The 72,089-nt window shown below is 36.6% G+C and overlaps 3 protein-coding genes and 1 pseudogene across 3 annotated transcripts; all 4 read left to right on the top strand.

The window, feature by feature from the left end:
- Window positions 1-6,338: 6,338 nt before the first annotated feature.
- LOC146906375 (protein LATERAL BRANCHING OXIDOREDUCTASE 1-like) lies at window positions 6,339-15,454 on the top strand. The gene is made up of 4 exons (XM_085725485.1): window positions 6,339-6,617; window positions 12,618-12,865; window positions 14,305-14,629; window positions 15,198-15,454. The coding sequence occupies exons 1-4, from the start codon at window positions 6,348-6,350 to the stop codon at window positions 15,423-15,425; spliced, it is 1,071 nt and encodes a 356-aa protein (XP_085581611.1). The 5' UTR covers window positions 6,339-6,347; the 3' UTR covers window positions 15,426-15,454.
- On the top strand, window positions 6,698-8,609 carry LOC146906376 (uncharacterized). Its single transcript, XM_085725484.1, has 2 exons — window positions 6,698-8,269; window positions 8,524-8,609. Exons 1-2 carry the CDS (start codon window positions 7,090-7,092, stop codon window positions 8,547-8,549), a joined length of 1,206 nt encoding a protein of 401 aa, XP_085581610.1. The 5' UTR covers window positions 6,698-7,089; the 3' UTR covers window positions 8,550-8,609.
- Window positions 15,455-22,293: 6,839 nt separating the features above from the next.
- Window positions 22,294-47,658, top strand: LOC146906377 (uncharacterized; annotated as a pseudogene).
- Window positions 47,659-51,077: 3,419 nt separating this feature from the next.
- On the top strand, window positions 51,078-51,425 carry LOC146906378 (uncharacterized). Its single transcript, XM_085728804.1, has one exon. The coding sequence runs from the start codon at window positions 51,078-51,080 to the stop codon at window positions 51,423-51,425; it is 348 nt and encodes a 115-aa protein (XP_085584930.1).
- Window positions 51,426-72,089: the final 20,664 nt, after the last annotated feature.

The following is a 72,089-nucleotide window of genomic DNA, read 5'->3' on the forward strand; positions in this document are numbered from 1 at the left end:
TGGAAGTTATTTTTAGTGCTTAGTGAGAGTTATTATTTTACCAAGTTACTAAAGGGTGTAGTAATTATTTTATTTACAGTTAAGTAACCGTTAGTGTTATATTTTACCGTTAAGTGAGTAGTAACATTTTGAGGTTGAAACAGAAATGGGTTAGGCCCATTAAGGTTTGTAAGATAAGCCCAATTAAGTGAGCCTATATATAAACTAATGTTAGTAGAGGAATAGGGTTCTTTCACAAACATTTTTATTTGAAGCTTGAGTTAGAGATTCTTGGTGCTAGAGGTAAGAGGGTTAGGTTTCAACCATAATTCCTAACTTTTTATTTTTACCCATTTTGTGAAATTGATGAATTGAACCTAATTAGTTGTAAATTCGTGTTCATGTTTTGATGCAATGTTTGGGTATGTAAATTGAATGTTAATTGAGTTGTTGATGATGAAATTACATGCTTAAATTGTGGTTATATGTATGCTTTGCATTTTTGTCCAAAAATGATGATATGAGATGTTGTTGTGATGAATTAATGATGAATTCATGATGGTTAGTTGCTGTTGTTGTTGAGAGATGTTGTTGTTGATGATTAACACCTTGGGTAATCATAATTGTGGAGTTTGCTATGAATTTGTGTTGTTTTTGAAGTTTTGATGAAAAATGGGTCAAATGATGATTTTTATTAAGAGAACGTTTTAGGGTAAATTTTATATGGATTTGTGTGTCTTTTCATGTCTAGAAATGTTTGGATAGACCTTGGGATCAAATTTGGGCAATGGGGAGTCAAAATTGGGGTTTTGGGGTGAAAATGGCTCTTTTTCCCGAAACTACTGTCATAACTCGCAACCGTGTTCGCTGTGGCGAGTTGGATGTGAGTAACAGGGGCTCCCTGGAGCCAACTCGCAATGGCGAGTGAATTTACTCGCAGTTGCGAGTTGCACAGGGCAGAACCCCCTGTTTCGCATTCTTGCACCTTTTTCCCTCGTTTCTGTCGTGAACTGGTTTTTGGTACAAACATGAAAATTGTAGATAATATTTTTAGCTTTCTAAAGGCGTTGGCTTGACTTGGATATGATTTTTAGTTTTCAAGTTATGGAGAAAATACTCTTGAAAAGTTTTGTCGAAAAATCCCGCATAACTAGTCCTAAGTCGACCCAATCCTTGTGGAATGTTTTTAATCTTTGAAACTTGATTTTTATGAGTTCAACTAAGGTAGTTAAACTGTGATGTAATGAACCTACTTGTCTTTCTTTGAAAATGGGAATTTTGTGAAAAGTGATCAAGTGAGACGAACTTCGGAATTCTTGGTAATTCTCCATATGTGGCCGATGAAATGTTTATGTAACCTCTACTGCACGTATAAGTGACTTGTGAGGGTACATGGTATAGGCAATTGAGCTTGTAGAATTGGTTTTGGTTCATAACCTCTAATTATTTTATGTTGTGACTTTGAGAGACGAACTTGTTGAATATGACTTTGAGAGCTAATTGCATTGTGAATCCTTTATGGATAGTTGTTATATCTTATGTGAAGATGATTGTTGATGTATATATGTGACAACTATATGTTGCTTGAATTACGGATGTTGTTGGTGATTGTATATATGTTAAGTGGTGGTGAATTGTTGTTGTTTGCATATATACAAGTATTGGTGGTGTTGAGGTGATTTGTTTGTGTGAACATATGCATTGTAGTCGAGTCATATGTTCATGCATTCATGACTGATGGTGGTGGATTTTATATCCAATTGAGGTGATTACGATATTTTTGTTGCATCGGAGGTGACGACCTTGAGGTGATTTGGTACCACATGCATCTAGATGAGTCTAGAGCCATTGCATACTTTGTTGGTGAATTGAAATGCATTTGAGTTGTGAATGATAATTGAATTTGTTATTTGTTGATTAACATGGTTAAATATGTGATGTGTGTATGATACACTTGTGGATATGAACTTGAGATGATGATATTCAATGATGTGAATGTTAAGAATACTTGTGAGTATGTGTATAGTTGTTATTCATCGTTCTTAAATGTATCTTTCATTCTCAAAGTTTCTTGTTAATTTTAATTGGACTATGATGATGTAATGCTAACCCTCAGTGGTTTACCACCTACCTTTCCATATGGACGGGTAGATGGAGTGCAGGATGCTTAGACTTGTGTTGATGTTGCCGAGGAGCGGAGTTCCTCTTTTTATGTGCAGTGTCTAGATTAGGGCTCTGATCTAGGATAGTCTTGCACGTTGGATTACTATTTGATTATGTAGTTTGGTGTTGAGACATTATTATGTGGAGATTTGAGATATTATTGTATCTGAGATTGGAGGATGTTATCTTTATATCTTTATTCTGAGATTTGTTGTTGTTATGGATTATATATGTGTTCCGCTGCTATGTGCTGTAACATGATCTTTATGCATGTATGTTTTAATTTGGAAGACGTAGCATCTATTTCTAGAATATATTTGTATATTTGCGCGTTTTACCGCTTAATAGAAGTAGGGTGTTACATATCTTGATGCTTATGACATGGTTATTGGAGATGTATGTTATTTATCCGCTGCGATGTTTATGTGAATTTTAGTATGCATGTTTGAGAACTATTGAAGACGTGACGTCTATTTCTTGAATATTTGTATTATTCGCGTGTTTTACCACTTTAATAGAAGTAGGGCATTACACTTCACGTCTATCACTAGGACGTGACTTTAGACGTTTCTTAAGGCTTTGGTTTCCCAAAGGTTATGAGCATGTTTAATGCTCCCTAAGGCTTTATCGTGGAACCGTTGAATCCAGGGAGCTCACCCATGTGGTGAGGCCATAAATCTCTTTCAAGGAGCCCATGGCTTTAGTTTACATTCACAAGAGGCTCCCTGGTCTATCAAGATTCTTTGCACATCATTGTTCTCTATGGCGACACGGATTACCAAAGGTAGATGGTAGTTAGTCATTCTATTGGATGGATACAATGTTTATCATCTTTTTGGTTGGAAGATGGTTTTTTCTAGGGTTTTTTTTCCCAGTGATGTCTCCATTGATCCAGTTGGACTTGAGAAGATGGTTTGTTGGATGTAAATCAGTTGTGCAAAGGGTTTGAGCTTGTGCGTCCACGGGTGGGCTGCCTTGAGTCTTTCTTTATTGGAAGGGATGGTTTACCTGCATGTGCTCTGACGCTCAAGCCAGTAAGAGGTTTAAGAGATAGAGTACGAATTAAAATAGGGTAATAAAAGGTGATACCTGACCCAATGCTAATCATGGGTATATATTGTGGATAAGTAGGGTTTTGGCTGTCAAGCCTCAATTGAACAGTTGTCACTGAGGGTGTGTCACCATTTGGATGTTCCTCTAACATTGGATCCGGATTGAACAATTAGAATCTGATGGTCCAGACCATTGTCTAGTGGAAATTAGGACGTATCAATCGTATGATGTCGCCTGCTCTTGTGTCCTGGATCGGCTGGATCGGACCCGAGTCCAAACGGAGTTGGGCTTGGCTCAGTCCAGAACAATATGTAAGATAAAATATCTCATGCAACAAAATGAAAATCCTAATTGAACATTATCTCCGGTTTATAAGATGCAATACTTTTGGTTTGAGTTGTGGTATCTTTCTTTTAGATTGGGTTATTCCAGAAGCTCAATTGATGCAGCAAGGCTTCAATTTTATCGTTAAAGACCAACTCTTAATCAGATTAAACTGGAATAAACTTCAGAAAATAAATTGTAAGGTACATAATCGATTATGAAATTTCCGATAGCCAAATATGACCCATTACATACTATAGAAGTCCGTTCCCAGTGTTTTATTATGCCATACACACTCTTATAAAAAGGGAAAACACAGTGTCAGAGGAGAGCTATTTATTAAGAGACAGTTCATTGAGATAATCATTTTATTTGTGAAAATTTTCAAATTATATACTATATAATTAAAATGCTTCAATTTTTCGTTTTAAAAATAGTTGCAACGTTGGAATATTTAAATACATATAACAAATTAAATGTGTAACAAGATTTGAGATTTCAAAAAAAGATTCTTCAAGAGATGATGACCTTTGTCCCTTCAAGAGATGAAAAGGTATAAACGCCTACCACCAAACTAATGTAATGGTTGTGGGGAATTTCGAATATTAACTATGTATTCTTTCGTTTTTAATTGGGAACACTTATATTTGACCATTCTGAATGGTCATTGGTGAAACATTTTGAAGAGTTCTTTCCCTTCACTTCTGAAATGGCAATATATATTTTCTTTCCATACAAATTTACTATTTTAAACTTTTTAACATGTGTAAATATATACAATATAAAAAATTTCATACTAAAACAGGTTGCAATCAAACTATTTTCCTTTCCCGAGCATACTTGTAAGACTTTAGTATGGAAGAAAGGACTACGCTATGTGTCGGGCTTGTGGTCTGACCGTTCTAAAATGCGGTCCGATCTAACTCATTTAATAAAAAAGTTAAACTAAGAATTTTTAAAAATCAATTAATATAAATAGGTCAAACTAAGACTTATAAAAAAAACATACTACGCCTACGATGTCAGTCCATATTTGTATAAGAGGTGTGTTATTTGAACAACCATTTGTGTGACAACCATCAATTTATAAAGAAGAGTAGATATTGACACAAAAACCAAATCAATAGAGAGCCATTAATTTATAAAGAGTATATATTGACACAGAAACCAAATCAATAGAGAGAGAAAATAAAAAACATAATGTGAGTATGAGCGAGAAAGTTGTCGCAAAAGTTGTCATAAACTGGTTGTACAAATATAATTTCTCTTTGTATAATTACTTCATTATATTAATACATTTTTTGTTCTTTCAAATTTCCAATACCACAGTTATTTTTTTTTTAATTTTGCAATTTTTATTGGCATTTGTGATTTCCAATGAGTTACAAAACTCTTGATATTACTCTTTTATTTCAATTCCAACGACACATACTTTTTGGCATTATCCTCTTAATCTTTTACAATTGTCATTCTCATGTCATTTCAAATTACAAAGAAATGAACCCTAATAGCAACAAAAGAAAAAAAAAGGCAATAGATAAAAATTATTTGGTGTCTTTTAGCAAATGCCAATAAGATAACTTGCTAAAAGACACCTTCATAAAAAGTGTCTTCTAGCAATATATATATATATATATATATATATATATATATATATATATATATATATATATATATATATATATATATATATATATATATATATATATATATATATATATATATATATATATATATATATATATATATGCTTATTAACCTTAATGGATGTACATGCTCTACAAAATTTTATTGGTCTATTAACTTTTTAAGAAATATATGCTTATTAATCTATTTATAAATAGATCGAATGTCCTGTTTAAGATTATTAGCACGAACTACACTCTTAGACAAGCTAATAGATTAGGTCAAACTTTTAGAATGTCAGACTTGAAATAAAACCTTTGACAGTATGATTAATCAGACATAGGCTAGTTTTTTAAACTGTGTCTAGCTTATAGAAGCAAAGTTCGGCTCGGTCCGACCTATTTCCACCCTTAATATTCGGATACTCCTTCCGTCCATCAATTTTTATAGGACTATCTAGCAAAAAACATAGGTATTAAGAAATGTTGTTATAGTAATAAAATTATCTTGAATCTATGTAATTATTACTAAATTATTCTTTGTATGTTAATTTTTTAAATTTCAAGATAAATTGCCTCGAGGGCACCGGTTAAGGATATCAAAAAAGGAATATATAAATTGAAAATGACATTTTTTTGATTTTTTATGAATTGGTTTTACAATTTTCAATGCAATAACTATTATATAATTTTATTTTTTAGTATCCTCAACCGGTACCTCGGAGATACCGGTTAGTATTTTTTCCCAGTATTTAAAATAGAAGTAATAAATGTATCGAAAAATTTATAGGGATATCCAAATTTTTGTAAATGGTATTATAATTAAGGATAGAGTGATTATGACGTAAGTCTCGATATTTACATATGCAGATAGCTAAGTAGCATGGCAGATTCAGAAAGAACTGACTTGTATTAACATATTTCAATAAAGAAATCAAAATAACTAATTTTGAAATTAAAGGACCAAAATAGACCTTAAGAATACGTAAGTGACAAAATATTGAAGACTATTATTTTATTTATACCAAAGTAGAAAGGACATTATCTTGCTCGTTGCAAAACACGACAAAAGTACCATTACCATAGCACGTTAAATGACAATAATAAGACTATAAAATATGTTTGCAGTATTTTGCTTTCTTTACATGTGCTGACTTTGTTCAAAAGCATCTGAAGTTTATTTTCTGTAGATCAAAATCAAAAATGAGTGTCAACATAGATAATATTGAGATGGAGGAAGCACCCCATTTTTCTCCATCTTTACTAGTACCAAATGTTCAAGAAATGGTGAAGATGAATCCTTTGCAAGTTCCTACAAAATACGTGAGGAAACAAGAAGAAATGGAGAAAGTAAATGAAATGCCTCATCTTTCTTCTGAGATCCCTGTCATTGATTTTACACTGCTTTCAGATGGGAGCATGGAGGAGTTGTTGAAACTTGAGATTGCATGCAAGGAGTGGGGTTTCTTTCAGGTAATTCCTCAACTACAGAATTGTGAGTTGTACAAACAAAAACATGTAATGTTACTAAAATATTTGTGTGCATATCTAATTGATAGAATATGACTTTATGTAATTATGTTAGTAATTATTGCTTGACTTTATGTAATTATGTTAGTCATTATGTTAGTTATTATTAGGTAATTACTCTCCATTATTTTGTAATTACTTTCCTAGGTTTGACTCTACCTATTGTAACTATATGTACTCTTGATCATTATCAATGAAAGGCACGGAATTGATTTCCTTCATGGTATCACGAGTCTAATTTCCAGTAACCTATCTCTTTCTTCCTTACAGCCGCCGCCACTTTCTTCAACCAAGGCCGCCGCTTCCTACTCCCTTGAGCCGCCCACTGCCGCTCAAGCGTCTTCCTTAGCCAAACCAACTAGCAGCTTTCTCTTGTGTCGCGCCTCTCTCTTGCGCAACCCATTGCTGCCACACCATGTCTTCCTCTCCTGCCATGTTGTCGTCCGCCGCCGTGCCCTCCACCACTGCCGCGACCTCCAATTCGGCAAAACCTGATTTTCATCCGGCCCTTGCCGTGACCAATATAAAAAATAGCATTCCCTTTGTGCTAGAAATGGAGAAGGATCACTACGCCATGTGGGCTGAATTGTTTGAGATTCATGCTCGTGCCCACAAGGTTGTCGATCACATTATTCCTCAACCTGGAAAAGAGAAGCCTGCTTCCACTGATGCTAGTTTTGAAATGTGGACAATTCTCGATTCAACGGTTCTTCAATGGATTTATTCCACCATCTCTTTTGATCTCCTTACCACCATTATGGAAAAAGGATCCACTGCCATGGCTGCCTGGAAACGTTTGGCTGACATCTTTGAGGATAATCAAAACTCACGTGCAGTTGCTCTTGAGCAAGATTTCTCATCCACTCGCATGGAGGATTTTCCAAATGTTTCTGCCTATTGTCAACGTCTCAAGCAACTTTCTGATCAGTTGAAAAACGTTGGAGCACCTGTCAGCAGTCACCGTCTGGTCCTTCAGCTGGTGTCTGGTCTTTCTGAGCCGTACCGCGGGGTTGCCACCTTAATCCGCCAAAGTAATCCATTGCCATCATTCTTTCAGGCGCGATCCATGCTTACCTTGGAGGAATCCGGCTTGGCAAAAATGCACAACACTAGTTCTCATACTGCCTTGCACACTGCAGCTCCAAAGGACTCTGATGACTCCTCTCAGCAGCACTCAAATCGTCGTCAGAACAACCGCTCTAGATCTGGACACAACCGCAACAATCAGAATCGCCCAAGAGGGCGTGGACAGCGTGGTGGTTCACGCTCCGATGGCCCCTTTGGACCTGCGGCAGCAGCTTCTTCTTGGCCTTCTCAGCCCTGGCAGCAGCAGTATCCACCCTGGTCTCCTTGGGGTTGGACCCCACCTCCTTGGGGTGTGCCTCCTTGCCCTTATCCTACATCTCAGTGGACTCGTCCCACCGGTCCTTCAAGTCAGCCGGGCATTCTAGGTCAGCGCCCTCAGGCTCACACTGCTACGGTTTCACCAGCACCCACTGACATTGCAGCTGCTATGCATACCATGTCTCTCACTCCTCCGGATAGCACATGGTACATGGACACTGGAGCTTCGTCCCATACAGCCGCATCGCAAGGTAATCTCTCGTCTTATTCTAATTTGAGTCATTTAAATCAGAAACTGATTGTTGGTAGTGGACAAGGTATCCCAATTCAAGGGTCTGGTCACACAACTTTACCTACATCTCACAAACAGAAACCCTTAAACCTTAACAATGTTTTACACACACCACAAATTATTAAAAATTTGATTTCTGTGCGACAACTCACAACTGACAATAATGTTTCTGTGTCATTTGACCCATTTGGTTTCTCGATATTTGACTTTCAGACGGGGATTTCTCTCATGAGATGTAATAGCCTCGGAGATCTCTATCCAGTCACCTCTCCCTCTCACTTTGCTGGTCTTGCTTCCAGTATGTGGCACAGACGCCTTGGTCATCCTAGTTCTTCTATTTTGCAGTCTCTTCATAAAAATAAGTTCATTAGTAGTGAACAATTGAGTACTAAGACTATTTGTAATTCTTGTGTGTTTGGCAAACATGTTAAGTTGCCTTTTAATTCATCCAAAAATGTTACTTTAATTCCATTTGATATTTTACACAGTGATTTATGGACATCACCAATTTTAAGTTCCTCTGGTCATCGGTATTATGTTTTATTCTTGGATGATTATTCTGATTTTTTGTGGACATTTCCTATAAGCAACAAGTCTCAAGTTTTTGAAATGTTCATTTCACTTTCCAATCAAATTCGCACACAATTTTCTCAAACTGTCAAATGTTTTCAATGTGATAATGGGCGTGAATATAATAATTCACTATTTCATAAATATTGTGTTGATAATGGTCTTATTTTTCGTTTCTCTTGCCCTCACACATCATCTCAAAATGGCAAGGCGGAACGTAAGATACGCACTATTAACAACATGATTCGCACTCTTCTCGCTCATTCGTCTGTTCCTCCCTCATTTTGGCATCATGCACTTCAAATGGCCACATATCTTCTTAATATCCTTCCTCAAAAGAATCTAGCCAATTACTCTCCAACCCAACTCTTGTATCACCGTGACCCCTCCTACACACATCTTCGTGTCTTTGGTTGTCTTTGTTATCCTTTGTTTCCATCAACTACCATTAACAAACTACAACCACGCTCGACCCCGTGTGTCTTCTTAGGGTATCCCATTAACCACAGAGGTTATAAATGTTTTGATTTGTCGCACAGAAAGATCATTATTTCCCGCCATGTAATTTATGATGAGACCCAATTCCCCTTTTCCCAACTATCTTCACCACCTCTCCCTAACTATAAATGTTTTACTGATGACTTACACCCACATATTGTCCACCAGTGGAATAATCCTACCTTACAACCTCTTCCTGCTAACCCTCCTAGTCCGCCACCTGACCATCTGTCTCCCTCTATGGCCGGAACCCCTAATACTTCTCCTACCATGACATCTTCTTCCACCTCTATAGATTCACCTAATACCTCTCCATCACCTACACCACCGGCCCCGCCCGCACCTCCTACTAGGACCATGGCCACCCGTAGCATGCGAGGTATCCACAAACCCAGAAAACTCTTTAACCTTTCTGTCACCATTGATGATCCGACCATCTCACCACTTCCCAAAAACCCTAAACTAGCCTTATCTGACCCTAATTGGAAATCCGCAATGCAGTCTGAATTTAATGCTCTTATTAGAAATAATACGTGGGATTTGGTTCCACGACCTTGTGATGTTAATATTATTCGTTGTATGTGGATTTTTCGTCATAAAAAGAAATCTAATGGTGTTTTTGAGCGTTACAAGGCTCGTCTTGTAGGTGATGGCAGGTCACAGATTGCAGGTGTAGATTGTGATGAGACATTCAGTCCTGTAGTAAAACCGGCGACGATTCGCACCGTTCTCACCATTGCACTGTCCAAATCCTGGCCTATTCATCAGCTAGATGTTCAAAATGCATTTCTACATGGTGACCTTCATGAAACAGTATACATGCATCAGCCACTAGGTTTTCGTGATCCTCATCGCCCAGATTATGTGTGTCGATTGCGAAAATCACTTTATGGTCTTAAGCAAGCGCCTCGTGCCTGGTACCAGCGCTTTGCTGACTTTGTCTCCACCATTGGATTTCAGCATAGCACTTCAGATCACTCACTCTTCATCTACCGACGTGGCTCTGATATGGCTTACATCTTGCTTTATGTTGATGACATCATCCTCATCACCTCCTCCCATGATCTTCGAAAATCTATCATGGCACTCCTTGCATCTGAGTTTGCCATGAAGGATTTGGGTCCACTGAGTTACTTCTTGGGCATTTCCGTGACTAGACATGATGGTGGACTCTTCCTCAGCCAGAGTACTTATGCTAGTGATATTATTGCTCGAGCAGGCATGGCCTCGTGCAAACCTTCTGCTACTCCAGTTGACACCAAACAGAAGCTCAGTACCACCGCCGGCACTTCATATGACGATCCTACTCTATATCGAAGTCTTGCAGGAGCCTTGCAGTATCTTACTTTCACCCGACCTGACATCTCTTATGCTGTCCAACAGGTGTGTCTTCACATGCATGCCCCTTGCACCGACCACATGCTTGCCCTCAAACGCATCTTGCGTTATGTTCAGGGCACCCTACACTATGGTTTGCATCTTTATTCATCCCCTATTGAGAAACTTATCTCCTACACTGATGCTGATTGGGGTGGATGTCCTGACACCCGTCGTTCGACCTCTGGCTATTGTGTGTTTCTTGGTGAAAACCTCATTTCCTGGTCTTCCAAACGACAACCCACACTTTCTCGCTCCAGTGCAGAAGCTGAGTACAGGGGTGTTGCTAATGTGGTTTCTGAATCGTGTTGGCTTCGCAATCTTCTCTTAGAGCTTCACTACCCACTTTCCCAAGCTACTTTGGTGTACTGTGATAATGTTAGTGCCATATACCTTTCTGGTAATCCAGTGCAGCATCAACGTACTAAACATATTGAGATGGACATTCACTTTGTTCGGGAAAAGGTCGCGCGTGGCCAGGCACGCGTCCTTCATGTTCCTTCTCGTCATCAGATTGCTGACATTTTCACCAAAGGCCTACCTCGAGTTCTTTTTGATGATTTTCGGACCAGTCTAAGCGTCCGTGAACCTCCCGCTTAGACTGCGGGGGTGTGATAGAATATGACTTTATGTAATTATGTTAGTAATTATTGCTTGACTTTATGTAATTATGTTAGTCATTATGTTAGTTATTATTAGGTAATTACTCTCCATTATTTTGTAATTACTTTCCTAGGTTTGACTCTACCTATTGTAACTATATGTACTCTTGATCATTATCAATGAAAGGCACGGAATTGATTTCCTTCACTAATTTTCACCTTTCAAAAAAAAATTAGTAGTAATTTGTTCAACAAAATAAAATAAAATAAAGTAGTATTACTATTAAATTTAGTCCTTACTAATTTTAACTGAGTTTTTAGTCCCTACAAAAAATAACTACATGTCATTTTAGCCCCTGCTAAAACAAAGTTTGTTTAATTTAAAATCTTAAATTTTTGAATGATTTCTTTGACAAAAGTTTAGAACATTACGAAATGTTCATTTACTAAAAATATTTTTTTTTAACATGAAATGAATTTTGAATATGAATATTCTAAGCAACAAATGTTCAAGATAAAAGTAACAAAAATTTGGATATAGAAATCAAAATTTGAGATAATTTTTTGCGGAGGAACTTTTACTATTGTTTTTAACACGTATGCAAAAAATTGTTCGAAAAATTAAGAGTTTAAGCACAATTGAACAAATTTTGATTTAGTACGGTCTAAAACTAAGCACAATTTTTTTAAAGGACTAAAAAAAACTATTAAAAATAAGCAAGGATTAAACTTAAAAGGTCCCAATTTTTATAAGGAGTAAAAACATATTTTACCCTTTTTTTTTCTTTTTAAAAGATGCTTATAATTAGGGACATAGAGAAACAATGTATTCTACACAAAATTTATAATATTAAAAAAAAAATTGCACTTGCACCCATAGTTCAATTGATAAAACTCAGATATTGTTAGGCAATTAAAAATTTGATGCTGCGTTCGCAAGGGCTAGTTCAAGGGATAGTTAGATTAGACTAGACACCTTCACTCAAAGTCAAACTCGGAATCTTGCAATTATGTGTTTGAGTTTCAAGTGGTATTTGCAAATTTGTCTACATTGCAAAAAAATAAATACCAAATTTGTCTACATTGCAAAAAAATTAAACCTTGATGTTGCATTATAAATTGCGGTTCTTTAATTTTTTTTTTTTAAAAAAAAAACTCTTGCAACAACATCAATGCGTTGACATTTTTTAACAGTAAATTAGATTTTTGCTTGGTTTTCATCAAGTGCTACCTAAGATTGCAAATATATACCTTCTGCAGATAGTGAATCATGGTGTGCAAAGAGAACTTTTACAAACAATGAGGGATATAGCAGATGAGTTTTTCAAACTTCCAATTGAAGAGAAGGAAAAGTACGCAATGCTCTCAAACGACATACAAGGCTATGGGCATACTATTGTATTTTCTGAGGAGCTGACACTTGATTGGTCTGACTCACTAATTTTAGTGATTTATCCCACCGAGTACAGAAAGCTTCAATTTTGGCCAAAAACCCCACATGGATTCAAGTATGCATTTTTTTACAATTGAAAACTAAACTTAATAGTGATTTTGATTCTTTAAAATATATGTAAATCTTGCTATAAAACATTGACACAAACACATACACCATACCCAATATTGACATGTCAATGTCGGTAATAATTTATCTAAATAAATTAATTAAATGTAATCACATGTGTTAGTGTTGGATACTGAAAATGATGAGTGTTACGGACACTCTCTTTCTGACGCTCTCTAACACCCACTCTCTTATCGGGTCATGTGGGTACCACACATAGTTTTGAAAACCGAACCGGACCGGCCGGTTGAACCGGCCAACCGTAAACCGGAGGGGTGACCGGTTCGGTTCACATATTGGATCGGACATGCTATCAAACCGGTGCAAACCGGAATAACTCGCTTGAAACCGGCGAACCGGCGGTTTACTGAGCTGACTGGGTTAAAGGAATGAATAACAATTTATATATTAAAAAAAATGCAAACTGTGCCTGGCATGGATCAAACAACACTCTGGAGCGAATATATGCTAGGCACTAACACCACTGTAATATTTTGGTTGTTATTGATTATATATATTTAGGGAAATGCTATCAAGTGCCCTAATGACACTTGATAAGAAACTTAAAGTAGTAACTTTACTTTGGAAGTTGTGCATTCGACTTATTGAAATAGTAAAAAGCAACTTTTTCTATATGAAATTTCATAATTATTTCCTTTTTTGATTCCTTAACCATTGCCTTAGGGGCATTGGTTAGCAAAACCCATATATTTATTAATACCAAATTGCTACGGCTATAACACTTTACAATAAAATAAAAACTTGTATTCTCTCTCTCTTTTTAATTTTACTTTATAATATATTATAAAATGATATATTGTAAAAGTAAGTGTTTCTAATTTATTATACTTAAAATTAAGTGTTTCTAATTTATTATACTCATAGTATGTGTTTGATCAGATAATATTGTCTTAGTAGATGAACTTGAATTTGAAGAACAAATTTGTGAAATCATCTTAATTTATCTAATGATGTTTTTTATCATTTACTAGTGTTATATTTATTTTGTATGGCCCGAGTCATCTTATTTAAATATAAAGATAAAAACTTTATAGAGACCGAGTTTTATGACCGATTCAATCCGATTCTTTCAAGCGATTCGACCAGTGACTCAGTGGTTCGACCAATGACCAAGTGACCCACTACCCTTACCGGTTCGATGACCGGTCCGGTTTTTAAAGATATGGTACCACATATTGGAAGTGGATCCCACATAAAGTGGTGATATTCACGTGAGTTTCACCCAATATAGTAGAGTGGGTATTAGAGAGAGTGCTAGAAAATGAATGTTTGTATAGCATTTCTCTACCAAACATACCTTTAATCAAAAGTGTCGATGCTAAAGAGTAATGTTGTGATTTAAATGGAATTCATATTGTAATGCAGGGAAATAATAGAGGCATATTCAAGTGAAGTGAAACGAGTTGGTTACGAACTTCTAAGTTCTTTGTCTGTAATTATGGGTTTGGAGAAGCATGCTCTTGTTGGACTACATAAAGAAGTACTTCAAGGTTTACGTGTTAACTATTACCCTCCTTGCAACATGCCTGAGAAAGTATTGGGTTTGAGACCACATTGTGACTCAACCACCATTACCTTACTTTTGCAAGATGACAATGTTCCTGGGTTAGAAATTCGACACAAAGGAAATTGGGTACCGGTAACTCCCATATCAGATGCTTTGGTTGTCAATGTTGGAGATGCAATAGAGGTAATTGAATAATATCTTCTTCTTTTTATCAAAACTTTAATATCTTTCTTTATAAAACAAATGTTTAATTAAGAAAGACGCATCAACCACAATCATAAAGAACTACAGAACTATAAATTTCATTAAGAGTTTTCAATGAAAGATCCAACTTTATGTGTCAACTTATGTAGCATAGGCATTTCAGATTGAAGGCGTGTTAGGTGTCTAACACATGTCTGTGTCCGACACCAGTTCAATCATCTTTCATGTTTTTCAATCATTACTAGTGTCTAAGTGTAAGTATTGTGTCGTGTCTCATGTCAGTTTTTTGATCAGTACTTCATAGGTGTCTACTCCATAATTGAATTGTTTATGCTGTGACCCTAAAAAAACATGTTGGGTATGGCTCGTAGTTACTAATAAGTCGGTCGCTTGGGGGTGATTGCCTTTTGGGATTGGCCCAAACGTTTGTTGGGTGGAGGCTGGGGGGGGGGGGGGGGACAAGCTTATAAAAAGAAAGAAATATCAACATATAAATTCAGATAATTATATATCTACATTTTTTTCACTTTATTCCTTATGTGATCAGATATGGAGTAATGGAAAATACAAGAGTGTAGAACACAGAGCTGTCACAAATAAGAACAAGAAAAGGATGTCTTATGCAACATTTGTGTTCCCTCGAGAAGATGTTGAAGTTGAGCCCTTTGAGCATATGATAAATGCTGAAAACCCAAAAATGTACCAGAAAGTCAGGTATGGAGATTATTTGAGGAAATCCTTTGAAAAGAAAATAGGAGGGACAAACAAACACTGATATGGCAAGAAGAATACGAGGAAAGAAAATAAGTGTTACCTTTTCATGTTTACAATTGTGTGTGTATGGATAAAAATTACTTAGTTATTTGTTATGAAGTGCCACGTGTGCACCCATGAAAGTCGACACACGCATTTGTGTTTCGCGTAACATTGTGATAATTTTATGTTTAAATACAATTACATTGGCATTATTGTGACACTCCAACATTGAGATAATACCATAAAATGCTACAACTTAATTGCTATTAAATCAAGGAAATTGTTACTAATTAAATTTAGCAACATTTGAATAATTGTTAGGTAAAGCTCATGTTACTTAATAGCTTCCGTAACATTTTATAGTAGCAGAGTAAATGAACTTGAGGATGGACCTTCTCTTGTAAAAATAGTCTATCATTAAGAATCAAAATTAGCAAAATTATATATTGATGTATGAATCATTACAAGCCATTTTGTTGACATACTTATAAACCACACCATCTATGTTGCTGATAAGAATACCTGATTAACTAATCATTAGAATCTCTGATATTGTAAAATTTTACCAAGTTTTGATAATACATTAACTATGTTGATAATATTCATAAAGAGTAAATAAGATTACAACTCATGCCTACCAAGTAAAAGTAGCAAACTCATTAAAGTACTCATGAGTGGATCATAGGATCCAAAATCCAAAACAAAATCAAGTTAAGAAAAGTAGAAAATAACATGTACCTCTCATCTTTCTTTCCTCTTCTTCCTTACTGTTACTTGTACACTCCAAAGAACAAAAGTTTCACCATTGAAAGAATCATTAGTTTCTCTACGTGAGTGAGGTTCCTAACAACTATCAAAAGCCACAAATTATAACAGACTCAAAGTTAATGAAAGTGCTTATGATGTCAAAATTGTCCATAGCATCAACAAATCAAATGAAAATCATACATGATTGAGATTTGAAAAATAAATAACTAACCTTACAAGGGCGAGGAGAATACCCAGCTGGCGTTGAAAAAGAGCCACTACCTAAAAGTTCATCATGATCAGGAAGGACCTTACAACATAAAACATCAGTGCCGATACTATTCATATATAATATTTTGAATCCAAACAAGCAAACTTGAAAGTGTCACTACCTTAGATCAGGGCCGTTCCTACGAATCTGGAGGCTCGGCTCTATAAATGAAAAGAGGCCCGTAATAAAATAAAAACGTATTTTTTTTAAAAGAACAATGTTCTATTTAAATTTTTTAAAAGATAAATATAAAGTGTCGTATATATGCGATACACCCAAAGGTGAAAATCGCTACCGTATACATGAGGAACCTCAAACCACCCTCCCAAAAAAAAAAAAAAACCCACCTAACACAAAAATCAAGAGGACCCAATTCTAATAGGCCTAAAACAAGACAATATGAGAGGAAAAGGAAATCAAATCGGGGAAGAAGAAAAGGAAAGTCCGATAGTGATGGTAATTGAACGCGTGGTATCAGAGAGAAAGAGAATAAGGAAAAAAAAAATTTAGTGGGGTAGTACTTAGTAGTACTATTGGGCTATAATTTTCTTTAGGCCCATAATTTAGGGAGGTCCAGTTCCATTGAGCTCTTTGCATACTCCAAGGTCCGGCCGTGGCTTTGATCATAATTGATAACGCAATTTGGAAGGTGATTCATATAACTAATCAACATCAAGACTTAATGTAACTCAGCTAGAAAAACTAGAGTCAATATAACAATTCCTCAATTGCAGCTAGATATCAACACAAATAATATCTATATACTATTTATTAAAATTAATGCCATGTGAAATTCCAATTTTGCCCCTATGAGGGGCAATTCGGTAATTATATAATTCCATACCCTTGGAGAGTGCCACTTCATTATAAATATTATATTTTATATAATTTTATTTTTTATTTTATATTTATTTTATAAGAATCTATATACTATTTATTAAAATTAATGCCATGTGAAATTCCAATTTTGCCCCTATGAGGGGCAATTCGGTAATTATATAATTCCATACCCTTGGAGAGTGCCACTTCATTATAAATATTATATTTTATATAATTTTATTTTTTATTTTATATTTATTTTATAAGAATAAAAATAATCCTAAATTCAGTTGCTTCTACATTGCCGTCGTTGTGGGAGATTAAGGTGTCGTTTGACCCGGCTTTTTTTCAACTTCTCTACATTTTTAAGGAGAAGTTAGGTTAAACACAATATCAATTAAGTACTTACTAAAAAAAATACTTTTTTTGAATGCATAAAATTGAATGGAATGAGCTTTGGCTAAAAGTTGTTGAATGTTATTTTATAAAACTACTTCTCGACAATTTATTTCACAAGCATCTCTTTTCAACTCACGCTAGGAACCTTTTCTTTTATTTTATATAATTTTATTTTTTATTTAATATTTATTTTATAAGAATAAAAATAATCCTAAATTCAGTTGCTTCTACATTGCCGTCGTTGTGGGAGATTAAGGTGTCGTTTGACCCGGCTTTTTTTCAACTTCTCTACATTTTTAAGGAGAAGTTAGGTCAAACACAATATCAATTAAGTACTTACTAAATAAAATACTTTTTTTGAATGCATAAAATTGAATGGAATGAGCTTTGGCCAAAAGTTGTTGAATGTTATTTTATAAAACTACTTCTCGACAATTTATTTCACAAGCATCTCTTTTCAACTCACGCTAACTCTTTCCCTTCTTCTCATTCATCGCCTTGTAATGATTCACCTTGACCTTCCCAGCTTCATCAAACATACGACACTTATGCACCAAAGTATCAAAATCACGGATCTCCTGAATACACATATACTGGTAGATGTCGGGCCTCAAACCGCTTTCAAACTTAACACACTTGGAAACCATAGCATCCTCAGCATTGATGTACAGACAAAACCTCGAAAGCTCCTCAAACTTTGCCGCATACTCAGCCACTGAACGGTTCTCTTGCTTCAAGTTCAAGAACTCCACTTCCTTCTTAGTCCTCAAATCCTCAGGAAAGTACTTCCTCAAAAACTCAGTCTTAAACCTAGCCCAAGTCACAGTTCCACTAGCCTCAAGCCTCCCCTTAGCATTGATCCACCAATACTCAGCCTCCTCAGCAAGCATATGAGTAGCCAACCTGACCTTCTGGTCCTCACTCGTCACCATAGCACGAAAGATCCTCTCCATAGCCTGCACCCAACTCTGAGCTCCGTCCGGATCATACCTACCCTTGAACGTCGGCAGACTGTTTCGCAAGAAACGATCCAACCTCCGCTCCTCAGCCTCACCAGGATCACGATGACCAACTGCCGCCTGCTCATTTGCCTGAGCCAACACCTGAGCCATCGAAGCTAAAGCCTGAGCAATCGCCGCATCATCTCTACCACCAGCCATCTCACTTCTACATAAAACCAACCAATAGATAAGAACAACAGCGCAACAAAACAAGCACCGAAGGTAACTCATTACCATTCGCGTACAAACAGGAAAATTGAACGGATACTAGTCCGGACAAGGACTGACCACGGCTCTGATACCAACTTGTAACACCCTATTTCTAATAAGCGGTAAAACGCGCGAATATACAAACATATTCTAGAAATAGATGCTACGTCTTCGAATCAAACCACAAAATACATGCATAAAGATCATGTTACATAACATAGCAGCGGAACATACATATAATTCATAAAACATCTCCAGATCTCAACAAAATACAATTGTATTCTCCAATTCTCAAATAACAAATAACATCTCAACTCCAAAATACATAGTCCAAAAATAAAAACCAACATGCAAGAACTACTCTAGATCAGAGCCCTAATCTTGACACTTGCATAAAAAGAGGAACTCCAATCCTCGACATCATCAAGCAAACAAACTAAGCATCCTGCACTCTATCTACCCGTCCATACAGAAAGGTAGGTGGTAAACCACTGAGGGTTAGCATTACATCATCATAATCCATATAAGATTTAAATAAGAACATTGGAGATGAAAGAATATATTCAAGAATAACAATTCAAACATGTTTTCACAAGCATTCACAACCTTCATATAATTAACAAGTTCAACTCAACAAGTGTATCATACACATATCACAACCTCACCTTGTCAATCAACAATTAACAATTCAATCCGCAATTACAATTAGCAAAAATCAACCATCAAACACATCTTAATGCAATTCAATCGACCAACAGTTTATGCAATGGCTCTAGACTCATCTAGATGCATGTGGTACCAAAACACCTCAAGGTCGTCACCTTCGATGCAACAAAAACATCGTAATCACCTCAATTGGATATAAAATCCACCACCATCAGTCATGTATGCATGAACATATGACTCAACTACAATGCATATGTTCACACAAACAATTCACCTCAACATCACCAATATTTGTATATATGCAAACAACAACAAAAATTCACCACCTCTTAACATATATACAATCACCAACAACATTCATAATTCAAGCAACATATAGTTGTCACATTTATACATACATCACCAATCATCTTCGCATAAGATATACACCAACAATAAGGATTCACAAGACAATTAGCTCATAAGGTCATATTCAACAAAGTTCGTCTCTCAAAGTCACAACATAAGATAATTAGAGGTTATGAACCAAAACCAATTCTACAAGCTCAATTGCCTATGCCATGTACCCTCACAAGTTACTTATACATGCAATAGCGTTACATAACATTTCATCGACCGCATATGGAGAATTACCAAAAATTCCTAAGTTCGTCTCACTTGACCATTTTTCACAAAAATTCCCATTTTCAAAGAAAAACAAGTAGGTTCACTACATCACAGTTTAACCGCCTTAGTTGAACTCATAAAAATCAAGTTTCAAAGATTAAAAACATTCCACAAGGATTGGGTCGACTTAGAACTAGTTATGAGGGATTTTTCAACAAAACTTTTCAAGAGTATTTTCCCCATAACTTGAAAACTAAATATCATATTCAAGTCAAACCAACACCTTTAGAAAGCTAAAAATATTATCTACAACTTTCATGTTTGTACCAAAATCTAGTTCACGACTGAAACGAGGGAAAAAATGCGAGAATGCAAAACAGGGATTCTGTTCTGTACAACTCGCCACTGCGAGTAGGTCTACTCGCCATTGCGAGTTACCAGTTACTCGCCGTTGCGAGTAAGCTTGCTCGCAGCTGCGAGTTATGACAGTCCAGTCTCGGGAAAAAGAGCCATTTTCACCCCAAAACCCCAATTTTGACTCCCCAATGCCCAAATTTGATTCCAAGGTTTATCCAAACATTTCTAAACATGAAAAGACACACAAATCCATATCAAATTTGTCCCAAAACATTCTCTTAACAAAAATCATCATTTGACCCATTTTTCATCAAAACTTCAAAAACAACACAAGTTCATAGCAAACTCCACAATTATGATTACCCAAGGTTTTAATCATCAACAACAACATCTTTCAACAACAACAACAATTAACCATCATGAATTCATCAACAATTCATCACAACAACATCTCATATCATCATTTTTGGACAAAAATGCAAAGTATACATATAACCACAATTTAAGCATGTAATTTCCTCACCAACAACTCAATTAACATTCAAATTACATACTCAAACATTACATCAAAACATGAACACGAATTTGCAATCAATTAAGTTCAATTCATCAATTTTATAAAATGGGTAAAAAGAAAAAGTTAGGAATTATGGTTGAAACCTAACCCTCTTACCTCTAGCACCAAGATTCTCTAACCCAAGCTTCAATTTAGCTCCTAGATGATGAATCCCTCTTGCCTGTAACCCTTGTTCTTGTTCTTCCCTCTAGCCTCTATCTCTTCTCTTCTCAAATGAAAAATGAAATGAAAATGTTTGTAACTCTATCTCTTCACTAACATTAGTTTATATAGACTCACTTGATTGGGCTTATCTCACAAACCTTAATGGGCCTAACCCATTTCTATTTCAACCTCAAAAACGTTACTACTCATTTACCGGTACAATATAACACTAACGGTCACTTAACGGTAAATAAAATAATTACTACACCCTCTAGTAACTTGGTAAAATAATAACTCTCACTAAACACTAAAAATAACTTTCTGCAAAATTACAAAATTACCCCTACTCTCAAAATGACCAAAATGCCCCTAAGTCCAAAATGACTAAAATACCCTTCTAACACCGAATTCTACGATTCCCAATCAAAAATACACACAGAGGCAATAATCACATAAGAGCACATATAGCACACATAAATAATAAATAAAATAAATCTAGCGAAAAATCGGGTTGTTACATATCCTTCTCAAAGAAGCATTTCAACCTAAACGGACATTCACATTTCCTTGAGCCCGTGCCTTCAAGGTTTGGTTTCTTCCTCGTCTTAGGTGGCTCGTATTCACCACTCCTTTCACATTGAATCATCAAGTATGACCTTTTTAAACTAGATTTATCTGATCAAACTATAAACCTCCTTAATATCTTTCAATGTCTAAACTCTTTTTTTGCCGTAACTCAGTAATCCACCATGTGCAACTTTTGAGATTAATCTCTTGAGCCTTCTGGAACCCAAATGTGTGGTCAATTTTCTCTCAAGAGTTTTAATGTTGTTGTATGCTTAAAGCTGGATTCGATTCCAAGATCTTGGTTAAACTAGAAGAGACTCACGCCATCTCATCTAAGGGTACTTGAGTTTAAATGTCTCAACTATTACATCTTGGGGACACCACTTTATTATGTTACTTCTTAAATATATGAAACACCCTTGTTTTATAACTTCTCCCTATAAATACATGAAACACTACATGAAACAAACAACATTAAAAACATAAGTGTTTTGCAGTATTCACCCTATAAACATATCCCACCATGTTATTCCTATTTTCAAACCTTCAGTTCATGAAGTTGTTACCCTTTTCGCTTTTTCTTTTGACTTATTTTTGTGCATCCACAACAACTACTTCAACTACTTCATCAAGAACTATACAAAGTAGTGAAGCAAGTGCTTTGTTGATGTGGTAAGCAAGCCTTGATAATCAAAGCCAAGCTTTGTTATCATCATGGAGTGGCAATAATTCATGCAACTGGCTTGGAATTTCTTGTAATGAAGATTCCTTATCTGTCTCTAAGATAAACCTCACAAATATGGGATTGAAAGGTACGCTTGAAAATCTTAACTTCACATCACTTCCAAATATCTAAACGCTAAACATAAGCAACAATTTCTTAGATGGAAGTATTCCTCACCACATTGGAATGTTGTCCAAACTTACTCATCTTGATCTTAGTGACAATCTTCTCTCAGGAACAATTCCATATGAAATAACACAGTTGATTAGTCTTCAAACTTTATATTTGGATACTAATGTTTTCAATGGTTCCATTCCTAAAGAAATAGGTGCATTGAGGAATCTGAGAGAACTTAGTATTTTTCATGCAAATCTCACAGGGACAATTCCAACCTCTATTAGAAATCTGACCTTCTTGTCATATTTGCAAGTAGGAGGCAACAACCTCTAAGGAAACATTCCAAAAGAACTTTGGAATTTGAACAACTTAAACTATTTAGCACTTACAGTATATAAATTTAATGGTTTTGTATTTGTTCAAGAAATTTTGAACTTGCATAAGCTCGAGACTCTCGATCTTGGTGATAGTGGTCTTTCGATTAATGGTCCCGTCCTCCAAGAAAATTGGAAGTTGTGGAATTTGACATATCTTTCTCTTTCTCAATGCAATGTCACAGGGTCAAATCCATTTTAATTTCTATAGGAAAGTTAACCAACTTGTCATATTTAAATTTAGTAAAAAACCAAATTTCTGGTCACATCCCTATAGGTATTGGGAAGTTAAGGAAGCTAGAGTATCTATATCTTTTTGACAATCACTTATCTGGTAATATTCCTGTGGAAATTGGGGGATTGGTGAACATGAAAGTGTTGATGTTTAATAACAATAATCTTTCTGGTTCGATTCCCCGTGAAATTGGAATGATGAGAGATGTTGTTCAAATTGATTTGAACAATAAATCTCTCTCAGGTGAAATCCCATCGACAATTGGAAACTTGAGTGAGATACAGTCTCTTACGCTTGCTCAAAACTATCTCAATGGGAAATTACCAATGGGAATGAATATGCTTGGCAGTTTGGAACTTGCAATGGGAAGATGCAATTGTATGATAATGACTTCTTTGGTCAGCTACCTCACAACATTTGCATTGGTGGGAATTTGTAATTTTTGGCAGTTATAAATAACTATTCGCAGGCCCATTTCCAAAGAGTTTGGAGAATTGCTCTAGCATTGTAAGACTTCGACTTGAACAAAACCAACTTACTGGAAATATAACAGAGATTATAGATTTTGGAGTATATCCAAATTTGGTTTACATGCAATTAAGTCAAAACAATTTTTATGGACACCTTTCATCCAATTGGGGGAAGTTCCATAACCTGACAACCTTCAATATTTCTAAAAATAATATATCAGGCCATATACCACCAGAAATAGGAAAGGCACCCATCTTGGGTTCACTTGACTTATCCTCAAACCATTTCACGAGGAAAATTCCAAAGGAGTTAAGCAACTTGTCTTTATTCAATCTTTTGATAAGCAACAACAATCTCTCTGGAAACATTCCTGTAGAAATATCATCCTTAGATGAACTTGAGATCTTACACCTTGCAGAAAATAATCTAAGTGGCTTCATCACAAAACAACTTGCAAATTTGCCTAAGATATGGAACTTAAATTTGAGCCATATATAACAAATTCACAGGAAATATTCCTCTTAAATTTGGTCTTCAAAGCCTTGATCTCGGTGGAATTTTTTTGGATGGAACAATTTGAAGGTGAGAAAAACACAAGAAGGGGGGTTGAATTGTGTTTTGAAAAATTCTTTGTTTCTCCTAAACTAAACACACTGGTCAGAAGCTAAGTGAGACAGCTTCTGAAGTAATAATCAGAATCTGAACGCAAAAGATAAAAACAGAGAGAGAGAGAGAGAGAGAGAGAGAGAGAGAAGAAAGACACAAAACAATTATACAGGTTCCTTCCACAAACCAGAAGTAGTCCTGTCTCCCTTGCACTTCCAAGGAGAGTTCACTAAAAAGTAATATCTGATTACAATTGCTTAAGCACACAGCAAGAGACTTCCTTTGCTCAAGCACACTTTGCAAGAGTCTTCCTATGCTCAAGAACACAATCAAGAGACTTCTATGCTCAAGCACAACTGCAAGAGACTTCTAAACAAACAAGATTACAAAGAAAAATGTTTGAGGTTGAACACTTGATATACAATCAGAGGTGCTCACAATACAAATCAGATAAGACTCTAAGACTTAAGAATTTCTAAGATATGACTTTGAGAAACAGAAATTCTAAGTGAATGCAGAACAATTTCAGTAGAGGTTTGACACTTGTAAAAATATTGAGAGTCTTTCTTTCAGCATTACAAAATCTCTAAGACTTCACTCCTTTATATAGAGGTGTGAAAGAGACGTTGTGAAATTGCCAGCACATCAAAAGAGTCATTGTTGAAGCTTGATCTTTCACCGATGATCTTTTGCCTGATTTGGTTGTTGTCCTATGAAGAACAAATTTCAAATCCATTCCAGTTGAGAGGGAACAATTCTGCAGGCTTGTTTGTACATTCAGAGCTGTTATTTTGTCTTGTAGCAGAGACACAAAACAGAGTAGTGGGAAATGTGGTTGTACAGTTCGTACAAAGTACAATGTCAACGCTTTTGTTCCTTTTGCAAGCAAATGCCTTCAAACACTTTTGAAATGACCGTTGCAAAGTTCCACTAGTCTTCTGCTATCTTTAGATGAATTTCGATCCATGAAACAACTCTTGAATCCTTGAATTTTGCAAATTCAGTTGATCTTCAGCTTCTGGTGAAAACAGCTTCTGATGAGGCGGCTTCTGACGAGGCAGCTTCTGATGACATTGCACTTCAGGACCTCTAGTCTTCAGAAGCACTAGTCTTCAGGAGCTTCAAGTCCTCAGGAGCTCTCTAGTCTTCAGGAGCGCTTTGCCTTCAGGAGCTTCTAAGCTTCAATTCCGTTGATTCCTTTGCTCTTTATTTGCTTAATCAGAACCTTTGTATGATATAAATTTTTGACTATGGTCCTGTACACTTGAACAAATATTAGCAATTCCAATTGTCAATTTTTAATACCTTGTTATCATGAAAACTCTAAAGGTTCATTGTTAAACACATTTTGTTCCAACAATCTCCCCCTTTTTGATGATGGCAAACAATAGTATTTAAAACTTGATCAATTGTTGTTAATCTAATTAACAAGTTGACTTTTGGGTTCTGAGGTTTGTAAGCTCAGAGTCTGAGGTTTGTAAGCTCTAACTCCCCCTGAGTCTGATAGTGTTTAAGGTGAGGTTTGTAAGCTCCCCCTAAGTTCTATCCTGGTTAATTAAATTCATTGAGCGCGCAATAATATCAGAGCTTTAAAATCAAATAATTGAGAAGTAGATTATAGATAAGAAGAATGGTTCAATTAATTTTATTTGAAATTTGATACTCCTTCTTTTGTTCAAAGCTTATACCTTTGAGGTAAAAAATGATAGAAGTTTTTCAAAATAATTTTACAAATATCATTAATGGGGCTCAAAGCCTTTAAATACTATCACATATACTCCCCCTTTTGTCATTAACAAAAAGAAAAAACAAAAAAAAGAGATGAGAAAAACATAGAATAAAAGGTTCAGAGCAATATATAAGCACATAATTAAAGCATATAAACCATCTTCTCAAAGTAAAATAAACTAAATAGAGCATATCAATCAAAATGATTATCAAAGCAACAATAGATAAGAAAAATAAACAGTTCAGGAGCAAATGATAATCAGAACCAAAAAACTATTCCAGAAACAAGTGATAGAACAAGACATATCAGAAGCATAAAGAAAAATAGACAAGCTAAAGGTGTGCAACTAAGGGTTTGGCTTGCTTTGTTTTTCTAAAAATTTCTTCAGAAGCTCATTTGTCTCTGCAAGTCTCTTGTCCATCTCTGCCCTGAGTTGTTCTTCTCTGAGTTTAGCTTCTTCCAGCTTAGCGTCTGTTTCAGCTTTGTACTCTAACTGCAGTACCTTATGTTCAGACAGCTCTCTTTCCAGCTCATTATTCCTTTCTTCTAACACCTTATTCTTCTGAACTAGAGCCAGATCAGGTGCAGCTTTACTCAAGTTGACCTTAGAAAGAATTGACAAATCCAGATCCTTGGGGTGAATAAATTGAAGGTGAGAAAAACACAAGAAGGGGGGTTGAATTGTGTTTTTGAAAAATTCTTCGTTTCTCCTAAAAACTGAACACACTGATCAGAAGCTAAGTGAGACAGCTTCTGAAGTGATAATCAGAATCTAAATGCAGCGGAATAAAACAGAGAGAGAGAGAAGAAGAACGACACAAAGCAATTATACTGGTTCCTTCCACAATCCAGAAGTAGTCCAGTCCCCCTTGCACTTCCAAGGAGATTTCACTATGAGTAATATCTGATTACAAATGCTCAAGCACACAAGCAAGAGACTTCCAATGCTCAAGCACACAAGCAAGAGACTTCCTTTGCTCAAGAACACAATCAAGAGACTTCCTGCTCAAGCACAACTGCAAGAGACTTCCTAACTAAACAAAATTACACAGAAAATTGTTTAAGGTTGAACACTTGATATACAATCAGAGGTGCTCACAATACAAATCAGATACAGACTCAATGGACTTAAGAATTTCTAAGATATGACTTTGAGACACAGAAATTCTAAGTGAATGCAGAACAATTTCAGCAGAGGTTTGGTACTTGCGAAAATCTTGTGAGTCTTTCGTTCAGCGTTCTTGCATTACCAATTCTCTAGGTCTTCACTCCTTTATATAGAGGTGTGAGAGAGACGTTGTGAAATTGCCAGCACACCAAAGAGTCGTTGTTGAAGCTTGATCTTTCACCAATAATCTTTTGCCTGATTTGGCTGTTGTCCTATGAAGAACAAATTTGAAATCCATTCCTTATCCAAAGGAACATCTATGCAGGCGAAGCTGTATTCTGGAGCTGTTTTCTTGTCCTGTAGTGCGGACACAAAACAGAGTAGTGGAGAACGTGGTTGTACAATTCGTACAAAGTACAATGTCAACGCTTTCGTCCAAATTGCAAACACACGCCTTCAAACACCTTTGAAATGACCGTTGCAAACTCCACTAATCCTTTGTTTGTGTTTTCGAATCCAATAGACAGCTTTTGCATTGATGATTCTTCAATTCTTGATTCTTTGCAAATCCAGTTGATATTCAGCTTCTGGTGAAATGGCTTCTGATGAGGCAGCTTCTGATGATGTGGCTTCTGGACCTCTTGTCTTCAGAAGCACTATTCTTCAGGAGCAGCTTACTTCAGGAGCGCTATTTCTTCAGGAGCGCTTTTTCTCTTCAGTAGCAAGATGCCTTCAGGAGCGTCCAAGCTTCAAATTTTTGTTGTTTCCATAGCTCTTTATTTGCTCATTCAGAACCAATGATGATGTAACTTTATAATTATGGTCCTGTACACTTGAACAAATATTAGCTAGTCCAATTTACAATTTTTAATACCTTGTTATCATCAAAACCCTTTAAGGTTCATTGTTAAACACATTTTGTTCCAACAATCTCCCCCTTTTTGATGATGACAAACAAAAGTATTTAAAATTGATCAATTGTTGTTAATCTAATTAACAAGTTGACTTTGGGGTTCTGAGGTTTGTAAGCTCAGAATCTGAGGTTTGTAAGCTCAAACTCCCCCTGAGTCTGATAGTCTTTAAGGTGAGGTTTGTAAGCTCCCCCTAAGTTCTATCCAGGTTAATTAAATTCATTTTTCGCACAATAATATTATCAGAGCTTAAAAACAAAATTGAATCATTGAAAGAATTAATTTATAGATAAGAAGAATGGTTCAATTAATTTTACTTGAATTTTGATACTCCTTCGTTCGTTCATAGCTTATACCAATAAGGTAAAAAAATGATAGAAGGTTTTCAAAAATTTCAAATGCCATTAATGGGGCTCAGAGCCTTTAAATACTTGTCACATATACTCCCCCTTTTGTCATTATCAAAAAAAAATTAAAATAAATTTAAGCATAAAAGACAAAAAGATATGAGAAAAAAAAAAAAACTCAAACAAAAGAGAGTATACAAGAAATTAATCAGATCAAAAATAAATGAACATGAATATCTAAAATATCAGAAGCAGCTAAACAGTCAGAATCAGTAAGCATTCAGAAGCATAGAGAAATAAAACACGATGGTTTCAGAAGCAAGGACTAGGAATTTAAAACAAACAACAAACAAAAAGAAAAACACAAGGGTGTGCAACTAAGGGTTGGTTTGTTGTTGTTTCTTCATCTCCTCCATTTCTTCAATTTTCTTCTGCAACAGTTCTTCAAGCTGTTGTTGCCTCTGGAGAAGAGCTTGTTCCCTTTCTCTAGCTTCTTGCTGCTGCTGTGCCATCTGTTTCTTCAGAAGCTTACACAACCTGGCTTCTCTGGTCAAGTAATCCGTTTCAAAGAAGAAAGGCTGGTTTGCCAGGAGCAGTGTAGAACTTCTTACTCTAAGACTCTGATTCAGATTTTCCATTAGCCTTCTGACTGAAGCTTGCTTGACTCTGATGCATTTAGCCCTTATGCTTTCAATTAGCTCAGTTGCCCGGTTCTGAAGAGATGCCCAGGAGTCATCATATGCACTTGTGAGATCAATTGTCCTTCGTTGATCCACAAGATTATGCAACTGACTCAAGATTGAGAGAAGCTCAGAATTAATATATCCAGATTCCAGGATGTTTGAGGGTGGTTGTTCAAGGATTTCAAGATCAGAATCACTGATTTCCAAATCTTGAACAGGGTTAGGAACTGGAATGGTAAAGTGTGTTTGTGTGTTTGAAGATGAAGGCTGGTCAGAATCAATGTGTGTGGTGGAGGTTGAGTCTTGAACATTGACTAGAGAGATGTCAACATCCATGGGAGTTGGTTCTGGAGAGTGTTCAGGTAAAGGTTGAAATTCAGTTTCAGTTGGTGGTTGTTGTGGTGAAGTTGTTGTTTGATTGTTGAGTTGGGGGTCAATGATGGCTATTGGTGATTGTGGGGGTGTTGTGGGTTTTTGTGGTTCAGGTGTTTGTTGATGGGGGTTTTCTGAAACAACATTTTCAGAAGCAGCTGCTTCTGGAGTTGTTTCAGAGGCCTTTTCTGTTGTAGACTCAACATTTTCTGGAGGAATCATGTTGAGAGGTTGAATGTTAAGAGGTTGAGGGTGAAGGCGAAAAATAGTATCAATGACTCTTTCTCTCTGCTCAGCCAGTTCAGCCAACTTCTCAATAATTATGTGACCAACTGGTTCATAAGTAGTTGACTGAGAGGGCTTATCGTTGGTTTTGGATGATGTTGATTGGCTTTTTACTGGTTTTCGAAACAGTTGAGCTAAGGGTATATCATCATCAGAATCATCAGAGTCTGATAATGATTTGGATGCGGAATCTGATGATATATTAATTACCTTCTCTGGTTCAGGATCAGAATCCTCTTGAGCAAACTCACTGGTCATCTGCAACATTTTCTTGGCTTCTGAGACTACAGACTCTTGTAGCTCAGCAGCAATTTCCAAGACTTTTTCAGCTGCTGCCTTCTTCTCTTGTAACTCCTTTAACTCCAAATCAGAAGCATCTTGAGCTGTAGAGGTGATATGAGGAAAATCCTTGGTCCTCCTCAAGGCTGGCTTCCTCTTCCTCTTTGGTATAGCAGGTTGATCAAGAGAAATGCCAACACCCATGATCAACCTGGAATCCATGTCTTCAATGGCTTCTTCAATAGAAGGTACTGATGAACTACCAATTTTGAGCTTGTCAGTAGCAACTTTTGCCTTTTTAGCAGGTTGTTCAACCTCTAGATATTGCTCTGCAGTTATCTTCCTTTTTGACTTTCTGCCTCTGGCTCGTGGCAGAGCACCACCATACATTTCCTCTGGAATATCTTCCAATCTGATTCTCTCATTGGTTGCCTCAAAATGTTCCTTGATATAGTACATCTGCACTTCAATGGGATCCTTCTTGCAGATGGGTGGAAAGTCCTTCATAAGATCAGACTTAACAAATGATTCACTTAAATCAGTTTGAAGTTTGGTGACTTCACTGATTAGCTTCATATTCAAGAGAGTATGAGCATTAATGAATTTTCCAGTTTTTGTGTCAAGTAGCTGATCTGTGAAGCCTTGAGATTGACTGAGACTGTCCAAGATACCTCCTTGATAGAATATCTCTGAGAGGAGTCTTCCATAAGGAACCAAGGGTTTATCCAGTAGCTGACTCTGTTTCAAACACTCTACCAAGTACTTGAACATGTATTTGGGCACATTCACCTTTTCCTTCTTGATGAAGTGCTGGAGAAGGACCTTCTGAGCTAGATTTGGTTTCACACAGTCACCACTTGGAAACAGGTTCTCATTCTGAATCTTCAGAAGCATCTTAGTTTCCATGCTCAATTCAGCATATTTCTTTTCCTTCTCAGAATTGTATATCACCAAGTTGGCTTGCTTTTTCCAAATGCGTTTTTCAGCAGCATCTGAAAGATCAATTCCAGAGTAGTATCCAGAGGCTGCAGCCTTGAGAACATACTCTATGTGCCATTGTGCAAGTCTTATTGGAATACCACAGATGCTGGACCTGATTTCATCTTCCACAAATGGCGCAAGACCCATTTCTTCTCTTGTTTTCCCTTCTAATTCAGGATACATTAGCACCATCTGACTTTCCTCAGCTAAGGATGCCGCTTTGTTGTAGAATTTTGCTCTTACCCAGAAGTGTCTAACCAGAGCTTCATATGTTGGTCCATTCAACATTTTGAAATAATCCATGAGTCCTTGCTCTTCATAGTAGCTTCTGATTGAACACCTATGAAAATTCAGAGAATCAAAGTCCACTGGATTCTCTATCTGAACCTGCAAATCCCATTCTTCCAATTTCATGCTTCTTCCTCTGTAGTCATATTCAGGGACCATTCGTGAAGTAGACACTGAATCTTCTCGTTGCGAGCTTGATGATGCCATTTGATGATTTACGAAGATTTGAAGAAGATGAAGATTTTAGGGTTCTAAGGTTGAGAGAATGCGCTTACTTCGCAAGAGGTTTGAGAGCAAATGTGTTTGTTGTGAGTGAGTAGTGTGTGAATTGTCAAAGTGTTAAAAGTAAAACGATTGCAATTTAAAAGAGACAAACAAACATAACATTAATGACAAAATTGGGGGCGCGTGAAAAGTACTTTCAAAGCTTTTAAATCATCATTGCCCTTTTAGTTATACACCAACACATATAGGCCACGTAAGAAGTTCACAGAGTAACTACCAAGTTAGTGGGCCAGAAGTTACTTTTTAAAAGGTAACTTCCAACGTTTCCACTAATTCAACTATTCAGAAGCAACAAATCCAGCTTCTGGACTTCAGATGCTGACGTCATCATCAGAAGCGAGTTTTCCTCAGAACCTCAATAAAGAGCTTCTGATGGACTACCGCTTCTGAACTAACTTCAGAACCTAAAATCCTATTCAGGAGCAAGCAAGCATTTAATCAGATACAAAGTGCATGTTCAAATTTTTCTTTATAAAATCAAATCTTTCAACAGTTAAAGGCTTAGTAAATATATCAGCCCATTGATTTTCAGTATCAATGAATTGTATATCTAAAATTCCTTTTTGAACATAATCTCTGATAAAATGGTGTTTGATTTCAATGTGCTTCGCTCTTGAATGCAAAATTGGATTTTTAGACAAACAAATAGCAGCAGTATTATCACAATAAATGGGAATACTGTTAGCAGTTATCTGATAATCTTCCAACTGATGTTTCATCCAAAGTAGTTGTGTACAACAACTTGCAGCTGAAATGTATTCTGCTTCTGCTGTAGACATAGCAATAGTTGTTTGTCTTTTGCTAGCCCAGGATATAAGATTATCACCTAGAAATTGACAATTGCCACTGGTTGACTTTCTTTCAATCCTATCACCAGCATAATCAGCATCACAGAATCCAATTAGCTTATAATCTAAGGATTTCCTATAAAGGAGTCCAAGATTGGTCGTTCCTTTCAAATACCTGAAGATTCTCTTGACAGCAGTCATATGAGATTCTCTAGGATCTGATTGGAATCTTGCACACAAGCATACACTGAATAAAATATCTGGCCTAGATGCAGTGAGGTATAACAAAGAACCAATCATACCTCTATACAGCTTCTGATCTACTTTAGTTCCTTCATCTTCTTTGCTCAGGTTGCACGTAGGATGCATTGGAGTGTTCATCACTTTACAATCTTCAAGTTTGAACTTCTTCAGAAGCTCCTTTGTGTACTTTGATTGATGAACATAGACTCCATCTTTGCATTGATTGATTTGAATGCCAAGGAAGAACTTCAGCTCTCCCATCATGCTCATTTCAAATTCATCCTGCATTAACTCAGAAAATTCCTTGCAAAGAGATGCATTAGTAGAACCAAATATTATATCATCAACATATATTTGCACAACAAGAATATCTTTCCCAAGGGTCCTTCTGAAGAGTGTAGTGTCAACCTGTCCTCTCTTAAAATCATTTTTGATTAAGAAATTACTTAGTCTATCATACCAAGCTCTGGGAGCTTGTTTCAAGCCATATAGTGATTTCTTCAATTTAAAAACATGGTCAGGATATTTAATATCCTCAAATCCAGGAGGTTGCTTAACATACACTTCTTCTTCTATGACACCATTGAGAAATGCACTCTTGACATCCATCTGATATAATATTATGCCATGATTAACTGCATAGGAAAGAAGTAACCTGATTGCTTCCAATCTTGCAACTGGAGCAAACGTTTCAGTGTAATCAATGCCTTCTTGTTGACTATACCCTTGTGCAACAAGCCTGGCTTTGTTTCTTGTTACTTCACCTTGCTCGTTCAGCTTGTTTCTGAATACCCATTTTGTTCCAATAATGTTCTTGTGCTGAGGTTTGGGTACCAGATCCCACACATCATTTCTTTGAAATTGATTCAACTCTTCTTGCATAGCTAGGATCCATCCATCATCTGAAAGTGCTTCATCAACTGTTGTAGGTTCAATCATTGAGATTAGTCCAATCATTGACTCTTCTTGTCTAAAATGTGATCTTGTTCTTCTTGGACTATCTTTGTTTCCAATGATTAGCTCTTCAGGATGTGAAGACTTGTGTTTGAATGTGTTTCTGGGAGGATCTGCTTGATGTGAGCCATCTTGTGCTTCATCAGAAGCAGCTTCATCTTGTGCTTCTGATGTGGGTTCAGCTTCTGAACTATCTTCAGATTCAGCTATCTGATCAGGTTCTGGAGTAGCTTCAGGAACCTGTATCTCTGCAGAACTTTCACCTTGCTTTGAAGTTTTATCTTCAAGCTCCTTGTCATCAAATTTAACGTGCATAGATTCTTCAACACAAAGTGTTTCTGAATTATACACTCTGTATGCCTTTGACCTTTCAGAGTAACCTAAAAAGATTCCTCTTTGGGCCTTGGCATCAAATTTCTTTAGGTAGAGCTTGTTGTTCAGAATGTAACATGTACATCCAAATTGATGAAAGTAAGAGATATTGGGTTTTCTTCCTTTAAAGAGTTCATATGCTGTTTTCTCCAAAATAGGTCTAATATAGATCCTGTTTTGAACATAGCATGCAGTATTCACTGCTTCTGCCCAAAAATGTTTTGGTAAATTGTTTTCATGAATCATGGTTCTGGCCATTTCTTGTAAAGTTCTATTCTTTCTCTCTACAACCCCATTTTGTTGTGGTGTTCTAGGAGAAGAGAATTCATGGAAAATTCCATGTTTTTCACAAAAAGCTTCAAATGGCTCATTTTCAAATTCTCCACCATGATCACTTCTGACTTTCAAAATTTTTGATTCTTTTTCAGATTGAATTTGAGTGCAGAAGCTACTGAATACATCACACGCAACATCTTTACTCTTTATGAATTTCACCCAAGTCCATCTGCTGTAATCATCAACAATGACTAATCCATATCTACTTCCATATAAGGATGCAGTACTTACTGGTCCAAATAAATCAATATGGAGTAATTCTAAAGGTCTTGAGGTTGAAACAATATCTTTTGTTTTAAAAGATGATTTCACAATTTTCCCTCTCTGACATGCACCACAGAGTGCATCTGAATGATAGTCAATGTCTGGTAGCCCTTTCACAAGTTGTAACTTACTAAGCTTAGAGATTAACCTCCAGTTAGCATGTCCCAACCTTCTGTGCCACATCCATTTCTTATCATTCACTGATAGTAGGCAAACCACCTTCTGATCAGCCAGTTCAGAAAAATTGATTTTATAGACATTGTCAACTCTCTTTCCCTTAAACACAATGGATTTGTCTTCCTTGTTGATTACTGTACAGTTGGGTTTTTCAAAAAGCACATCATAACCATTATCACAAAATTGACTAATGCTCAAAAGGTTATGTTCAAGACCATCTACCAACCATACATTATTAATTGAGGTAGAGGAGTTACCAATAGTTCCTGTACCTATGATCTTGCCTGACTGGTTGCCTCCAAATTTCACATTTCCTCCCTCTTTCATTGTTAGGCTGAGGAACATGGACTTGTCTCCTGTCATGTGTCTTGAGCAACCACTGTCTAGGTACCATGATCTTTGCTTTGGCACTGCTCTTAGACATACCTGCATCATTGACATTTTTAGATTTAGGTACCCATTGTTCTATGGGTCTTGGAAGGTTAGTACTTAAGGCTTTACTCTTCACTTCTTGTACCTTGTGCTGTGAGTTGGGTTGCTTCTGATTAACCATCACCTTAGGTTTTGGTACTTCAGAAGCAGTAACTGTCTTCTTCTGAAACTTAGACTTCAGAACCCCAGATTTTGGTTTCACCAGACTCTGAGGAATAGGTTCTGATCTTTTCAGGATCCTAACCTTTGAAGTTTTGGAATCAGATTTGATCATAGCCTTTGACTTAGAGTTCTTTGGCTTTGAAGTAATCTTAGCCTTAGAACTAGAAGCTTCAGGTTCTGATTGAACAACAGTTTCCAACTCAGCCCCTTCTGGTACAAAGAATGTTTTCAGACCTTCCTTGATGCATTCACAACAAGACTTTAGATTGGTTTTATCAAGTTTCACTTCTGGAAAACCAATTCCTCTGCCATTGTTCTTGTAAATGCTATAAATCATAGAAGCTACTCTGCTTCTGTCAATGCCAGATATAATAAAATCTTCAAGAGCAATTTCATGGTTACTTAAAGGTTTTTCATTACACTTTTCTTGTAGCTTCTGACATAAGAACCTGAGCTGATCTTCATATGTTTTACACATGAAGTCAAAGCCCCTAAGTCCTTGTTCAGAAGCTTTCAGATCCAATAGAGTTGATTTTTGCTGTTGTACCAAATCAGCATATTTTTCTTTTAAATCCTTCAACTCATTGGTTCTTACTTCAAAATGTGTAAGAAGTTCTTTAAGTGACTCAACAAGTTCATCTCTGGGAATTTTGGAATATACCTCGTTTTCATCTTCTGAGTCTGAATCTGATCCAGCTTCTGAAGTTGCTGTTGCTACCAACCCAACAGCTACCTTTGCATCTTCATCAGCTTCCTCTTTATCAGATCCAGATTCACTACCCAAATCATCCCAGGTTGCCATTAAACTCTGCTTAATCTGCTTCTTGAGTTTGCTTGGTTTGAATGTAGACCTCTTTGACTTATCCTTTGACTTTTCTCTTTGAAGATCAGGGCATTCAGCAATGAAATGTCCAGGCTTCTTACAGTTGAAGCATCCCTTCTGATCTTCTTTCCTTGAGCTTCTGGAGTTACCCCTTCTGGAGAGAAACTTTCTGTTCTTCTTGGCCAGATATTGAAGTCTGTTTGAGAGCATGGCCATTTCTGCAGCATCTGGTTCAGAATCTGAACTTGACTGTTCTTCCTCTTCAGATTCAACCACTTTGAGAGCTTTTGATGACTTGCCTTTGGATGGAAGAGCTATTGATTTACTCTTCTTAGTAGACTCATGTTCATTAAGACTTAACTCATGAACTTTGAGAGAACTAACAAGATCTTCGACACTTAAAGTGTTTAAATCTTTAGCTTCCTCAATGGCAGTCACCTTCGGTCTCCATCTGGCAGGTAAGCTTCTGAGAATCTTGCTTACATGATCAGAAGCAACATAGCTCTTCTTTAGAATCTGTAGACCAGAAACTAAGGTTTGAAACCTTGAGTACATCTCCTCAATAGTTTCATCATCCTTCATTTTGAATAACTCATACTGATGTACAAGCAGGAGAGCCTTTGCTTCTTTGACCTTCTTGCTCCCTTCATAATTTGAACAGAGAGAAGCAAACATAGCTTTAGCAGTGGATTTGTCACTCATCTTCATGTATTCTGCTTTGGGTATGGCCGTGACAAGAGCTCCTCTGATAATATGATGCTTCTTGTAGAGTTTCCTCAGTTCTGGAGTATGTTTCTTTCTATCCACAGCAGCTCCTTCTTCATCAAGGACTAAACCACCAACGCCGTCTTCCAGAATATCCCACAATTCTTCATCTAGGCTCATGATGTAACTGTAAAAATTGGTCTTCCACCAAGAGAACTCTTCAGCATCTCCATTGAACTTTGGAACTTTTCCAACACTGGTTTTCTTACTATCACTATAATCATGTGAGACATTTTTATAGCTAGTATCACCATCAGGAGGAGGAGTAGTCATGTTTTTCTCAGATCTTTGACTGTTGCACGGTTAAGTGATACACAACAGACCAAGGCTCTAGATACCAATTGAAGGTGAGAAAAACACAAGAAGGGGGGTTGAATTGTGTTTTTGAAAAATTCTTCGTTTCTCCAAAAAACTGAACACACTGATCAGAAGCTAAGTGAGACAGCTTCTGAAGTGATAATCAGAATCTAAATGCAGCGGAATAAAACAGAGAGAGAGAGAAGAAGAACGACACATAGCAATTATACTGGTTCCTTCCACAATCCGGAAGTAGTCCAGTCCCCCTTGCACTTCCAAGGAGATTTCACTATGAGTAATATCTGATTACAAATGCTCAAGCACACAAGCAAGAGACTTCCAATGCTCAAGCACACAAGCAAGAGACTTCCTTTGCTCAAGAACACAATCAAGAGACTTCCTGCTCAAGCACAACTGCAAGAGACTTCCTAACTAAACAAAATTACACAGAAAATTGTTTAAGGTTGAACACTTGATATACAATCAGAGGTGCTCACAATACAAATCAGATACAGACTCAATGGACTTAAGAATTTCTAAGATATGACTTTGAGACACAGAAATTCTAAGTGAATGCAGAACAATTTCAGCAGAGGTTTGGTACTTGCGAAAATCTTGTGAGTCTTTCGTTCAGCGTTCTTGCATTACCAATTCTCTAGGTCTTCACTCCTTTATATAGAGGTGTGAGAGAGACGTTGTGAAATTGCCAGCACACCAAAGAGTCATTGTTGAAGCTTGATCTTTCACCAATAATCTTTTGCCTGATTTGGCTGTTGTCCTATGAAGAACAAATTTGAAATCCATTCCTTATCCAAAGGAACATCTATGCAGGCGAAGCTGTATTCTGGAGCTGTTTTCTTGTCCTGTAGTGCGGACACAAAACAGAGTAGTGGAGAACGTGGTTGTACAATTCGTACAAAGTACAATGTCAACGCTTTCGTCCAAATTGCAAACACACGCCTTCAAACACCTTTGAAATGACCGTTGCAAACTCCACTAATCCTTTGTTTGTGTTTTCGAATCCAATAGACAGCTTTTGCATTGATGATTCTTCAATTCTTGATTCTTTGCAAATCCAGTTGATATTCAGGTTCTGGTGAAATGGCTTCTGATGAGGCAGCTTCTGATGATGTGGCTTCTGGACCTCTTGTCTTCAGAAGCACTATTCTTCAGGAGCAGCTTACTTCAGGAGCGCTATTTCTTCAGGAGCGCTTTTTCTCTTCAGTAGCAAGATGCCTTCAGGAGCGTCCAAGCTTCAAATTTTTGTTGTTTCCATAGCTCTTTATTTGCTCATTCAGAACCAATGATGATGTAACTTTATAATTATGGTCCTGTACACTTGAACAAATATTAGCTAGTCCAATTTACAATTTTTAATACCTTGTTATCATCAAAACCCTTTAAGGTTCATTGTTAAACACATTTTGTTCCAACATAAATGTAGGGAGAAAATCTGTAGGATCTCTTCCTCTTATGCTCAGTGGATTCTTCACCCAGGTTCCAAGGACCTGTATATCATCAAGATTTTTTGCAACACCATTCAGCCAGTCTTCCAGCTTTTGCTTAGCTTGCTCTTGAGCTTCTATACAGGAATCATGCAGTGCTGAAATAACATTAACAACTCTTTCCTTCAATCTCCTCCACTGCTTCTGATAACTGACTGTATGACTCAAGTCATTTCTCCCTTCCATCAGCTTGATTAACTCAGAAGCAATGTCTTCACACACATCTTGTAATACATGAGGATCTAGGAATATGGTGGGTGGTGAAGATTGTTTAGAGGGTTTTGGTGAAGCTGTGGGTACAATGGCTAGATTGGATAATGGTTGGCCATTTGTGGTTTCAGAATTGTTGGTTGAAGGTTGGTTAGAAACAGTGTCTATAACCATGTCAGAGGCTTGATCATCTTGATCAGGTAAAGAAATGGTAGATGGTTGGGTTGGCTCAGGAACAGGTTGTTCAGGAGCATCTGGTTCAGGTTTAGGTGAAATATGTTCAAGAACAGTATGTTCAGGAACTGTTTGTTCAGGAACAGTTTGTAAGGTTTGATTTGAGCTAGTTGAGGGGACTATTTGTGGTTCAGTTTGTGTGTTGGGTGGTTGTTGTTGTGGTGATGAAGTCTTTTGTGGTTCAGGTGCTTGGTGTTGGGGGCTTTCTGAAGTGATTTCCTTAGAAGCCACTTTTTAGGCTTTTTGTAGGTCGGACTCAACAACAACATTGTCAGGCTGTTTTTTTCTGACCATCAGGAGCCATCAGTAATTGTGAAGCTTCTGAAGTTACAATCTCTTGTAGTTCAGTAGTGATCTTCAAGGATTTTTCAGCTACTTCAACAACTCCAGATCAGGATGATTAGGTGGGAGTCTACTGCTTTTGAGTTCAAGTAACTCACCTATCTTCCTATTAATTGTTGGAAATACTGGTTCAAAGGGTGCTGAGGTTGAGGTTGGATGGCTTTTTGATAGTTTTGGGTAGCGTTGACCTAAAGGTTTATCATCATCAGAATCAGAGGATGATGATGAGGTTGATGAAGAGGAATCATATATCTCATGTATTACAGGTTCTGTGTGAGTAGCGACATTACCTGTCATAGAAGATTCTGAACAATCTGCTGTTTTTTTCTGACCATCAGGAGCCATCAGTAATTGTGAAGCTTCTGAAGTTACAATCTCTTGTAGTTCAGTAGTGATCTTCAAGGATTTTTCAGCTACTTCAACAACTCCAGATGCAGCAGCAGCTTCTTCTGCTTTCTTCCTCTCTAATTCCTTTGAGACCAATATTTTAGTAGCTTCAACATCCTCTACTTCCTTAATAACATAAGGAGATTCCTTGATCTTCCTTATTGCTGGTTTCTTCTTCTTCTTTGGTATAGTAGGTTGATCAGGAGCAATTGACGAAGCAATAGCTTTTCCACTTCTAGTTTTCTTTTTCAGGACCACATCTGTGTCCAGGTCCTCATATGCTTAGCTCTTGAATGCAAAATTGGATTTTTAGACAAACAAATAGCAGCAGTATTATCACAATAAATGGGAATACTGTTAGCAATAATCTGATAGTCTTCCAACTGATGTTTCATCCAAAGTAGTTATGTACAACAACTTGCAGCTGAAATGTATTCTACTTCTGCTGTAGACATAGCAATAGTTGTTTGTCTTTTGCTAGCCCAGGATATAAGATTATAACCCAAAAATTGACAACTGCCACTGGTTGACTTTCTTTCAATCCTATCACTAGCATAGTCAGCATCACAGAATCCAATTAGCTTATAATCTAAGGATTTCCTATAAAGGAGTCCAAGATTAGTTGTTCCTTTCAAATACCTAAAGATTCTCTTGACAGCAGTCAAATGAGATTCTCTAGGATTTGATTGGAATCTTGCACACAAGCATACACTGAATAAAATATCTGGCCTAGTTGCAGTGAGGTATAACAAAGAACCAATCATACCTTTGTACAACTTCTGATCTACTTTTGCTCCTTCATCTTCTTTGCTTAAGGTGCATGTAAGAGGCATTGGAGTGCTCATTACTTTACAGTCTTCAAGCTTGAACTTCTTCAGAAGCTCCTTTGTATACTTTGATTGATGAACATAAACTCCATCTTTGCATTGATTGATTTGAATGCCCAGAAAGAACTTCAGCTCTCCCATCATGCTCATTTCAAATTCATCCTGCATTAACTTAGAAAATTCCTTGCAAAGAGATGCATTAGTAGAACCAAATATTATATCATCAACATATATTTGCACAACAAGAATATCTTTCCCAAGGGTCCTTCTGAAAAGTGTTGTGTCAACCTGTCCTCTTTTAAAATCATTTTTGATTAAGAAATTACTTAGTCTATCATACCAAGCTCTAGGAGCTTGTTTCAAGCCATATAGTGATTTCTTCAGTTTAAAAACATGATCAGGATACTTAAGATCCTCAAAACCAGGATGTTGTTTGACATACACTTCTTCTTCAATTACACCATTAAGAAATGCACTCTTGACATCCATTTGATATAATATTATGCCATGATTAACTGCATAGGAAAGAAGTAACCTGATTGCTTCCAATCTTGCAATTGGAGCAAATGTTTCAGTATAATCAATGCCTTCTTGTTGACTATAACCTTGTGCAACAAGTCTTGCTTTGTTTCTTCTTACTTCTCCTTGCTCATTCAACTTGTTTCTGAATACCCATTTTGTTCCAATAATGTTCTTGTGTTGAGGTTTGGGTACTAGATCCTACACATCATTTCTTTGAAATTGATTTAACACTTCTTGCATAGCTAAAATCCATCCATCATCTGAAAGTGCTTCATCAACTGTTGTAGGTTCAATCATTGATATCAGTCCAATCATAGACTCTTCTTGTCTGAAATATGATCTTGTTCTTCTTGGACTAACTTTGTTTCCAATGATTAGCTCCTCAGGATGTGAAGACTTGTGCTTGAATGTGTTTCTGGGAGGATCTGCTTGATGTGAGCCATCTTTTGCTTCATTAGAAGCAGCTTCATCTTGAGCTTCTGATGTGGGTTCAGCTTCTGGACTATCTTCAGATTCAGCTATCTGATCAGGTTCTGGAGTATCTTCAGGAACCTGTATCTCTGCAAAACTTTCACCTTGCTTTGGAGTTTTATCTCCAAGCTCTTTGTCATCAAATTTAGCGTGCATAGATTCTTCAACACAGAGTGTCTCTGAATTATACACTCTGTATGCCTTTGACCTTTCAGAGTAACCTTATAAGATTCCTCTTTGGGCCTTGGCATCAAATTTCTTTAGGTAGAACTTGTTATTTAGAATGTAACATGTACATCCAAATTGATGAAAATAAGAGATATTGGGTTTTCTTCCTTTAAAGAGTTCATATGCTGTTTTCTCCAAAATAGGTCTGATATAGATCCTATTCTGGACATAACATGTTGTATTCACTGCTTCTGCCCAAAAATGCTTTGCTAAATTGTTTTCATGAATCATGGTTCTGGCCATTTCTTGTAAAGTTCTATTCTTTCTCTCTACAACCCTATTTTGTTGTGGAGTTCTAGGAGAAGAGAATTCATGGACAATTCCATGTTTTTCACAAAAAGCTTCAAATCGCTCATTTTCAAACTCTCCACCATGATCACTTCTGATCTTCAAAATCTTTGTTTTGTTTTTCAGATTGAATTTGAGTGCAGAAGCTACTGAATACATCACAAGCAACATCTTTACTCTTTAGAAATTTTACCCAGGTCCATCTACTGTAATCATCAACAATAACCAATCCATATTTACTTCCATATAAGGATGCAGTGCTAACTGGTCCAAATAAATCAATATGAAGTAGTTCTAAGGGTCTGGAGGTTGAAACAATGTCTTTTGTTTAAAAAGATGATTTCACAATCTTCCCTTTCTGGCATGCACCACAAAGTGCATCTGAATGATAGTCAATGTCTGAAAGGCCTTTGACAAGTTGTAACTTACTAAGCTTAGAGATTAATCTCCAGTTAGCATGTCCCAACCTTCTATGCCACATCTATTTCTTATCATTCACTGATAGAAGGAAGATTACCTTCTAGGTACCATGATTTTTGTTTCTCCTTTGCTCTTAGACATACCTGCAATATTGATATTTTCAGATTTAGGTACCTATTGTCTTATGGGTGCTCTAAGGTTAGTACTAGAAGTTTTACTCTTCACTTCTTGTACCTTGTGCTGTGAGTTTGATTGCTTCTGATTAACCATCACCTTAGGTTTAACAACCTTTGGTTTTGATACTTCAGGAGCAGTAACTGTTTTCTTTTGAAACTTAGACTTCAGAACCTCAGATTTTGGTTTCACCGGACTCTGAGGAACAAGTTCTGATCTTTTTAGGATCCTGATCTTTGAAGTCTTGGAATCAGATTTGATTATAGTCTTTGGCTTAGAGTTCTTTGGCTTTGAAGTAATCTTAGCCTTAGAGCTAGAAGCTTCAGGTTCTGATTGAACGATAGTTTCCAAATTAGCACCTTCAGGTACAAAGAAGGTTTTCAATCCTTCCTTGATGCATTCACAACATGCTTTGAGACTGATTTCACTAGATTTCCCTCCTGAAAATCCAATCCCTTTTCCATTGTTTCTGTAAATGCTGTAAATCATTGAAGCAACTCTGCTTCTGTCAATACCAGACATGATAAAATCTTCAAGAGCAATTTCATGGTTGCTTAAAGGTTTTTCATTACAATTTTCTTGTAGCTTCTGACATAAGAACCAGAGCTTGTCTTCATAGGTTTTACAAATGATGTCAAAGTTGATTCTTGTTGTTTCATTCAATCAACATATTTTTCTTTTAAATCCTTCAACTCATTGGTTCTTACTTCAAAATGTGTAAGAAGTTCTTTAACTGACTCAACAAGTTCATCTCTGGGAATCTTAGAATATACCTCATTTTCATCTTCAGAGTCTGATTCTGATCCAGCTTCTAAAGTTGTTGTAGCTACTAACCCAACAACTATCTTTGCACCTTCAACAGCTTCCTCTTTATCAGATCCAGATTCACTTTCCAAATCATCCCAGGTTGAAATTAAACTCTGCTTAATCTGCTTCTTGAATTTGTTTGGTTTGAAAGATGACTTCTTTGACTTGTCCTTTGACTTTTCCTTCTAAAGATCAGGGCAATCAGCAATGAAATGTCCAGGCTTCTTACAGTTGAAGCAACCCTTCTGATCTTCTCTCTTTGAGCTTCTGATGTTACTCCTTCTGGTCAGAAACTTTCTATTCTTCTTGGCCAGATACTGCAGTCTCTTCGAGAGCATAGCCATCTCAGCAGCATCTTCTTCAGAATCTGAACCAGATGGTTCTTCTTCTTCTTCAGATTCAGCCACTTTGAGAGCTTTTGATGACTTGCCTTTGGATGGAAGAGCTATTGATTTACTCTTCTTAGTAGACTCATGTTCATTAAGACTTAACTCATGAACTTTGAGAGAACTAACAAGATCTTCAACACTTAAAGTGTTTAAATCTTTAGCTTCCTCAATGTCAATCACTTTTGGTCTCCATCTAGCAGACAAACTTCTGAGTATCTTGCTCACATGATCAGAAGCAACATAACTCTTCTTTAGTATTTGTAGTCCAGAGACTAAAGTTTGAAACCTTGAGTACATCTCCTTAATAGTTTCATCATCCTTCATACTGATGAACCAGCAAAAGAGCCTTTGCTTCTCTAACTTTCTTGCTGCCTTCATAGTTAGCACAAAGAGAAGCAAACATTGCTTTAGCAGTTGACTTGTCACTCATCTTCATGTACTCTGCTTTAGGGATAGCAGTGACAAGTGCTCCTCTGATGATATGATGTTTCTTGTAAATCTTCTTCTGAGCAGGAGTATGTTTCTTTCTATCCACAGCAGCTCCTTCTTCATCAAGAACCAAATCATCACCAACACCTTCTTCCAGTATGTCCCATAGTTCTTCATCCAGACTCATTACATAGTTGTAGAAGTTTGTTTTCCACCAAGAAAATTCTTCAGGGTCTCCATTAAACTTGGGAATCTTTCCTACGCTAGATTTCTTGTTGTCACCATAATCATATGCAACAGTAGTATGATCAGGTCCAGATCCAGAAGTAGAAGTACCACTAGACATGTTTTTCTCAGATCATTTTATGTTACACTGTTAAGTGTTGAGATAACAGACCAAGACTCTAAATACCAATTGAAGGTGAGAAAAACACAAGAAGAGGGGTTGAATTGTGTTTTGAAAAATTCTTCGTTTCTCCTAAACTGAACACACTGGTCAGAAGCTAAGTGAGACAGCTTCTGAAGTGATAATCAGAATCTGAACGCAGCAGATAAAAACAGAGAGAGAGAGAGAGGGAAGAAGAAAGACACAAAGCAATTATACAGGTTCTTTCCACAAACCGGAAGTAGTCCTGTCCCCCTTGCACTTCCAAGGAGAGTTCACTAAAAAGTAATATCTGATTACAGTTGCTCAAGCACACAGCAAGAGACTTCCTTTGCTCAAGCACACTTTACAAGAGTCTTCCTATGCTCAAGAACACAATTAAGAGACTTCTATGCTCAAGCACAACTGCAAGAGACTTCTAAACAAACAAGATTACAAAGAAAAATGTTTGAGTTTGAACACTTGATATACAATCAGAGGTGCTCACAATACAAATCAGATAAGACTCTAAGACTTAAGAATTTCTAAGATATGCTTTGAGAAACAGAAATTCTATGTGAATGCAGAACAATTTCAGCAGAGGTTTGACACTTGTAAAAATATTGAGAGTCTTTCGTTCAGCATTACCAAATCTCTAAGACTTCACTCCTTTATATAGAGGTGTGAAAGAGACGTTGTTAAATTGCCAGCACATCAAAAGAGTCGTTGTTGAAGCTTGATCTTTCACCGATGATCTTTTGCCTAATTTGGATGTTGTCCTATGAAGAACAAATTTCAAATCCATTCCAGTTGAGAGGGAACAATTCTGCAGGCTTGGTTGTACATTCAGAGCTGTTATTTTGTCTTGTAACAGAGACACAAAACAGAGTAGTGGAGAAGGTGGTTGTACAGTTCGTACAAATTACAATGTCAACGCTTTTGTTCCTTTTGCAAGAAAATGCCTTCAAACACTTTTGAAATGACCGTTGCAAAGTTCCACTAGTCTTCTACTATCTTTAGATGAATTTCGATCCATGAAACAACTCTTTAATCCTTGAATTTTGCAAATTCAGTTGATCTTCAGCTTCTGGTGAAAACAGCTTCTGATGAGGCGGCTTCTGACGAGGCAACTTCTGATGATGTTGCACTTCAGGACCTCTAGTCTTCAGGAGCACTAGTCTTTAGGAGCTCTCTAGTCTTCAGGAGCGCTTTTCCTTCAGGAGCTTCTAAGCTTCAATTCCATTGATTCCTTTGCTCTTTATTTGCTCAATCAGAACCTTTAAATGATATAAATTTTTGACTATGGTCCTGTACACTTGAACAAACATTAGCAATTCCAATTGTCAATTTTTAATACCTTGTTATCATCAAAACTCTAAAGGTTCATTATTAAACACATTTTGTTCCTACACAATACCATCAATGCAGTTGAAATACTTGGAAACATTGAATATCTCACATAATAATCTTTCTGGTTTTATTCCCTCTAGCTTTGATCAAATGCTTAGCTTGACGTCTGTTGATAAAGGCTTTCAGAAACGCTACAATTGAAGTGTTGAGAAATAATAAAGGCTTGTGTGGTAATGTCTCTGGCTTAGAGCTCTGCATAGCATGAAGCATTGAGTCTCATCATCATCATATTAACAAAGTCTTATTGATTGTTTTACCCCTTATAGCTGTTGCAACTCTAACGTTAGTATTATTTTGCTTCAAATACTCATATAATCTCTACCAAACATCAACCACCAATGAAAACCAGGCTGGAGAGAACATCATTGTACCACAAAATGTATTTACAATATGGAACTTTGATGGAAAAATTGTGTTTGAAAATATTGTGGTAGCCACAGAAGATTTTGATGAGAAACATCTAATTGGAGTTGGAGGGCATGGAAGTGTCTACAAAGCAAAGTTGCACACAGGCCAAGTAGTTGATGTGAAAAAGCTTCATTCAGTGGCAAATGGCGAAAATCCCAATCTAAAATCTTTCACTAATGGGATACAAGCTCTAACCGAAATTCGACATCGTAATATTGTGAAGTTGTATCGATTTTGCTCACATTCTCAGTTGTCATTTTTGGTTTATGAGTTCGTAGAGAAAGGTAGTTTGGAAAAGATTTTGAAGGATGATGAAGAAGCAATTGCATTTGATTGGAACAAGAGGGTGGATGTCCTTAAAGATGTAGCCAATGCTTTATGTTATATGCACCATGATTGCTCACCTCCAAATGTTCACAGAGATATATCAAGAAAGAATATTCTTCTGGATTTAGAATATGTGGCTCGTGCTCGTACTTTGGAACAGCTAAACTTCTTGATTTTAATTTAACTAGCTCAACCTCATTTGCATGCACATTTGGCTATGCTGCTCCAGGTCAGTTCCTTTTCTTTAATCTCATTAAGACAAATAATTTTATAGTTAGTTTGTCCTTGCTAAAAAATTTCTTCCAAAACTATTTCAATATTATCTATATTTCTTGTTCCTTTTTGCTATTAGTTATTTACACTATTCCTACTTTTGTTTCTGGACAGAACTTGAGTACACAACAAAAGTCAATGAGAAATGTGATGTGTATAGTTTCGGGGTATTAGCATTGGAAACACTTTTTGGAAAACATCCCGGAGATGTTATATCTTTATGGAGCACCATTAGCTCTACACCTGATATTATGCCATTGTTAGACAAACGTCTCCCTCATCCTTCGAATCCCATTGTTAAGGAGTTAGTATCAATTGCAATGATGACTTTTACATGTTTGACTGAAAGTCCTTAATCTCGCCCTACCATGGATCTGGTTTCAAAGGAGCTAGATAGCAGGTTTCCAAGGAGCTAGTAATGTCAAAATGGTTTCACACAAATAGCAAAAAGATCCTACTTATTGAATATGCTTGAGTTTTACTTATTCCTACTTTTTTTTTAAAATTCTGTAAGCTATTTCTTAACTTCTGTTTGTATTATGAGTTCTTTTAAATTTGTAGTTTTTGAACTTTAATCAATATGTGCAAATTTGTTGTGAACTCTCTCCTCTTAATTTACAACATCATCACAATGGCCTTTATATTTCTCTCTGCAGTCCTTAAAGTTATAATAATTCAATATAAGGCTTAACTATTATATTTCTTTGCTTCCATGGATATATAAATATCTTGTATAACTAACTTATACAAGATATTCATCATCTTACAGAATCAAAAGGCTTTCATTTGATGTAATATATATTTGTATAAATATGGATAAATCAATATTTTAATGCCTCATTCTTGACCAAAGAGTTTTAGGAGGAATTCAAGAATCATGTCATCTTGGCTATTGTTAACTGAAAACAAGTCATTGTTCAAAGAATAAATGTTGCAGAAGTCTACAGGACTACGCCATTTTTCACTTTAGGCAAAGGAACTTTATCCCATGGCTGAAAAACCGTTGCCGAAAGGAGCAATAGGCAACGGATTTTCACACGTTGATATGTTTCTATACGTTGTTCAATACAGTAGCGGATCCAAGACCCTGGTTCAAGGGATGAAGACTAATTTATTGGAAAAAAAAATTTCGCTTCAAATAGTCGTCTCTTATACACTAATTAGCAAGTAAAATTAACACAAATTAAAAAAATAGAAATATTTTTACAAAATAAACTTATCATAAGGGTAAATTTGTCTTGATTGTCAAAAAAAAAAAAATAAGGGTAAATTTGTACAATTTTATAGTGCACAAATGAGACATATATTGCTTCATGAACAAGCTAGTTTATGTTAGAATAATATGTCTTGTCTTTCCCGTTCATTTTTGGTTTGTATATATACAATCAGAGTTTGATCAAGTCTATACATTCATGACTAATCAAGACTAACCAATTTACATTTAATTTACAATAATGATATTCGTAAATATAGAGATATGCACATAATAGTCTAATAGTTTTTAACATTGTATCAATATATCTCACAATTAAATTACACGAAATGATGTGTATTTTTTATTCAATAATAAAATAGACATTTGTGCATGTTAAACAAAATCTCATGATACATAAATTTAGTAAAATTTGTATTTTGGTGAAGTAATTTAAACGGTTAACACGGCCATAGTCCTTTTTTTGAAGTAATTTAAAGTAGAAATTTTTTCTTGACATTTATGTATTCAACACATTAATATATAAAAATAAATAAATAATTTACATAAAATTTATCAATTGTTTTTATTTTTAAATTCTTAACAAATGACTCAATGACACTTGTTAGCAAGATCTAAATAAAATAATAAAACACCCAAACATTATATAAATAAAAAAGCAAAAGTAAGGAAGAACATAAAAAGTAAAAGTCAATCTTTGTAAAGTTAAAACTAGAAACCAACGTGCATCTATAAAAAAGTCCAAACATCAACAATAGCTTTGAGGTGGCACAAGACTAAAATGTCAGGGTGTGCAGAATATACATAAACTATGATTATTGGGAGAAAATTTCAAAATCCAGGGTGTATACAAGGCTGCCTCTGCCCCTGGTTCAATATCGAATTGAAAATCGTTGCCTATTCTTATAATGCCACGGCTACAAAAGTTTGGAAATAGCATAGCCGTTGCCTATTTCGCAAAGACCACGGTTCTTACGCGTTGGTATTTAAACCTCAATACGAAAGCGTGGCCTTTTCATATTCAGTAAGCAATGAGTAATTAATCAATCAATCGTGGCCTATACTACTTCGGCCCACGTTTTATGATAATTTAAGCAACATTAAATGACCGTTGCTGATAATATTTGAAAATTTTGGGCTAGAATATATTTAAGAGTGTGAATTCTTCCTTTTTTTTTTGCTTTTTTTATTATGTCAATGTGTAAAATTATTTTTTTTAACAAGCCAATATGTTTAAAATTATGGCGTTTCTTTTTTTTCTAGAGTATAGGCTACGGTCCATATGCGGTTATTGTGCGTTACTAGTTTTAAACCGTGGCCCAAAACTAGCTATTAAACCGTGGCTTTTCAAAATATATGCGACGGTTTATGACATCGTGGTCTAAGACAATAGGTGACGACCGTACACACCATGGCAAGAAACCGAGGCGTAAATGTTATGGCAACGGTTTTAGTATTTTTACCCACGTTTTTCTGACGTTGCATAAAGTAAAAAATGGTGTAATAATTGAAGCTACTAATGATGTTTATTCTATCTTAACTAGTCTTAAAAGGTTTGACTCAAATTGGTTGAGTCAAGTTCCACTTCAGATAAATATATTAATGTCATGACGATAGCAAGATGGAGCAACCCGGCCCAAAGAGACAGACCCATAAACCATTTTGGTTGAAGGACTTCCATTATTAATAAAACTAGTAATTTTATTCTAGTCTTCTAGTAATTTCTTTTAGCTTTGAAAGTGGTTAAGGCCCATATGTTGTATTTCGGTGGCTCAATTGTAGGGCAACCCTACGTATTTAATCATTGTATCTTCAAACATGTGTGGTATGATAAACCTAAGACAACTTTTATTTTATTCTTTCTTTCTGCCGTTTTTCTTCTTTCTTCTAGTATTGCTCATTTTGATAGATAGCTGCAGAACTTAACATCATTGGTGCTTTCATTATCAATCCCAACGCCTCCCAAACCAACCAACCCCACCCCCAAGAGACTTGGACGATGTCATCCAAGCAACAAACCAACATTTAGACGACCTTATCCAAACAAACAACCAGAACATTCAAGCTGAACTCGGCGTTACCACCCACACCTTCAATACTCATCTTGACAACCAAGATGTTATCATGGACTCCAGATTCACAACCCTCACAAACATGATTAATGATCGGTTCGCCGCTCTTAAAACTCACAACCAGCCACTATCCTCTAACACAACCACAACACAATAAGCCCTACTCAAGACTCCAACACCACAACCAACCCCAGCCTCACATCCATTTCGATCTCTCTTCCTTCAAAGCTCACCCATTCACGACAAAGCCAACCAACAATCAGCCCCACCGGTTACCCCCCAACATCACCACACACATTCACCGGCCAGTTTTACCACACACCACCTCATGGGTATTCCCAGATTCCCAGTACCAACAACAACCACAGATGTTTTCACCATTTGTGCAAGCTCACCCTTTTCAAACCAAGCCGTTTACAACACCGCAACAACCCTACCGTGCTCCCAAAATTGAACTTAGTGGATTTGATGGTACCGATCCACTCGAATGGATTTTCCAAATGGAGCAATTTTGCCAATTTTACAACATCTCCAACGATAACCGACTCGCTTTTTATTGTTCTATATGAAAAGGTGAAGCCTAGGCTTGGTATAAGTGGATGGATCACAACAACCAGCTGACAGATTGGACAACATTTTCACGGGCGTTGGAGCTGCGCTTTGGCCCTTCAACATACGAGAACCACCAAGCACAGTTGTTTAAGCTCAAACAAACCGACACCGTCTCCGAATACCCCTCGCAATTTGAGAAATTAGGTAACCGTGTTTTGGGCCTCCCTTATGATGCTTTGTTGAATTGTTTCATATCCGGTTTGTCTCCTGAAATACGCAATGAAATTGCTATACAACGCCCCTTTACCATAACCCAAGCAATTGGATTGGCTAAACTCATTGAGGCCAAAGTCAAAGATGTTAAGCCCAAATACCCTAGACCCTTTACACCATAACCACCTACTTAAAAACAGCCCACTACTATTTCCATCCCCAAGTCCACTCAGCCTGCTTTATCAAACAATCCCACCACTAACCCAACACAAAGGGATGAACGACATGCCCAAGGCTTATGTTACAACTACTACGAAAAATTTGTTCCCAGCCATAAATGCTCCACGGGACGCTTTCTTCTCTTCATGTATGAAGAGGGCGACACCGAACATGAAGAAACAATAGTTAAGACTGAAACCCCACCCGACGATGAAGTAATTTACTTCCAATTGAGCTCTACAACATCTCTTTTCTGTGTTTCATGTTGAAACATCTCTTAGAACATCTTAAGTCTAACGTGCCAGAATTTCAACTTTCAACTGCCTCGAAGCATAAGCCACAACTTGACGATTCTGCATAAGCACACCACCAAGACCCATCTTAGAAGCATCACAATACACAACAAACGATTCCTTCGGGTTCGGCAAAATCAACACTAGAGCTGAAGTCAACCACTTCTTTAACTCTTGGAAACTCTTCTCACACTTAGAATCCCAAACATAAGCTTGTCCTTTCTGAGTCAACTGCGTCAATGGCAACACCAACTTAGAGAATCCCTCAATGAACCTCCGATAATAACCTGCCAATCCAAGAAAGCTTCTAACTTCAAAAACAGACTTAGGTGATTCCCACTGCAACACTGCATCAACCTTCGATGGATCCACGACAATACCACCTTTAGAAATCACATGACCAAGGAAACTCACTTCCCGCAACCAAAACTCACACTTCGACAACTTAGCAAACAACTTCTTCTCCTTCAAGACACCCAACACAATCCTCAAATGCTCGGCATGCTCTTCTTCTGACTTCGAATACACCAAAATATCATCTATAAACACCACCTCAAAATGGTCCAGAAAAGGATGAAATATCCTATTCATATATTCCATGAAGACACCTGGTGCATTAGATAGTCCAAATGGAATCACAGAATACTCATAGTGTCCATACCTTGTTCGGAACGCGGTTTTGGATATATCTTCCGCGTTTACTCTAATCTGATGATATCCTGATCTCAAATCAATCTTGCTGAACACTTCCGCACCAACTAACTGATCCATCAAATCATCAATCCTCGGAAGCGGATACCGATTGTTAATTGTCACCTTATTCAACTGCCGATAATCCACACACTACCTCATGCTTCCATCTTTCTTCTTAACCAACAACACTGGAGCACCCCACGGAGAAACACTCGGCCTGATAAACTGCTTCTCGAGCAACTCTTCTAACTGATTCTTCAACTCACCCAACTCTGATGCAGACATCCGATACGGCGCAATCGAAATAGGACTCGTTCCTGGTACCAAGTCAATTGCAAACTCAACTTCTCTCTCCGGCAGTAACTCGGTAATGTCGTCCGGAAATACTTCTGGAAACTCTTGCACTACCGACAAATCACCAACTCCTTTCTCACTACTCTCCTTTAACGAAGCAAACATCATAAACACACTAGCTTCACCGTCCAAAGACTTCTTCACTTGCTCCACGGTCAAGAACTTCTCACCCATCTCAGCTACCGGCTTAGAAAACATTATACTCTTGGTCAAACAATTAATGTTAACACCAAAAGTCAACATCCAATCCATACCAAAAATCATGTCAATATGCTTCAACGGAAGACACATAAGATCCAACTCGAAATCAATGTTACCAAAACTAACAGGACACTTAGCACACACTAAGGAAGTAGTCACCGAACCACTAGCCGGGGTGTCAATGACCATCCCTCACGATAACGGAGTCACAACCAAATCCAAACGCTCAACACAACTAACCGAGATAAAAGAATGAGTAGCACTTGTATCAATAATTGCAATCAAAGGAGTACTATTGATAAAAACACATACCTCAGATGAGATTATCCGGATGCTCTACCTCTTCCGCATTCAGTGCAAACACCTTTCCTGCCGCCTTCTTCAGCTTGGTACACTTAGTATTGATATGACCCTTCTCACCACAATTGTAGCAAGTAACCTCCTTCTCAACATTGGTACACTCAAAAGCCTTGTGACCCGCTTTCCCACACTTGTAGCAACTATCACCCTTCTTGCAATCATTAGCAAAATGACCCAATGTGCCACACTTGAAGCACCTATCCTCAGCAATATTCGACTTAGAGCCTCCACCACTTTCTTTCTTCTTTCCTTTGTCCTTGTTGTACGGTTTACCAAATCGATGACTCTTCCCTTTCTTATCATGCTAAGCCTTATAATGATTAGCTTTAGCCCTCCCGGCATCATCAAATATACGACACTTATGCACCAAAGTGTCAAAGTCTCGAATCTCCTAAATACACATATACTGGTAGATATCGGGCCTCAAACCGCTCTCAAACTTCACACACTTAGAAAACATCACATCCTCAACATTGATAGCTCCTCGAACTTAGCCGCATACTCAGCCACTGAATGGTTCTCTTGCTTCAAGTTCAAGAATTCCACTTCCTTCTTGGTCCTCAAATCATCAGGAAAGTACTTCCTCAAAAACTCACTCTTGAACCTAGCCCAAGTCACAGCCTCTTCACTAGCCTCAAGCCTCCCCTTGCCAGACCAACACACTAGAAGCAACCTGCTACTTCCCCACTAAGTTCAAACCCACCTAAAAGAACGGAACAACACAACAAGTACCGACAGTACTTCCGTACATGTCGCATACAAACAGGAAAATTCAACGGATACTAGTCCGGACAAGACTGACCACGGTTCTGATACCAACTTGTAACACCCTATTTCTATTAAAGCGATAAAACACACGAATAAAGCATATATTCAAGAAATAGACGCTACATCTCAACATAAATCCAACAGACATGCATATAAAATTCTCAACAGTCGCAGCGGAAATAATTTATACATCACCAGAATTTACATGTCATAAAAACAACATCAAATCATAAATGAAATATCTGAAATCCGACAATGGATAAAACTCCTCAACATAATCAATACATAAATCCAAAGACATCTTACACCTAATCAGAGCTTAAAACTAAGACTCAACAACCGACAACGGAGATTAGCTCCTGCTATCCAAGCAAAGCATCAAACAAATCACCGAAAGCCAACTAATCCTGCACAGCGTCTACCCATCCATACAGACAGGTAGGCGGTCAAACCACTGGGGGTAAGCTTTACATTAATCATTATCGATAAGTAATAATTGGCATAAAGGAACCAATTCAATCTTAAATAGTTTGCATGAACAATTAACTTCCATATATACATTCCTACAATCAATCCAAGTATCACAAGCAAGCACTCATCAAACACTTATCATCAACAAACAACATTCACATATTAAAACAAGATTTCATTTCAATATGCAATGCGCCTATACTCGACACATATATGCATGTGGTACCATAACAACAACCATTAGATGCCAACCGCACATCTACGTAAGAGTACACCTCTTACAATCAACTATGTAAAAGTACACCTCCTTTTACATTTCAACATATGACTCAATATAATATGATGCATGGACATACAACAACGACCCGATAATGCACAACATCAACATAATAACTACAACGACAATGTAAAAGTACACCTCCATTTACATTGACTAGCTTAACAACATTTGCATTATCAAGTATTCATTTCCACACATTCAACAAATCATAATTCAAATAAGAGTCATCAATATGGATCAACATACATCAACATCAACTACGCAATATATCTTAACAATTCCATATACTTCTCATAAACCAAGTAAGTGGAACAATACAACACCTTATGATAAAAATCATATTCAACCATCAACAATCATCCACATATCCTCAATTAATCATATAAAATCATTCACGAAAGATTTATAAAGTAATCGGCTCAAAGGAACCATTTTCAATCAAGTTCGTCTATCGTTATCCCATTTTCAAAACAATTGAAGCTATTGAACCAAAACAAAGTAAACAAGATCCAATGCCTCAACTAAGTATACCTCTAGGCTACATATAAGTGCAGTAGAGTATACAATTACGTTTCACCGGCTAAACACGACGAATTCATGAGAATCACAAAGTCCGTCTCTCTTTATCACTTTTCAAGAAAATCCCATTTTCAAAGCAAACAAGTTAAGATCCATTATATTATAGGTTAAATAACCTTAAACACCTTAATTGAACTCATAAAACTCAAGTTTCGAAGTTTGGAAGCAAACTGTAGGTTTTGGTTTAACTTAGGAATAGTTATGCTGAATTTTCATAAAGTTTTACTAAGACCCACTTGGAGTATTTTCATCATAACTCAAAATATAAAAATCATTTTTAAGTCAAACCAAGACCATTAGAAACCTAACACAATTATCTAAAACTTCCATGTTTACACCAAAGGCCAATTCAAAACAGAGACGTGCGGAAAAAAGACACAAGAACGCAAAGTAAGGAATGCTGTCAGAGAGCATTTCGCTTAAGCGAAATCAATCTGGCGCAAGCGAAATCAACGTCGAGAGGAAACACAATCTCGCTGGTGAGCTCGCTTGGGGCTTTGCTTAAGCGAACTGGGCCCTGTTTCTGATGAACACTTACGGGTTTTCACCATTTTCAACCCAAAATCCCAAATTTTGATCTCCCAAATGCCCAAACTCGTCCCAAAGGTTGTTTACAGGTATATCCACTCAAAAGGGCTTTCAAAAACACAACAAACATGAAATCAAACACCATTCCAACATAATTTATCAAATCAAACCATTTTTACAAAACCTTCAACAACCATTCAATTCTCATCATAATTCACCAATTCATGATACCCAATGCATCAATTCATCAACAACACATCTAAGAACAACAACAACAACTAATCATGAATTCACTCTCAATTCAACAACCACAACATCACTCTTCATCAATTTCATACAAAAACCTATCATGTGCATATATATACATTTTGCCATACAAATTCAACAACAACAACAACACAATTATCATTCAATTCATGTATATAATCATATCATTACAATTAAGAACGAATTTCTACAACCAAATTCAAATTAACCACTTAAGCAAAGAATTAGGGAAGAACTACAACTATTAATTATGATTAAAGTCTAACCCCCTTACCTTAATTCTTCACAAACTCAAACTAGGGATTCACTTTAGCTCCAATCCTTGAAGCTCTACCTCCCTCTAGCTCTCCCTAGCTTTCCTTCTTCAAACCCTTTCTTCTCTCTTGCTCTTTATTTCTCTACCTCTTCTCTCAAAATTGAAAAATGATGGTGTAAACCCTACTTCTCCAAAGAATATAGTTTATATAGGCTCTACCTAATTGGGCTCAACTCACAATGCCTTAATGGGTCTAACCCATTACTAATCTAATTCAAAATGTTTCTATCCACTTAACGGTAAAATGTAATAATAACGGTCACCTACCGATAATAAAACAATTCACTACAACTCCCTAGCACATAGTAAAATAATACTAGCTCTCACTAAGCACTAAAAATAATCATCATCTAAATTACTAAATTACCCCTACTCACAAAATAACCAAAATACCCCTAAGCCCAAAATGACTAAAATACCCTTCTAACACTGAATTCTACAATTCCCGACCAAAAATTCACACAGAGGCAATTAATCACATAAGAGTACATGTAAACATATAATAAAACAATTAAAAATAAATCTAGCAAAAAATCGGGTTGTTACAGCAACCATCTGAGCTTGAGTGCTAACAATAGGAAGAGATGATGGCTGACTCTGTGCAACCGTCATCAAAGATACTAAGTTCCTCAATATCTCATTTTCGGCCCGGAGGGTTGTCACCTCTTCATGAGGCTTGTGGTTCTCTTGTTCAAAATGATCCATTCTTATTTGCTCAAGTGTTGTAGATGCGAGTTGACTGATGAATTGACCTTTTATTGAGGGACTAGAAACTATGAATGCAAAAATGATGGATGAGATGTTTATGCAAAAATGTGATGATTTTCTTTTGAAGGAATTACCAAAGTTAATTGTAAACATTGTAGACAAACATGGTTTCATTTGAAAATTGTAAAGATATTGCAATCAGTTCCCTTTTCAAAAGGTAAGAACAAAACCAAGGAAGAAGTTCTTAACAAAAGCTAAAGCTTAGCTAAGATTTTTGAAGTTATATTTCTTGGTGTTCATTCTTACAAGGTACATACCTTTGATGTTTACAAGACGACTTATCTAAGTCCTTCAATATTTGACGGGAAAAAGTATTTATGAATGGATGCCTGTATGCATGATTATGCTAAAGATGGAAAATATGGTGAGGTTAAGTCCATATGTTGGAGCCAAGGATAACAACGCCATTTGGTAAGGACTATGGTTTTATATGTATCTGTATTACAGGTTCTACCAAGTTCCGAAATTACAACTCCCCTTATGAATATAGGAATGCTCCTAGTCCAATAACATCCACAAGGAAGTCTAGTTTGAGTGTAGTATCACGTGTCAACTAAAGTCAAGAATGCTCTTGGTTTAGCCACCGCACTACGTCCTAAAAAAGGCCAAGATGGGTTAAGGGTTACTAAGGCCCACGGCTTCACCGGACACTCACATTGAAAGTAATAATGTTGACACGAATGCTCATGACAACAAGACTACTACCTTCTGTGAAGCCTCCACCGAGTAGGGTTATCACATGTAAACATAATCCAAGAATGCTCCTGGTATGTCACTATGATTATACCCCGTCCTAATCCTATATTTCACTCAAGCCTGGGTATAGGGTTTATTTTCTCACCCCTCACGTTAAAACAAGTAAGCAAATATTTACAAAGTATAAGCAATAAAAAAGCACAAAAATAAAGGAACTAAGGTGGGTTTAACCCGCGTAGGATTTAAGTCCCCAGTGAAGTCGCCATTTTGTAGTCGGTGATTTTCGGGTATCAAAACATTAATGAGTTTTGAACCTTCAATCTTTGAACTATCAACTTTTATTCGTGGGAAGGGAAAAAGTGAGTAAAACCCTTATGAGATTCAAAGTCTGGGGGTTGGTTTCGATAAGGGAAGGTGTTAAGCACCCGAATCGACTACGGTATTCCGTAGGAACCTCTTGCCTAAATTATCTTGTGCTAATTATTTGCTTATTTTGAAAATGTTTACCTAAAAGTCTAAGTGAACGAATGGAGGGAGAAGAAGTATGTTTTTGTTGTTTTTTTTTTGGAAGGATTGAATCATTTGCCTATATATCCACAAGTGGAATCAAAACCATTGTAGTTCTCTCTCAAAAAAAATTAATTGGTGGGCTGGATTGATTTTAAAAGTTTTAAAAATGGTTTTAAGAAGAGATAAGAGGCATCCAGGCATGAGAGAAAATAAGATGAGGTTGGTCAAATTTTAATTACAAGAAAACCAAGTCTAATATGTATATTAAATTAATTAAACATTTGATTAAGAAAATAAAAGGAAAAAACACTTGGGTTAAAATCCAAGGTTTCTTAAGAAAATATTTTTGAAGTTTGGATATATTTGATTTTTTTTTAGAAAAGATTTTTCTAAGTTAACGGTAAATTAAAGAAACTAAATGCAACGACGTAACGTAATAAAAAAAGTGAGAAATTTACAAAACCAAGTAAATTCTCAAGTTAATGAACCTAAAATTACTAGTGGTTTGATTTTAAGAAAATTCTAAAGTCCAATAGTTAACCTAAAAATCACTAATTCATTTTGGTCCACACTCACGGTTATGGCATAAAGCGGTAAAAATAAATGCGTGAGTGTCGGTGCTACTTCTCATTTATGGATATTTACAAGGGACCTAGATACATGCTAAAGTCTCAAGAGAAAGTAAACGACAAGAAAAAAATAAAAATGCAATGAATTAAATTACATCATTTCCTAAATACACACTAATAAAATGACAATAAAATAAATGACAAGAATTAAAAGGATGCATGAGATAATACTAGTAATGATGCAAAACATAAGATAGCAAAATATTAAATCCAAAGACTAAAAAAAACACCACGTACTAAAGTAATCTACCAAATAAAACATATGATGACAATATAAAAAAATGCATGAACTAAGTTTTAAATCACTCAACATAACTAAAAAAATATGCATGATACGAAAATTAAAACATAAAAAATGCATGAAACGTAGTTAAAATATTATATGAGTTAAAAATAAAATGCATGAGTTTTTAAAAAAAATGGTTACTAAAATATATACAGGGAGGGGTGCAGACAGCAGTACTGGGGGCGACAACAACAAACAGTATTGATTTTAAAAACATAAATGGGCTCAGACTGTGCAGATCTGGACCATTAGATGAATCAGAAGGTCCGGATCTGATTCTAGGCAAACTCATCACAGCCACCAGATCATAGATCCAAAGGTTAAAAAAACGCAAGACTAGAGGAAACACATTAAGCACATGTATCTGTAACGACCTAATTCTATTAAAGCAATAAAACATGCGAATATAGAATATATTCAAGAATTAGACGCTACGTCTCACATAATCCAAAAATTCAACATGCATATCTAGGTAGAATATCTCAACAGTCACAGTGAATAAAATTCATATACAAAATCTCCGACATAAATATGCCATGGTCAACAATACATTATCATACAAAATCCTCCAATGCCTACAATCAGTACATCTCAAATAAATAAAATAAGTCTGACACAACTAAAAGATACTGACTCAACCTAATCAGAGCCCTAAACTATAACTCCAAAATGATAGCGGAGGCTAATTCCAACTATCCAAGCACTCACCGCAAGCAGACTACTCCTGCACAGCGTCTACCCATCCATACAGACAGGTAGGCGGCAAAAACCACTGGAGGTTATCTTTACATTAATCGTAATCAATAAATAATAATTGGATATAAAGAAGTTAAATTAATTCTTAAATAGTTGCATAAATAGTTAACTTCCAAGTATACATCCATTCAACCAATCCAAATATTACAAGCAAGCATCCACTTATCACCAACAAACAACATTCACATATCACTTCAAGCTTTCATTTCATTATGCAATGCACCTATACTCGACGCATACATGCATGTGGTACCATACAACAACATTAGATGCCAACCGCACATCTAAGTAAGAGTACACCTCCTCTTACCATGTAAAAGTACACCTCCTTTTACATTTCACAACTAACTTCATATGATATGATGCATGGACATACAACAATGACCCGATAATGCACAACTTCAACATACAACTACCAACGACAATGTAAATGTACACCTCCAATTACATTGACTAGCTCAACAATATTGCATTATCAAGTATTCATGTCCACACACATTTAACAAATCACAATTCACATATGAGTCATCATCACATAAATCATCATCAACTACACAATATCTCACAAAAATCCCACATACTTCTCATAAACCATGCAAAGTGGAATTATACAACAGTTATGATAAACATCATATTCAACCTTCAACAACCATTCATATATCCTCAATTAATCATATAAAGTTATTCACAAAAGAATTACAAGGTAATTGGTTCAAAGGAATCGTTTTCAACAACGTTCGTCTATCGGTATCTCATTTTCAAAATAATTGAAGTTATTGAACCAAACCAAGTAAACAAGATTCAATGCCTCAACTAAGTATACCTCTAGGCCACATGTGAGTGCAGTAGAGGATACTTTGGCGTTTCACCGGCCAAATGTGACGAAATCATGAAAAACTCAAAGTTCGTCTCTCTTTGTCATTTTTACAAAAGAATCCCATTTCCAAAACAAAACATGTTAAGACTTGATGAAACCAATCACAGCCATTTTTAGAAATCATATAAATATTATACAACCTTAGTCCTACCTCATATTCCGGAGAATACGAGTTTACGAAAAATCGGTGTTCTTGGACCATTTTTCAAAAGTTTAAGTTTGATTCACAAAATCAAGTCCAATTTGATTCAAATGATGTTCCAGTAGGATTAAGCTTATAAACAGAGATTAAACAAGTCAAAAGAAACATTTTAGAAGGCTCGGATTGGTCCCCAAGTGCATGAAACGAAAAATCAAAGGTGGCTGAACCTGTGCAGGATTGCTTAAGCGAAGTCCCTGCTCGCTTAAGCGAACTCAAGTCAGAACCAACATGTTGGTTCGCTTAGCGTTTGCTTAAGCGAACCTTCATGGTTCTGTAGCAAAAATGTTACGGGTTCTACCCCTTTTCACTCCAAAATCCCAATTTTGATCATCCCAAACCCCAAAACTCAATCCCAAAGATGTTTATAGGTCATATATGTTTTCAAACACTTAAACATACACAAGATTTGAGATTGTAACATCAATACATCAAACATTCATCAATTCACCAACACTTCTCAACTTTCAACAACAACAACAACAAATTTCATCATCAATTCACCAAATTCATGATACCCAATGCATCAATTCAACAACAACATATCTAACAACAACAACAATAACATTGGAACATGATTTCATCATCAATCTAGCAACCACAACATTATTCATCCTCAATTTCATACAAAAACTCATCATGTTCATAACTACCCATTTTAACATACAAATTCAACAACAACAACACAATTATCATTCAATTCATGTACATAATCATATCATTACAATTAGGCACGAATTTCTACAACTAAATTCAAATTAACCACTTAATGAAAGAATTAGGGTAGAATCTGCAACTATTAATTATGATTAAAGTCTAACCCCCTTACCTCAATTCTTCACAATCACCAACTAAGGCTTCACTTTAGCTCCGATCCTAGCTCCAATCCTTGAAGCTTGACTGTTACACCCTAATTTTGGACCTAAAAATACTAGCCCAATTCTTCTTTTCTTGCATTTCAAGTCATTTGATATGTCTCTGATCAATTGCATCTTTCTCTACACTTTATTTCAATGTTATTTGCAAAATTCTTGAAAAAGGGCATTTTAGTCATTTCCTATGTTAAAATTTCTTTCAATCCTTGAAAAATTGTTTGAGTCTTTTCAACTGGTTTGAATAAGTCTTCATTTCAAATTCTATGTCAAAATCCATTTCAAAAATTGCATTTGAAGTCATTTTGAGTCAGTTTAGCCCCTAGGGGCATTTTAGTCTTTTCAAGTATTAAAGCTCTGTCTAATCTCTTAAAATTGTCTCTGAGTCTTTTAATTTTGCCTGTATAGACTCTTGCTTCAATTCCCTGTTAAAAATCCATTTTAAAATTTGCATCTGAGTCATTTTTAGTCGTTTTAGCCCCAGGGGCATTTTGGTCATTTCACACGAAATTTCGGCAGAGAGAGGTTACTTTAAAGTACCTCATTTAAGCCATTGGTTCGTTTTAGTCCGTTTTGTCAATTTTAATCGTTTCACTTTACGTTTGGTCAAATTTATCATTTTTTAATCCAATTTTATTTTTTTATTTTCTTTTAAATCCTCAAAATTCCAAAAAAATTGCATTTAAGTTCCTTTCCTAGTTTCAAATATTTTTTTTAGTCCTTTTTTTTATTATTTCGAAATTTCATTTTTTTTCTAAGATTTTTAAATTGCAGAATAGTTTTTTTTTAATTTGCAGATTGGCCCTTTTAGTTTTAGAATTTGCAGATTGGTCCTTTTGTCCAAATTTTGTCCAGGTCATCATTCCATAACACGTGGCAGGTCCTAAGTGGCTCAGAGTCCACATGTCAGCCTATATAAAGGCCACATCATTCAATGCAGGGGCAGAGGTCAATCACAACAAGCCACATCACAAACACAGTTCACCCTTCTCTCTCTCTTTCCAAAAGATCAAATCATAACCGTTTTTTCCCCAATTCTCCAGAACTCAAGAACACGTAAACCCTAACCATTTCAATTGAACGAAGATTCAACAAATTGGTGTGATTCTCAGAGATTTCTTGCGAATTCATCATCATCGAATCAAAAGCTCTGCAATTCAAGCTTGAATTCATCACAAAGGTGACAAGCTCAAACGATCACAGAGACGTAATAGTGAGAAGAAGAGGAATCGAAGTAGGCTTCGAATCAGTGAAGAAGAAGAGGAGAATACCGATTTATTTTTCGGTTTTCAACTTACCAGAAAGCTTTCTTAAGGATCTTTGTTCGAACCTCCATCTTAACTCAGGTATTCATCTAAAACCTCTTCGTTTATCATTGCAAAAAGCTCAACGAAGCTCAACGAACACAAATAAACGGTGAATTGAAGAAGAACTTCGAAAAAGATTCGAAGGATTTTGAAACGAAACCCTAAAAGATGTGAATCTTCAAAGATTCACCGTTTATTTCTTGAAACGAGGCTTTTAATCATCATAAGTGAGTAAAGTAGTTCGGTTTAGGGTTTCGTTCCAAGAGTTTCCAAAAAACTTTAAAAAAAATTTCGAAACCAAACCCTAAAAATCTAGATCTGCAAAAATTCACCGTTCATTTTACCAAATGGAGTTCAAATTCATCATCAGCAAAGAAAATAGCATAGATTAGAGCCTCGTTTCAAAAAGTGCGAAGAGATTTGAAAAATCTAAAAACTGTAAGGTTTGACTTTCGATCTACATAGATCTAGGTTTCATTTGTGATTTCTGATGTTTGATTCGTGTTTAGATTGAAAAATAAACGGTGAAAAGCTTTAGATCGAAGAGTTTTGGTGTGTTTGAGTGTTAGTTAGGTTTCCAGTACCGGAATCTTCACCGACGGCGGTGAAACCCGCCGGAGAAGATGACCAGAAGTCTAGAGAGAAGGGAGAGAACTTGTAACGTAGAGAGAGAAAGGGAAGTGGCAAATGAATTGGACCGGTCACCAGGCCTTTATATAAGCCTTTGGACCGGTCTGGTTCAACTGGTTCGCTTCCCTGACCGTTGGATCTAGGGTTGATCCATCTGGATCAATCCAACGGTCACTTGAACCCCTGAAGATCCAGGATCCATATAAGGTTGGGTTGGGCTTATGTTTTTCGTTTGTTGTGGATTCCTTGCTAGTTACACCCCTGGACTTTGCTTCCTACACCTCCTGTGTGTCAAAATTTTGCGCAAAAAATTCCAAAATAAATTTCCATGAGTTCTTGGTATTTTCTTTGGTGTTTTATGGTATTTTTGCATGATAAAATTTTAAAAAAATAGGTGTATTAATTCTTGTTACTTGTTTACTTTTCTTGTTAATTTTTGTAAAATCTTGCTATGTTTTGACCATGATACCTTGTTATGTGATATTGATACTTGATATGTGACTTTGTGATGTGTTTATCTCTGGATATGTGCTTGTTTTTTACAGTTTTGTGTGTCCAAGTATGAGTTTCTTGCCTTGCAAGTAATGAGAAATTTCTTGTGAAAATAAAGTGTAAAATATGCTTAAAGTGTGCTATAAGGCTTGGCTTGACATTTCCTCATAATTCTTGTGTTAGAACTGAACTAAGATACTTTGTAAAGTGGTCATGATGTGAGAATTATAGGTCTTGTGTTTGCCTTGTTATTGTGGTGAATTTTTAGGCATATTTTACTACTTGTTTTACTAAGTTTTGCCACTTTGTTAGTGCCATCTTACTTGCCCATATCTCTATCTCTCTATGCCTTATATTACTAACAATTTCCTCTATTGTATTTCATACATCATGAGCATTTCATCCTCCATCTCCCATCTTCATCCTTTTATTTTTCTACACTTTAAAGTTCATGCAAAAATTAGAATGTAAAGACTTAGGAGTTCTTGTAATATTTTACTTTATGCCTTTAAATTTCTCGCAAGACCATAGAATGTATCTAGGCCAATGATGTAATAAGGACAATGGACTCTAATGATGTACACCGACACAAGCACCGACACATGCACACACATCACTTTAGGCATATAGCTAGAATATGCATGTTTAGATGTATGTTTAGGATTGTATGTTTAGATGAATGCCTAGGATTTACACTTAGAAAAAATCTTCTTTCCAAAAAATATGAATAACATCACTCAAATATTTTTCTTAATAAACCTTGGGGTCAAAATCCCATTGAATTTTCCCTTTCTTTTCTTAAACAAAAATCTTAAAGAATTTTAATAATACTTAGACCATATTTTGCAAATGACTAATTCCACCCCACTCTTTTCATAATCCCATGCCTTGGAGGCCTCTTTCTCTCATTCTTCAAAATCCAATTTTCAAACTTAAAATCAACCAACAAAAACAAAAACATTTTTGGAAGAGAACTACGGTGGATTTGATCCCTTAAACGGGTACGTAGGCAAGGACAAAATTCCTTCAATTCAAATAAAATAAAAATTCAAACGTCTTCTTCTCCCTCCAATTCTTCACTTAGAAACTCTTAGACATAAATAAACACTTTCAAATAGCATTTAAAATAAAGCGCGCGCGTAGAAAGTAAAGACGGTTCCTATAGGATACTATAGTCGTTATGGGTGCCTAACACCTTCCCGTAGCGAAAACAACTCCCGGACCTCGATTCTCAAGGGTTTTGCTTACTTTTTCCCTTCCCAAGAAAAAATGAGATATCACCGGTTAGAAAGGTTCAAACTTAATCAATGTTTGACACCCGAAAACCAAGATAAAACATTGACCTCCCTCTAGCTCTCTCTAGCTTCCTCTTCAACCCTTCTCTTCTCTTACTCTTTCTCTCTCTACCTCTTCTCTTAATAATGAAAAATGATGGTAAACCCTATTTTCCTCTAACACTAGAGTTTATATAGGTTCTATATAATCGGGCTCAACTCACAACACCTTAATGGGCCTAACCTATTTCTATTCTAACCAAAAATGTTACTACTCATTTAACGGTAAAATGAAATACTAACGGTCACTTACCGGTAAAAAAAAAAAATTCACTACAACTCCCTAGCACTTAGTAAAATAACCACTCTCACCAAGCACTAAAAATAAGCCTCATCATAATTACTAAATTACCCCTACTCATAAAATGACCAAAATACCCCTGAGTCCAAAATGACTAAAATACCCTTCTAACACCGAATTCTCCAATGCCCAACAAAAAATACACACATAGGCAAATAATCACATACAAGCACACACAAAAGCAATTAAATAAATAATAAAATAAATATAGCGAAAAATCAGGCTGTTACAACTCTGCCCCACTAAAAACAATTTTCGCCCTCGAAAATTACCTGAAGGAAACAACTCCAGATACGAAACCTTCATCCTACTCTCCGATTCCCAAGTGGTACTCTCACCGGTCGGTCCAACCTAAATCACTTTAACCAAAACGATCTCCTTGCCACGCAAACGCTTCACTTCCCGATCCACAATCCTAACTGGCCAAGTCTCAACAGTCAAATTTTCTCTTACTTCCAAATCATCCACTAGAATCACATGAGACGCATCATACACATACTTCCGCAACTGAGACACATGAAACACATCATGAAGATTTGACAAAAATGGCGGTAACGCAATCCGATACGCTACAACCCCAACCTTCTCAACAATCTCAAACCGTCCAACAAAACGAGGAGTCAACTTCCGACACTTCAAAGCACGACCAACACCAGTTACAGGATTCACTCTCAAAAACACATGATCACCAACCTGAAACTCAATGTCCTTCCTCCTCTTATGATGATAACTCTTCTGCCTACTCTGAGACGCTCTCATCTTCTCTTGAATCATCTTAACCTTTTCCGTAGTCTCTTGCACAACTTCCGGTCCTAACAAAGCACTTTCACCTGACTCATATCAACATAACGGAGTCCTACACCCCCGACCATACAAAGCCTCAAATGGTGCCATTCCGATGCTAGAATGAAAAATGTTGTTGTAAGTAAACTCAATCAACGGTAAACATTCGACCCAACTGACACCTTGCTCCAACACACAAGCTCTCAACAAATCTTCCAAACTCTGAATAGTCCTCTAAGTCTGACCATTAGTTTGGGGATGATAAGCAGAATTCAACCTCAACTTAGTTCCCAAAGCAACTTGCAAACTCTCCCAAAACTTAGAAGTAAACCTCGGATCCCGATCCGACACAATACTAGAAGGAATACCATGCAATCTAACAATCTGCTCAATATAGATCTCAACTAACTTCGCCACAGACATACCGGTCTTAATAAGAACAAAATGTGCCGACTTCGTCAACCGATCCACAATCACCCAAATCGAGTCAAAACCTTTAATAGTCTTCGGCAAAGCTCCAACAAAATTCATAGAGATACCATAACACTTCCACTCTGGCACAAACAACGGTTGCATCAAACCCGACGACTTCTGATGTTCAATCTTAGACTTCTGACAAACCAAACAAGTATAAGCAAACTCCGGAATCTCCTTCTTCATTCCAGGACACCAAAACAATCTCTTCAAATCCTGATACATCTTAGTCGCTCCTCGATGGATGCTCAAACTACTTATATGACCTTCTTCCAAAATCCGTCTCTTAACCTCAAGAACATCTGTTACATAAACACGATCACGAAACATCAAAACACCGTTCTCTCCCAATCTGAAGTCTCCACCTTTACCTTAGATAACCAACACCACTCGATCTACAAGTTCCAAATCTTCCTTCTGTCCGTTCTTGATCTCTTCCAAAATATTACTCGTCAGCTTCAACATTCCCAACCTTACACCCTCCGGTGTCAACTCACTAACCAAACTCAAATCTCGGAACTGCTCAATCAACTCCAACTCCTTAACCATTAAAGCAGACATATGCAACGACTTCCTACTCAAAGCATCAGCAACAACATTCGCCTTTCCAAGATGATAACTTAGCTGAAAATTGAAATCCTTAAGATACTCCAACCATCTTCTCTGCCTCATATACAACTCCTTCTGATCAAACAAGTACTTCAAACTGTTGTGGTCACTGAATACTTCAAACTTAGAACCACACAGATAATGCCTCCAAATCTTCAATACATACACAACGGCCGCTAATTCCAAATTGTGATTCGGATAATTCTTCTCATGCACTTTCAACTACCTCGAAGCATAAGCGACAACTTGACGATTCTGCATAAGCTCACCACCAAGACCCATCTTAGAAGCATCACAATACACAACAAACGATTCCTTCGGATTCGGCAAAATCAACACTGGAGCTGAAGTCAACCTCTTCTTCAACTCTTGGAAACTCTTCTCACACTTAGCATCCCAAACATAAGTTTGTCCTTTTCGAGTCAACTGCGTCAACGACAACGCCAACTTAGAGAATCCCTCAATGAACCTCCGATAGTAACCTGCCAAACCAAGAAAGCTTCTAACTTCGAAAATAGACTTAGGTGATTCCCACTGCAACACTGCATCAACCTTCGACGGATCCACGATAATTCCACCTTTAAAAATCATATGACCAAGGAAACTCACTTCCCGCAACCAAAACCCACACTTCAATAACTTAGCAAACAACTTCTTCTCCTTCAAGTCACCCAACACAATCCTCAAATGCTCGGCATGCTCTTCTTCCGACTTAGAATACACCAAAATATCATCCATAAACACCACCACAAAATGGTCAAGAAAAGGATGAAATATTCTATTCATATATTCAACGAAGACACCTAGCTCATTAGATACTCCAAATGGCATCAAAGAATACTCATAGTGTCCATACCTTGTTCGGAACGCAGTTTTGGATATATCTTCTGCCTTTACTCTAATCTGATGATATCATGATCTCAAATCAATCTTGCTGAAAACCTCCGCACCAACCAATTGATCCATCAAATCATCAATCCTCAGAAGCGGATACCGATTCTTGATTTTCACCTTGTTCAACTGCCGATAATCTACACACAACCTCATGCTTCCATCCTTCTTCTTAACCAACAACACAGGAGCACCCCACGGAGAAACACTCGGCCAGATAAACTGCTTCTCAAGCAACTCTTCCAACTGCTTCTTTAATTCACCCAACTCTGAAGCTGACATTCGATAAGGCGCAATCGAAATAGGACTCGTTCCCGGTACCAAATCAATTGCAAACTCAACTTCCCTCTCCGGCAGTAATTTGGTAATGTTGTTCGGAAAAACTTCTGGAAACTCTTGCACCACCGGCAAATCACTAACTCCTTTCTCACTACTTTCCTTCAAGGAAGCAAACATCATAAACACACTAGTTTCACCGTCCAAAGACTTCTTCACTTGTTCCGCAGTCAAGAACTTCCCACCTTCCTCAGCTACCGGCTTAGAAAACGTTATACTCTTGGTCAAACAATTAATGTTAACACCAAAAGTCAACATCCAATCCATACTAAAAATCACGTCTATATGCTTCAACGGGAGACACACAAGATCCAACTCAAAATAAATATTGCCAAAACTAACAGGATACTTAGCACACACTAAAGAAGTAGTCACCGAACCACTAGTTGGGGTGTCGATAACCATCCCTAGAGACAACGGAGTCACAACCAAACCCAAATGCTTAACACAACTAACCGCGATAAGAGAATGAGTAGCACCAGTATCAATAATTGCAATCAAAGGAGTACTATTGATAAAACACATACCTTTGATGAGATTATCCGGATGCTCCACCTCTTCCGCATTCAGTGCAAACACCTTCTCCGCCGCCTTCTTCGTCTTGGTACACTTAGTGCTGATATGCCCCTTCTCACTACTATTGTAGCAAGTGATCTCCTTCTCAACATAAGTACACTCAAAAGCCTTGTGACCCGCCTTTCCAGACTTGTAGAAACTCTCTCCCTTCTTGCAATCATTAACAAAATGACCCAATGTGCCAGACTTGAAGCACCTGACCTCAGCAACATTCGGCTTAGAGCCTCCACCACCTTCTTTCTTCTTTCCTTTGTCCTTGTTGTATGGCTTCCCAAATTCATGACCCTTTCCTTTCTTATCATGCTGAGCCTTGTAATGATTAGATTTAGCCCTCTTGGCATCATCAAACATACGACCAACCAACATATAAGAACCACAGCACAACAAACAAGTACCGAAGGTAACTCATTACCATCCGCGTACAAACAGGAAAAAACAACGCATACTAGTCCGGACAAGGACTAACCAAGCTCTGATACCAACTTGTAACGACCTAATTCTATTAAAGCAATAAAACATGCGAATATAGCATATATTCAAGAATTAGACGCTACGTCTCACATAATCCAAAAACTCAACATGCATATCTAGGTAGAATATCTCAACAATCACAGCGGATAAAATTCATATACAAAATCTCCGACATAAATATGTCGTGGTCAACAATACATCATCATATAAAATCCTCTAATGGCGACAATCAGACATCTCAAATAAATAAAATAAGTCCGACACAACTAAAAGATACTGACTCAACCTAATCAGAGCCCTAAACTATAACTCCAAAATGATAGTGGAGGCTAACTCAGCCTATCCAAGCACTCACCGCAAGCGGACTACTCCTGCACAGCGTCTATCCATCCATACAGACAGGTAGGCGGCAAAAAACACTGGAGGTTAACTTTACATTAATCATAATCAATAAATAATATTTGGATATAAAGAAGTAAAATTAATTCTTAAATAGTTGCATAAACAGTTAACTTCCAAGTATACATCCATTCAACCAATCCAAATATTACAAGCAATCATCCACTTATCACCAACAAACAACATTCACATATCACTTCAAGCTTTCATTTCATTATGCAATGCACCTATACTCGACACATACATATATGTGGTACCATACAACAACATTGGATGCCAACCGCACATCTAAGTAAGAGTACACCTCCTCTTACCATGTAAAAGTACACCTCCTTTTACATTTCACAACTAACTTCATATGATATGATGCATGGACATACAACAATGACCCGATAATGCACAACTTCAACATACAACTATCAACGACAATGTTAATGTACACGTCCAATTACATTGACTAGCTCAACAATATTTCATTATCAAGTATTCATGTCCACACACATTCAACAAATCACAATTCACATATGAGTCATCATAACATAAATCATCATCAACTAAACAATATCTCACAACAATCCCACATACTTCTCATAAACCAAGCAAAGTGGAATTATACAACATTTATGATAAACATCATATTCAACCTTCAACAACCATTCATATATCCTCAATTAATCATATAAAGTTATTCACAAAAGAATTACAAGGTAATTGGTTCAAAGGAATCGTTTTCAACAAAGTTCGTCTATCGGTATCTCATTTTCAAAATAATTGAAGTTATTGAACCAAACCAAGTAAACGAGATTCAATGCCTCAACTAAGTATACCTCTAGTCCACATGTGAGTGCAGTAGACGATACTTTGGCGTTTCACCGGCCAAATGTGACGAAATCATGAAAAACTCAAAGTTCGTCTCTCTTTGTCATTTTTACAAAAGAATCCCATTTCCAAAACAAAACATGTTAAAACCTTATGAAACCAATCACAACCATTTTTAGAAATCATATAAATATTATACAACCTTAGTCCTACCTCAAATTTCGGAGAAAACGAGTTTTCGGAAAATCGGTGTTCTTTGACCATTTTTCAAACGTTTAAGTTTGATTCACAAAATCAAGTCCAATTTGATTCAAATGATGTTCCAGTAGGATTAAGTGTATAAAAAGAGATTAAACAAGTCAAAAGAAACATTTTAGAAGGCTCGGATTGGTCCCCAAGTGCACGAAACGAAAAATCAAAGGTGGCTGAACCTGTGCAGGTTTGCTTAAGCGAAGTCCCTGCTCGCTTAAGCGAACTCAAGTCAGAACCCACATGTTGGTTC

This window comes from Medicago sativa, chromosome 7 (assembly GCF_051527215.1).
Source record: "Medicago sativa cultivar Bolivia chromosome 7, Bolivia_mono, whole genome shotgun sequence".
In the NCBI taxonomy this organism is placed as follows: domain Eukaryota; kingdom Viridiplantae; phylum Streptophyta; class Magnoliopsida; order Fabales; family Fabaceae; genus Medicago; species Medicago sativa.

What these genes read in the sequence shown, in the direction of transcription:
- LOC146906375 (XM_085725485.1), top strand. Translation starts at nt 6,348, where the DNA reads ATGAGTGTCAACATAGATAATATTGAGATGGAGGAAGCACCCCATTTT. An exon ending in AGGAGTGGGGTTTCTTTCAG is followed by an intron (nt 6,618 to 12,617) that starts GTAATTCCTCAA and finishes TACCTTCTGCAG; the next exon opens with ATAGTGAATCATGGTGTGCA. An exon ending in AAAACCCCACATGGATTCAA is followed by an intron (nt 12,866 to 14,304) that starts GTATGCATTTTT and finishes ATTGTAATGCAG; the next exon opens with GGAAATAATAGAGGCATATT.
- LOC146906376 (XM_085725484.1), top strand. Translation starts at nt 7,090, where the DNA reads ATGTCTTCCTCTCCTGCCATGTTGTCGTCCGCCGCCGTGCCCTCCACC. An exon ending in CCATACAGCCGCATCGCAAG is followed by an intron (nt 8,270 to 8,523) that starts GTAATCTCTCGT and finishes TTTGACTTTCAG; the next exon opens with ACGGGGATTTCTCTCATGAG.
- LOC146906378 (XM_085728804.1), top strand. Translation starts at nt 51,078, where the DNA reads ATGGATCACAACAACCAGCTGACAGATTGGACAACATTTTCACGGGCG.